The 72089-nt window shown below is 38.7% G+C and overlaps 1 long non-coding RNA gene across 1 annotated transcript; it reads left to right on the top strand.

Moving 5' to 3' along the window:
- Positions 1-12754: 12754 nt before the first annotated feature.
- On the top strand, positions 12755-41589 carry LOC146763290 (uncharacterized). Its single transcript, XR_014952535.1, has 3 exons — positions 12755-20967; positions 21242-21316; positions 33454-41589. It is a non-coding gene; the product is annotated as an uncharacterized LOC146763290 (long non-coding RNA).
- The last annotated feature ends 30500 nt before the right edge of the window (positions 41590-72089 follow it).

Raw genomic sequence — 72089 nt, 5'->3', positions numbered from 1 at the left:
CATGAATCCTCTTCTCAAACTTTGGAACAGGAAAGTCTTTCAGCTTTTAGGGGAATCAGCAGACCTGGTCTTTCTACCCTGACTTTGCAAATGGAAGCAGAGCTGATGTAAGGACAAGAGCTGGTAAGCAGGGATTCTGAGGGGAATGAAATGCTGTTCTTTTATTGCTAGATTATTTTATTTAACATAAATATTCCCTGACTAATCAGGAGATGATTAAAGCATCCCAGATCACTGAAAACTTTTGTCATCATTATCATTTGTAAAATCTAACTGGATATAATTTCACAGACATATTTTTTTCCTTCACATAAAAAAGAAGCAATAAAGAGCTCATCAACTAATCCAGCTAACACTTCATATTTCACTTCTAGACTGTTCTAGTATCATGCCATGCCTCATCCTCTTTTAACCTAACCCCTGGGCAAAAAGAAATAATCCATTTCAGTTTCAAAATCCTCCTGAAAGTAAGTGAACTTGATCCAAAGAATGGTGAAATAATTAAAAATACTTCCCTTAGCTTTGAAATGGGTTTTGGATTAGAACCTTTTTGGAGAAATAAAGTATTCATCTGATGAATAGACTATATTTTTTTATAGTGTTGAACATAAGAACTGAAATAATTTAATAGTGATTCCTAAAGATCATCAAGGGTCAAAGTATTTAGAGGTTATGCTGGGCCTGATTTTCTCTGGATAATTTTTAACACATTTGAAAATATCCATACAGGGACTAGGCAGGGTCTTTTTTTTTTTTTTTTTTTCCTCCTAGGTGGAGCTGCTTACTACCTTTTCTTTCTTTCAGTATCATCAGCAGCAACTGGAAGAGCTGAATGAAGTGTAAGGGTAGGTATTAGAAGGTTGGCTGGAGGCCAAGATGAAATAATATAGCACTTTGGGGAAATAGTGCATGTTGGACACTTTAGATGTGAATTAGCCACACAGGAGGAAACAGCTACAGATGTTGAGAGGTTAATTACTGTGGGTGAAACAAAACAGCAAAGGTGGTGTCAAATTAGCCTACCTGACTGTGTCTTATGAGCAACTGAAACACTGATATGGAATGTGGAAAGTAGTTAAGTTTATAATCAGTCTTGATAAATTATATGTTAATTATCTTAATAGTAACATTGAACCTGATGAGCTTCATTACATACATTTTGAAATTAATTTTTATCATTATTATCAAAAGTCACAATTTTCTGAATAATACTGTTTGTCTGTTAAAATTCCACTGCAGTACTTTGGCCAGTATGGGAGCACATATCCTATTCCATAACACAGGCACTTGTCCAAGCCAGATCCATGAGATGTGGCAGGGTCAATCTCCTTAATTTCAGAGATGTGATCCTGCACTCTGTGACATAACTGACCCTGCAGATATCTTCCCATTAGGTCCTTCACACATCTACAGTCACATCATGAATTACCTCACATTTCTTGGGGCAATTAGATGCCAATCCAGTCAGTGCCCTGTTTAAATCCCTGTGAAGATTTCCTGGTGGAAACTCTCAGGGTGCAGTTAGTAAAGGATCATAGACAAGTTCCAGCTGCTCATTCTTTAATTTGCACTCTAAGGAAGAACTCCTACCCTCCCTCCATATACTGATGTAGTGGCCAGAGGATTTGTGCAGAAAATGGGAGATCTGAATTGGTTTTCCTTGTCTGTCAAAAGAATTTAAAGTCATGGCTTCTCAGTACAGAGCTACATTAAGTTGTGTGATATTTTGAAAGAAAAATGTGTGCTTCTGTCCATAGGGCAGGAAAGCAAGGGTTTCCAAGGAGAAGATGTCATTTCTCACTGCACTGAGTAAAGGCTTCCCTCTCCTGTCTCCTACCCTCTATGCAATCATTTCTGTCAACAGCTTTTCTTGATTTGCTAGAACACAGTGGTATCCAACTCTGGATTTTAGATGTTGCTGAAGGAGTTTAACTCTCACCTCAGTGCCTAACAGGATTTACCACAACTTAGTCTAAGCCCCTGCAACAGAAATAAAACTGCAACTAGCTCAGGTGACTTGAGTCTGTCACTAGATCTACAATTAGTAGATTTGCAGCAATTAGTAAAGGAGGGAGTTTCTCAGCAAAGGTGTCAGATTGCTGTGCACACAATACATGTCCTGATGATTACAGGAGCTAGGATCACCTGTGCATGCCAGACCACTGCTGATTCTAGCCCCAGCTCCCCTCTGGTGATTTTGCACCGTGTGTGCTGGAAATTGTAGAACAAATCTCTGCTCCTGCTCTGTGTCTGTCCCTCCTGTGAGCCCCCAGAGCCAGCTGACCTTTCCCATGCATGGCAGGCATCCAGCTGTCCATCCTGTCCATCTCAGGGGCACAGTGGATTTTGTGTGATGAGGGTGAATGCACAGCGAGAGTATCCTAATCTTACAGGACGAGCCTTTACTAACTGTTGTCTCAACAAAAGCTTAGCAAGGCTAGAGGTTTCTAACTGGACTGCACTGCTGACTTCATCAGGGAAGATGCATGAAGCTCTTGCAAACTGTAATCTATGTGCAGTAAAACTAGAGCACCCACCAGGAATTACTTTGCTTTTTTTCAGAGTATCATGAGCATGGGAGCCTCTGATTGAAAGGTTCAGTGTGCCTGAGACATTAATGAAAAAATAAAACAGATCAGGAAACCACTTTTGAGATCCCAATAGCAAAATGGATGGATAACAAGTCAGATATTTCTTTGCCTAAATTTTAATTCCCCTGATAAATACTTGGATTTTTACATGCATGTCCTTAATCTCAGGTCACTGTGTTCCTGCTGAGAGGAAACACATACTATCTTAGTGTTAGGTTAATGGAACTATGAGCTTTTTGAAGCATGGAAAGCACTTGCTGTTATCTGCCTGAAGTGTACTGGCCAGACAGATTTTTCTTGTGGTTAACCATCCTCCACTGAGTAAAACACCTTTTGATGTGTCTGTATATTGGTTTATGTAAATAACTCTTTAGTCACTTTGTTGAAAATAACACTGTAACACACCCCTCAAAGATCTGTTTCCTGTCAGCCAATGAAATCATCTAATTTTCTGATAATTTAAGATATTCTACCACACATATTTTCCTTTCATCAAGGTTTAATTTATTTATATGTACCTAATCTGACCAATTAGACAGGATGTCCTAATAGTCAAACTCCTACAGAACTCAGGGGATAATATAGGTCTGCAAAAAGGCTGTTACATCTCAATTTGTGATTCATTAAAACACAGAAATTTTGAAATATTAATATCCCCTTTTTATCTTTGCATTACATAGAACAAAATTATTGAAAGAGGATTTTTAAAAAATATCACTAATAAATATATTCTCCGTATTTCCTCTTTTGTGTCTTCTTGAAGTCTTGCATCTTATACATCCAATGGCACTGCCAAGATTCTGACATAGAGGTACCTTGGGGTTTTCATGATGAAGTGGAAAGAAATTAAGAACTGCTGGAAATCTGTGAAGGAAAATGCAACACAACTGGAAAGCATTGCGAGGTTAGGGTACAGAAGTGTGATCACACTTGTGGGTGGAGGCAAGGGAAAGAAGAGTTAAATTTACTAAATGTACTAAATAATTAAATTTACTATTGCTTTTTCACCTGAACCAATAAAAGCAGCCTGTCTGTTCAAAGCAGGGTAGTCAGCACTGCAAAAGCTGATGAAAGGTTGTCCTCAAGTGTGGCACTGCAGGATGAAGTCAGCACTGTTTGTGGAGGAAGGTATGGAAAGGTTGAAAGTCCTTTCAGAAGTGCAGAGATGGCTGCTGTGGTTAACTTCACGGGCACTTGTGCTCAGTGCCCTTTGTGTGCTGTCAGTCCCACGCTGCCAGGAGGACTGCTGGATACACAGTCATGTCAGCAGCCTTGCAGGTACAGCCCTTATGCTTGTGACAATGTGAAAACAGGAGCTGGCACAATAAAAGAACCATTTAGGAAAGATATTTCACTCGAGCAGATAAGGATATAGCATTGCTGTGCTTCACTGCTCAGCATGTAAAACATCTGTTAAATTCCTTTGTTTTCTGTGTCCTTGTTGACATTCACAAAATTCTATTAGACAAGTGTATGCTAGTAAAATATTCCTTTTTGATACTGTATACTGTAATTCAGTGCTTCCATTTCTTTTAGCAACAGACATCATGGAATAATTTTGTACTGTGATGTCCTCCAGTTGTCCTCTGCAGAAATCTACTGTGCTGAGGGCTAAGTACAAAAGGTAATTTTCATATAGATACATCCCAGTAAACCTTAGACAAAACTTCTTTGCATGTACAGTAGACGCTTTCCAGACTTGTAACCTCAAAACTTAGTTCTGTTTCAAAATGGATAAATCAGTTATTTCTACTTTTTTTATATACTGCTGCATGTGAGTATCTCTAAGTAAAATGGAGACATCACTTTAACCTTCGGTATGATGTGCATGTTTATCTGCCTTGGTGTGTGCTTGCATGTACATAAATGCACTCTCTCTGTCTCTCTCCACCCCCATAAACACAAACAATGTGCTTGTTCAGCCTGTAAAAAAAACCAAAAAACAAAACAAACCCGATCTGCCACTTTGATGTGTTCATTGATTTAATGTAGTTGTAACTGTCATTTGGTGCTCTGGGGTAATTTTGAAAATTAAAGAGAAAAGTTCATGACATTTTATAATAGAATCAGGGAATTTGAAATTATTATTATTATTGTAGGAACAGGGAAAGATTACAAAGATTGCTACTATTCTTATTACAAAATGAAGGCCAACTCATAAAAAGTTGTTGAATAGATAGCTTAGGAAACAGAGAGACTTTTCTAGCTACATGACAGCCATTTCACATTGCTGAACTCTGTTCCCTCACCACAAACCACATCAATAAAACAACCTCCTTTTAACAGGAGGAAGAACTGATTATTGGCAAAACTACATTGCTGTTTTCTAATTATTTGCACAGCATATATGTGTTTGTGTGTTTGGTTTGGTGTTTTTCACTCTTTTGGAGGATCCATGTTGAAAGAGCCTTTGCTGTTTGCAGTGAGCAGAATCTAAGCAGATATCTTCATGTCTTTGACAAATTGAAAGTGCTGTGAAATCTCAGAATTTAAGTGGCACTGTGACATTGCAAGATCACGTGTAGCTTGTGAAGGTACCAAGATAAAAGGTAGCTCTGGGACACTCCCTATGGTGAAAAAGAAGGGAACTTCTGAATCTGATGTGCAGAACGTACCTCAAGTACCCAGGCTCAGAGCCTAGACTCCTTGAGCAAAGTCTCAGCCAAAAGTGAAGTTTATTCAGTACTTTGAATATTCTAATGGCTTTCCTGGATATACAGTGGGTGAAAAAGAGGTGAGCGAAGAATGAAAATACTTTTATTTGTTTCTTGTGTAGCAGCTTCCTACTTTGACTTTGCACCAGGATTAATGCAACTAAACATGATCATTTTACCACTTGGTTCTTCACGTGATTTTGCATATGATCAGCCAAAGCTTTTTTCTTTCTTTTTATTCTTTAGCTTTGATCTTTTATGATCAAAACCAGAGAAGATAAGTGCATAGAAGATGCATTGCTCACAGGATCAGAAGTGTATGAAATTGGGAATAATCCTTTAGCCAAAGTTACTTCAAACAAATTGTATGTGGCAGGTAAAGCTGAGTCAAAAGAGGTTGCTTGTAAAGGGGAATGCAAGTGACCCCATTTTGGGTCCAAATCTTCACAAAGGCATTCTGACAGAAATGCTGCCAGCCATGGAAATTAATACTCACAGAAGGGACAAATGCTACATAGTTGGAGGAAAAATGTTGCCTGGACACAAACAGAAACAGAAAATATAAACTTTAAAAGATGTATTGAATTAAGCATTCACTGTGGAGTAATTGTCCAGTGCTACTGTGACTGCTGGTTATTTTTGTAATTTCAGACTATTTCTGTTAAGCCTGCAGGTAGATATAGACAATATATATAGGGTTGGTAAGCTTGCTATCACATAAGATTTTCTCTGATGTGGATCAACAAGATAAGCATATTCAGTTTATTTTCAATTTCAAAGTTTGATAAAACAAACCAAATCAGGAAAGCAACCAAAAGAGATGTAGTTAAAAGTTTTTCATCTTAGCTCAAAAAACAAAGTACAAAATTAAAAAGGGAGAAATATTTATGAATGTTTATGAAATGGTGAAGTCATGCTTTCACTTCCTTGTTTTCCCAGTAAGTACTTTGTATGTCTCCATAAATTTGAGAATGCCCTTATGGAACAGATGACTAAAAGAGATTTGCACCAAAAGCTCTAGATTTATGCTTACCAATTGCTGAACCCAGCAGCACTAAAGATTTGCTGTTGTAGTTTGACTTGAATGGTTATGTCAGTTCACATCAATAGAACTGATGTTTGTGCAGTGTGAGCTTCAACATGAATGGGAACGAAGAACATTGTTTATTGGGGCTCTCTGAAAGCCATTCTTGTGAAGGAGGAATGAAAAAAACAGCTGTTACCTTTCATAGAGAACTTCTGTTACTCTGAATCCGTGTAATGGAACAAGGAATTCCTCTGAATTTTCTTCCTGGAGCACAAGCAGTGGCACAGAGGCAGAGAGGAATAGGGCAGGAATGGGGGAAGGAATGGGCAGGCACCTTGGTTCTATCTCTGCCATACCACTGACAATGAGAGATTAATAAAATCACCACTTCCTCAGCTGCTTTTCCCAGGAAAAAGCAGAGGCATTCATCAAGTGTGTGTCAGCTTCGTCCTTTGGAAAAGAACACCTGAAAGTGTTGGATGTTTATGGTATCTGCTGATGTGTGTACATCTGTGTGAGACCCTTGTTTCCATCCTAGTGCACACAGATCAGATTAAAGTTGAAACCTAACCAGTATGGAATGAGTGTGAAATAGAATCAGAGAATGGCTCGGGTTTTAGGGACCTCAGAGATCATCCAAAGCCTCTGCTATGTATAGGGACACCTTCCAACACTTCCAGGGATGGAGCAGCCACAACTTCTCAGGGAAACCTGTGCAAGGTCCTCACCACCCTCACTGGGAATAATTTCTTCCTAATATCTAATCTAAGCCTGCCCTCTGAGGCTTTTAAACCATTTCACCTGTCACTACATGTTCTTGTAAATAGTCTCAGTCCATCTTTCCTGCAGGTAGTGAAGGCTGTAATCAGGAAACCCTTGATCCCCTTCATGGCCTCCTCTGGACTCCAGCAGCTCCATGTCCTTCCTATGCTGTGACTCCAGGGCTGGATACTGCACTGCAGGTGGGGTCTCATGAGACTGGAGGGGCAGAATCCCCTCCCTTCCCTGCTGTTTTGATGCAGCCCAGGACACTTTTGGGGTTCTCAGGGCTGTGAGTGTCCATGGCTGGGTCATGTCCTGTCTCTCAATCACCAGCACCCCAAGCCCTTTTCTGCAGAGCTGCTCTTGATCTGCTTCTCTCCCAGCCCAGTTTTACTCTGCTAATCTGAGTTTAGTCTAATGCTCTGTCATATTTCCCCAGTCTCTCAGGTTTAGTTTAATTTAGATTTTGGATAATCAGTATCCTTAAAAGCCACACAGCAATTTTCTCTAGTTACTTGTTATGAGCATCCAACTGGGATGAATCAGTGGCTCCAGCAGGCTGTGCTTGGACAGCAGCTGAGATGTGACTGATGTACGTCTGTATGTCTGACCACCAGGGCCTAGACCCTGTCAAGGGCTCCTAAACTGCAGTGGGAATAGAAAATATTTCAGAGCATGAAGATTTCTGTGAATTGGTATTAAGATATCATTTACCACTTTGCTATTCATTGCTGAGCAAAATGAAAAGCCTAGCAAAAAATTTAAACTGATTTCAAAAAGGCACAGATCCAGTTTTCCTCTGAAGTATTTTACTGACTCTCTAGCCGAGTAGGCCTACTGATTCTTTACTGGCATTCACCCAATTAGTATGCAGAAATTAACACTAATTAGAGAGCTACAGGAGCCTGATCTTGTTCACAGAGCAGTCTATTCCATTTAAGCAGTGCTACCAGGGGTTCATGTGGAGCTGAAAGTGTCTCCCAGCTGCAGCAAAGTGCAAGTCAAAGGTAGCTGCTCTGTGTACAACACCTAGCGTTGTGGAACATGCATTTCATTGGACAGGCACTTTGATGAATTTCCAAGGATTGATGCAATATTTGTAATGGACAGTGAACAACGTGGAAAGTTCACTGAATTGGGTGATGAGACAAATCTGGATGCAGGCCAAAGTTCTGCCTCCAATATGCGTGGTGAACCCTAGGCAAGAGATAGTGTCCCCCAGATGTCTCAGTTTACACATGCCAACTTTTGCTTTTGAAGAGCTTAGAGAAGCACTTAATTATAGTAAATGCAGGTGAACCCAATGGGAAGAAATGATGATGTCTGACTCAATTCAGAAGGCTGAATTATTTCTTTATTATAACTATGCTAAAATACATTAATATACTATAGAAAAGGAGGATACTAAAACTACATACTACTTTCTCTGACTCTCACAACTCCTGACCCTCTCTGAGAGTCCAGCCTCAGGTGGGTTGGATTGGCCATCAGGCTCAAACAATCCTCACCAGAATCCAACCAAGAAATCACCCCAGGTAAACAATTCTCCAAACACATTCCACATAGGAAAAAACAAGGAGCAGAAATAGAAATTGTTTTCTCTTTCATTTCTCTCTGTGCACCTCTATGAAAAATCATGAGAGGGAGAGAAATGTGCTTGCCACACTTAACTGCATAAGGAGTAGATATTTTTTATATTGCAATATGGCAAACACATGATGCTTTATATAGTTTGAGGTATAGAATTTTTCTCTTGATTTCTAGGAATTATGAGTTTGGTTGTTGGCAGTTTTTTCTTTGTTTATAGTTTTGTTTGGCTTCTGGTTTGCTTGGGGGTTTTGGGGATTTTTGGGTTTGCCTTCTAATTTGTATTATTTTGATTTTTTAAAATTCTAAAAGTGCAATTTTTTTTTAAACTTCAGCTTAGTATCGTCTTTACAATGATATTTTTTTTATTATGTATAGCTCCTATCTTCGTGGTTTTTTTATTTTCCTTCTATAATTTGGAATGACCTAATTTAATTAGAGACAGAACTTAGAGAGAAAGCCTTTCTCAGAGCAAAGTGATTTAATTATTTGGATTCCTCACATGTGTTTTGCCCTTTAGAAAGAGTGTGTACTGTATTAATAAAAGATCAGGATGCCAGGACGTGCTATAAAAACCTTTTCTTCCCCACAGACAAAATCCTGAATGAAAAACTCTGAACCCACTATACAGCCAGGAAGTATGGTTTAGGAATAATTATTTCAAGCTTTGTTGCTTTGTAAGAAAACAAAAAAAAAAAACCAACCATGATCTCTCTTGCTTTCAGTAGTGCCTTAATGCATTTACAAGTGCTGAAGAACATTCCATGTTCCTCAGTGGTGCCAGTTTGTACCTGCTGCTACTTCCCACCTGAGCAACAACAAATCAGTCATTTGAAATGTCACCAGTGGGTGGATTAGTAGATGTTCAAGAGTTCATGTCCTTGCAGGTGTGAGAGCTACAGAGGAAAGCTCTTCACTGGAGGAGTGGATCAGCATTGGAGCAGCCTGCTCTGGGACAGGGCACTTCAAGTTCTGGTTTAGTGCATGTGGCTATTCAGTCACAGGATGGACTTTAAGATCTTGAAATCCCTTTCCAGCCTTAAGGGTTCCATGGCTTTCATTCCATATGCTTGCCCCATTCTTGTCTCCTTTTCCTGCAATCTCAGAGAGCCACTGTGGGAGTTGGGGGATGTTCTGAATGATGCAGTGAGGGTGCTGCTCTCCAGCTGAGTGGCTGCAGAGAACCCTGGGCTGGGGTGGCTGCAGAGAGCCCTGTGCTCGTGCTGCTGTTCCCACTGCTCTGGGAGCCCCCAGCCCCTGTGTGCAGCTGGTTCTGTGCCTGAGCTCACAAGCTGAGCTCAGTTCCATGGGCAGGGAGCCACGCTGGCTCCTCTGCAGCTTCCAGGCTGAAGCTGGGTTGTGATCCACCAGGCTGAGCACTGGCAGAGCTAACCTTGGGTTGCCTGCACCCTTTCATCTGCACTGCTTGTCTTTTGGCAGACTGGGGAAGGCACTAATGGATCAACAATTGCCTTTTCTGAACATGATGCATGGGAAATAGTTACTTCCTACATTTCCTCCATTTCAAAATTAAAAAAAAAGAAGAAAGAATGAGGTTCTGCATAATCCTGAAAACTCATGTAAATACATGAAGTAGTTTGCTGTTTATCCATGAGACAGCTGATACGCCTGATCTATATAAAGAGACATTGTTATAACAGAAGTGTTGCTTATTATGATCTAAGGAAATAAACGGGGTTAAAAATAAAGATACAATTTAAAACGCAATATGGTTGAAAAATGATGGGCATGTTTTGGCACATAAACCCTTCATCAGTTTGGATAACTGCTTCTCTTTCAGATTTGGTGATAACTTTTGCATTGTTTGTGTTCAGGGCTGTGTGGCCCTGATGGAGCAGCCACCTCAAAAAATTTGAATGGCAAAGGATGTGTCCCAGACCCAGGCTCCCCCAACATCAAACTTGTGCCGCCCTGACAGTCGCAATGGAACCCTAAAAACTGACATCAGGAACCTGGACTTGAGAGTTTTCTTTCCCGGGGAAAAGACCCTGTGGCCCTGACAGAGAGGCCACAAGCAAAAAATCTGAACATCGAAGGATGTGTCCCAGACCCCAACTGCCCCAACATCGAACTTGTGCTGCACTGACAGTGCCAAGGGAGCCCTACAAACTGACATCAGGAACCTGGACTGGTGAGTTTTTTTCCCCAGGGAAAAGGGTCACTGTTTGTGCTCAGTGCAGAAAATTGGATCTTCAACTTAATTTAACCAGACACCGGTCAGTGATTTACTTCTTCTAGGACATGAGATTCTTGTTGCAATTTGAAATGTTTGTGTGGATTTTAATTTCTTCTTGACCTATGTAAAATCCCAATCAGACACCTGGGGGGAAAAGTTACTTTCCTAGTTAGAACTTCATGTTGACATCAATTAAGCAGGATGAGGACCTTTAACCAGACCACTGTGAAGGTGAATGTAATGAATATTCAGTCTAACCTTGAAAGACGTGGGTGGGAAGACCCTTAAAGAAGTTGCAGTCAGTTGTGCCATCCATTAGTTTTCAGATCAACATTGCATGGATTACAGTTAAATTCATTGCTATTTTCTGCCCTATCTCTCAAAGTCTCCAGTCACAGATACCTTCAGCTAGATTGCACTCCCCCTGCAATAATTAGTTTTTCTTTCAAGGGCCATGTATTACCCTTCAGGTTTAAATTGCATGAGGATGGCTGCAATCTCTCTAATGATTGATATCAACCTCCTCACAGTTGCAGTGGGTTAATAAAGAGTAACATGAACAAATATAAGCTATGGTTATAAACAGTGAGTGCATTACAAGCTCACCTTCAAGCAATTGACAGGGCACTGAGGAGAAGATATTCACTAGGCTGTGCTCTAAGCTGATCTAGGCAGCCTTTTTCTTATTTTTACAGTTGTAATTTATTCTGCAAATTATGTCCTTTGGCTAGCAAAAAACAGTGTGCGAGAGGAGGGGAAATGTCTGCCACAATTCCCTTGTGATCCCTTCTTGGATCTGCTTGTCAGAATGGCAGAGTGCAGACAGAGCACAGGCTCTTCTGCAAATGGGGAGATTAACTGAGCATCTGCAGGATTTGCACTGAGATAGATGTCCCAAGGTGCCTGACAGAATTTAATCTGCTTTATAACAGATAATTGTAACTGAGAGACAATTTATAAGCTTCTGTGATCACAGATAAGGAAGAGTTAATGGAATGACCACTTTTTCCATGGAATGACCATTTTTTTCCCCTTCCACCTTCATTGCTTCTCTCACTGTGATTACAAAACTAATTAGTGGCAGCTTTCCTAAAAGGCAGCAGCCCAGCCACAAAAGGACAGCCTGGCACTTGGCCAGAGAAATATTTCAGTCAGGAGAAGAATGGAGGCACACATTGTCTTATTTTCCTGCAAGAGATGATAGGCAGAGGAATTAAGAGCATCATTTGGTGGCCTGTCACTGATCCCTTAGACTTGCCCCACCTGGAAGCAACAATCCCAACACGATAGAATTAAACATCGCATGGGAAAAAAACCTGAAAAGTGTTCAGGAAATTAGAGGTTTTCGTGATGAATTTGTTGGTTTTTAAACCCAGAGTTAGGGAGGTGGCGGGGAGAGCGATGAGGTTTTTGGACGTGCGGGGGATGCTGCGGACACCAGGGGGCGGAACGGCCGCGCCGGCGGCTGCGGAGTCCGGGATGCGATTCCGCCTTTCCCGTGGAATTCCAGCGGAGCGGAGGCATCCCGCGAGATGCCTCGCAAGGAAACGCTCTGTAACCATTGTGGTGCCAATAACGCACTTAAAAAGTTAATTTTTCATAGCACAACTTGAAGCATCCTCTCGTATCTCGCCACCTGGGTAGGACTAAAAGCCCGGAGAACTCATCTGAACTCAGTGAGCTCCTCCTATGTGGGAATCCAGAGCTTCCCTCTGGCTGCCCTGGCAGGTCTGGGACCCTGGCAGGGGTCAGGAACCCCCCTGGACAGAGCCCCCAGAGACACTGGCTGTGATCTCTGTCCATGGAAAAGAGTTTTCAATCTTACAGGATGAATTACCAGCTCTGAGTGTTTGATATGAGTAATAATTAAGTATGGCACGGGTACAAAAGTAAAATTTTAGGATTCTAGATGAGGGGTCCAAAGGGCACAAGATGGAGGAAATTGGGTGTGCCTTGTCCTTTTTCTCCTTCTTCATGCCCTCCATGTCTCACTGTGGTGTTGGCATTTTTCTGTTGGTTCAGGCTGGGGACACACTGTCCAACGTAGGTGACAGATATTGGCACGTTATTGTAAATGCAGCCCAGGGAGTTTCTGGTATTTAATGTTTGTCACATCCCACTGAGGGCAGAGCCCCACACGCTGCCCTGCAGGACAGAGCTGGGCAGGGCAGCAGAACATGTGAGAGATAAACAGAATAAACAACCTGGAAACCAGCACAGACCAATGATGGCTTCTGCTTTGGCAGCGGGGCAGAAAGACAGAGACTTTCTACAATCTCAGAATCATCAATACCTCAGATTCCGACACTCCTACACCTAAGGTTCTTTGTCAGCGTTGCCTCCCTTTGTTCTTCATGGCAGAACAGAGCTGTGCAGTGGAACTGTTGTCAATGCTTATGATGATCGAATAAACTGATTTTAAAAGTGTCTTAAATAGATGCTAATAATAAATGTCATGGGGTTATTCTCCAGTCTTGTGGTATATTTGCTGAAGTGAGAAATCTTTTCACGTTACTGTCAGCTTTCTGTGCAAAATCAATTCTGATGCTAACACTAGCATTTAGCTGATCTCAAAAGGCTGTTCCATTGTGTTTGTGAAGTCAACCCCTTATTGCTTGTCTGTACATAATATGCTGTTCATACACAATATGCTGAAACGTTTGCAGATAAATATCTCAGTGTACATCATTGCATCTCTTATTATGGAAGTTACTGTGATCATTTAGATGAAATAGATTTGGGGCTCTCTAGTTAGCAACAGTTTCTGCAGAATAAATGAAAGAAAAATATTGATAGGTAAATTTGGTTCAGCAAAATGAGAAGAATAGTATAAAACCTAGTAAAGCAAGGCTGTTCAATTAAAAAGCTAATAATAAAAGACATAGATATTTATGGGGAAAAAAACCCCACTAAATAAATTGAAGAAAATTTCAACAGTAGATGTTGACATACAAATTAAGTAATAAATAGGTTGAAAGGATTTTTGTTACTTATCTTGGTCTAAAGATGGAAGTACATAATTGTAATCGACCACAGCTTAACCCATTTGCAGTTCAGTGAATATTTTTAAGATAAGCAATTTGAGTAGTAAAAGCGAAATGAGATAAATGTGACACTGCTAGCCTTAATGATATCTGAAGCATAAAATGTCTATCTTCAACCTATAACCTCTTAAAAATAGAGCTAATGTACGTGAACATGGTGCCATTCATTAACATGTCAATGGTGATTCTCTTACACGGTGCCATTAAATTACTGTGGTGATAATTGAGACATTAAAAAAAGACAGATGCTAGGTCTGTTTCTAGGCTCTTATAACCCTTTAGCAATTAAATTTCAGTCAGCTAACATAACACAGCCAGAGCAAAAATTAACAATTGGGAATATTTTTCTGTAATATTGCCTATCTCTAACCGAATTATTATTTTTAAAGGGCCAAATTTTCACAGCTTGCTTGATGTGATTTCAGGATGGTGAAGTGGGCCAAAAGCTGGCCTGAAGGGGCTGCTCAGGATTCTCATAATGGGGATGAATGGGACGTGGATGGGAGAAATTGTTAGATGCTGTATATTCAGTTTATTTTCTGCCTGCAAAGTGTGGGAAGCTGGAGAGAGTACCAGGGCCAAACTGCAGTGTACAGAGAAAGCTGAAGGCAAACAGGAGCAGGGTGAGAAGCAGAGGCAGAGGCATGGGAGAGAGGCCAGAGGCTCTCAGTTTGTGTCACTGTGGAGCAACCTGGTGGAGATTACTGAGGTCCTGCTCCTGTTAGCCCTGCTGGGCTCCCTGGACACCCATGGCTGCCAGAATAAAGGGGTCCCTGCTTGAGAAAAGTTCCTCCATCACATCCTGCACATGTGGGAGAGGGGCAGGACTCATGAACAAATATCCCACAGCAAAACAAACGGATGTGAACCCCACTGACCCTTTGGAATATGAATATTTTGTTTGAGTTATTTCATAAATTCTTGCTTTTGTAATTCATTTTTTTCTGCATTGTGACATAATAAGAAATTTTTTCTATATTTATTAAAATCAAGGACAGGGGCTACGAAGTAGGAGCTGAAACACCTTGTTTTCTCAGCCAGTAATTGCCTTGTAATGAAGCAGTTTGATACATTGACACAGAGCCATTGAATGCTGTAGAGCAAATATAGCATCGTTAGGAGCTCTGGCTGCAGCTAAAACCACCTGCTGGAGATGCTGCTGGCCCCAGGCATTTGCTGGCTTTCAAATTCTCTCCCAAATGGAAATCTAAATAGCTGGGTATTTTGTTCAGAGCACTGAAAACCAAGCAGCACAGTGTGCAGTGCAGCACATCACTGTGTTCCTGAGACAGCTTCTCATGTAAATCTTCCTGTCAAACCTTGTAACTGTCAAAGCTTGGGGCAGAAATCACAGTTTGTAGCAAACTTGCCTGTGTCTGAACGGCAAAGGAAATTACAGTGAATGTCCTGTTTCCTCCTCAGTCCTCTTGGATTCTGGAGCACCAGCTGCACTTGATGAGGTCTAAACTAAACATGGATAAACTTTTTGCTTCCCTATGACCTTGCAGAATCTCAGGGATAGTAAATTCCAGGAACTTTCCAGGGAAGTGGACAAAGGACAGAAGGTAAAGGCACCGAGTTCTCTTTTTCAGTCCCCTTTTGTCCCAGGGAATCTAAATGCTGAACTTAGCTTATTAGAGGCTCCTAATGTCACAGTATGTGAGGGTTACTCCCCATTCATACACTGGGAAAAGCTGTGTTTCTTTCCCTGCACTGGAATGATTGCATTATCCCACAAGGCACACTGAATAAAGCTGATATTTGTTGCAGTGGTCTGTTGGGTGGCTGTGCAATGTGTTGTGACACCTCCCAGTGTATTCAGTATTACAAACTGCTCACAGCAGGTTTTATGAAGAGCTGCCTGACAGCTGGGGGGTCTCTCTTGCAGTCGGATGAAATCTCAGGACGTAAGATCAGTCACGCTCACAGGTTAGGAATTTTCAATTCATTAGCAATAAATTTCAGTATAAAAGATCTACCTGTAGACCATGGTTCATGCTAATGGAAATATTTTTTTTCTGTGGGTTTCCTTTGAGGTTATGCCTATTTAGAACCAACGAAATGGAATAGTTGGCCTTATCTATAGAACAGTGGCAGCATATGGTTTTTAAAAAATTCATGTTGCTGTACTTTAAATCACAGTGAGCATTAGCATCTCAAAAAGCATCATGGCATGGATTGAATTATCTGTAATAGCTTCAATATGGCAACACCTGGCTCTACAAGTGTCTGAAGTCAGAGCAGGCCATCTGTTAGTGGTCCAGTTGGATGCTTTCTAAGTACATCCTGCAAGAAAACAAGGACACTGGGGAATAAATTTGGAGAGAGTCTGAGCAACCTGGACTCAGGATGCCCTGTAGGGAAGCAAAGGAGGAATGCATATTGTAAATAAGGGATCTCAATCTGTGTTTCAGTCTCCTGGGAAGGTTGGAGGAACTGTGAAGTTTTTAAATAAAAGCTAGATATAAACTTGGAGACAATCACCAGCTGTTCATTTCTATTCTGGAGCATGTGGAGAAACAAAGGCACATTATAGACCAACAAAAGGATTGAAACAGCATAGAGCAGCATCTGTGTGGCATGATTCCCACTACCACAGGGCCTCTGTCTTTAGAGATTAATTTCATAACAGTGATAAGAGACAACTGGGTAATGTTACTGCCCAGTGTTAAAGATCTGTCCTTGTGCATGTCTGTACTAAGTCGTGTTCTGCTCTGAACATTTGTGGCTGTGTTCAGAGATGTCTGCAGCAGAGCTGTGCTGTGAGGAATGAGCCTTTGCTCAGGCAATGCTGGTTGTGGATCCTCTAATGTTTAAAAGCTGCTGCTTGTGGTGTTAAAACTGAACTCAAACACCTTTGCCACATTCTTGGGGATTGGCAGCATGGTTCCTGGCATGCAATTTTGTGCAATTAAACTCACTGTGCTGGCAAGAGAAGAGCCCAGACTAGAATACACAGCACCAACAACCTCAAGGTCCTGGCTGGACATTAATATTGATGTGAGGGGCTCTGGCAGACACCTTCCATTCTCTTTATTTCTGGAATGAGGGTTCCTGGTGTTTGTTCATTTGCTTTTAAGGCAGAAGGGACCAGGGGAAGGGTTGTCTGTGTGCCCCACTTGGACTGACCAGCACTCTTGTTCAGGCTGTGTCTCCAAGGTGATCTCTTCCCCAGCTGTGCATTTCATGTGGGAAATACTCTGATGCTTTAACACAGCTCGTGGCAGCCAGATTCACTCAGCATAGCCTGAGCAGGAGGGCAAGCCAGGGTTCTGCTGAGAGAGTCAGAAGCAGACATGCTGTCAGACCCTGGGTGCAGGAAGGAAAGAGCCTTTTTCCAGAGAAGCTGTGATGTCACACACAGCTTGTCAGAGGTGGCCCTGAGAGCTGCTTGGTCTAAGAGCAGCCCTGGAGGAGGTTTGCCCAGTGAGGATATGAACAGCGGGTCTGGTTTCACTGTTTGCTCTTTGAGCAGGCAGGTCAGAGCTTTTGCTGTACTGGAAGATTATTCAATTTGTGTTCTAACAAAATATTAGAGCAGAGATCCAGACCTTTCTTTGTCATCTTCAGCCCCACCCAGCATCAGCAGGTGATTCAGCTCCTGCATGTCACTTAGTGAGTAGCCTTCCCTTTTCTAGCAAGTTTGGCCCTGGAGAGCACTAATTTCTTTGCACAGAGAGAAGAACAAAAGTGTTATTTATCTCCCTGTCTGGGAGAGAGCAGGCTTGGAGGGATGAGGCTGCAGCTCCTCCTGTCTTTGTACCATTCCTGCTGGTTCCAGTTCCTCAAGTGATCACACTGTGGCACATTGGCTGTAAAGTGATTCTCTCTTTGTCACTTTTGGCTTCACCATGATTTAAGGAAATCAATCACAGCCAGTAAGTTTTAAGAAATTATTTCTCTGCCATGTAGTGCCAGAGGGAGTAGGTATTGCTAATTCAGAAAACAGTTTCTTATTGATCTCAAATGCCCTTAATACTATAGGCAAAGGAAAGCCACCCTGAACATACTGTTTTCATATTTTCTCTTCACATGAAATGAATTCAGTAACACCAATTCTATTATCATTAGGAAAGGCTAAATTGTAAGTTGTCTACACATTGGTGTCTGTGTCCTGCATTTAAAAACTGCCCCCTACCAGTGCTTGAAAGGAGTTTCAATCCTGTTCCTCCATGTGTGAACACATGCCCAATTTTGTCATGTGTACACAGTGAAACAGGAACATAAATGTTCTCAGTATGTGAATCCAGTTCTTGTCCAGCTATAATTTGGATAAAAAACAGTAGAAATACTGCCTAGTGAATTAGATAATGGAAATAATGTTCTGATGCATGAAGTTTCCAATTGCCTTGTTGAGAAGCACGTGGCCTCATCACAGCACAGCATGAACAGCACGATCTGCTCAGGCTGCTCTCTCAAAAGTGCAACCAGCCTGACTTGGTGGAACTAAGAGCCTTTACACTGACAAATTGCTCAGTGTGTGCAATGTTGGATAATGATGGTTAGCTTAGTGCTTAGCTGAGACAAGATAAAAAGGGGAGAGATATACATGTATCTTGTAATCAAAGGAGAAGAGAAAAGGCCTTTTTTCCCCCTTGCATTTTTATTGGCATTCATGCTGGTGTAATCCAATGAGCTTTGCATTTGCATTTAGTAAAAGCGTCCAGGCCATGTCCTCTAGTCTGAAATGTATCAGTGAGGAGGTATGTCCTGATGGCATCCCCTCCTCTGGAACACGGGAAGGGCTGAATGGCAGCTGTCTCTGTAGGCAGAGCTCATCCTTGCACTGTGCAGGGTGCCAAACACTGATTGCAGAGGTTTGGTTTGGCAGTGCCCCTTCCTGCAATAATCATCCCTGAACAGGATGTGTTCATGAATAGATACCTGATGTTCATTTCAATATTTCCCTTCATTTGTTGCAGAGATCCTAACATTCACATATGTTCACCAAATGTATAAAATTATACTGTCATGATTCTGCATTGGAAACCATTTGCTTCTGTGAGGAAGAAAATGGAACCTACATGAGAGAGAAATGGCAGGACAGATTAGAAATTATCTGTCCTAAATAAATAGGGGATTGATCAGCATTTTAATTTTTGCTCTAAGATATTTCTTGTGTCAGTCTTGTGAATGCTAATCTTGCTCACTAGATGATCATGTTATGTTCTCTTGGAGTGGGGGGTAGCAGACAAGTGCCTATATCGATTTTAATGAATATGAAAAATGCCAGGGCTTCAAAGCTTTAGTTTCCACAGCCTTCATTATCTGCTCTCTATGGAACATGCAGATCTTTCTTGTGGTCTTTTGGTGTCTTATATGAGAATTTACTGACTTTCAGAATCTAATCAAAATATTTAGGTCATAGTTGATAGATTAATGCTTTTCTTCATGGTAGAGAATTAACAAGAAGGAAATATTCAGTATGGGGAATTTTGAATGTAAGTGAAACTTGTGGATTCAATTTTGGTCAAGTTTGTAACAAATATTTCCATGCAGGCTAGGATTGATCTGCAAGCCTCCACAAAACACATGAAAAGCCATTTTTTTTTATTTGAATGTGCCTAGGGCTTCACATCAAGTGTGTATCAGGCCTGAAAGTGCTTTTCTTATTCCTTGTGCAAGAAAGCCCAGAATCTGATGACAGGTTAAAGCTGTCCCTCTACCAGAGATCTGTGCAGTCTGTCTTACCCAACAATGGCAGCCTCTATATTCAAAGCAGTCACCTTGCCATGAAAAATTATAAATGTTTAGTGGGCTGTGAAGGAATGGCACACGGGTTCTTCCCAGCTGACAAATGTGAAGGAGAACAGTTCCATGGAGAAGGTCTCCTGGGCTGGTACAGCCCAACTGTGTCTTTACTCAGGTTTCATTGTTATGGAAAGCTGTCATGGAGCCACGATAACCAAGCCATCTTCTGTAAAAACACTGCTGCTTTGGCTGCTGTTTGCCAAAGATCTGCTACAGGTGAAAATGAAAAGCACTGGCAGCATGTCAAATGTGTGTATATGTCCTGCCAGATCCCGTGTGTGAAAATCACAAGGAAGCAAAACTGTTTTTCATGCATTTCTTTCTCCATTTGACCTGCCTCTGGATGGTTTGAGGAAAGAAACTCCTCCCCATTCAAGCCTATAGGTCGTTTTAATGAAGAAAATATGAGTTTGCCCTTCCCAGTATTTGTATTTTGAAATCAAAGTAAAAATTTCAGATTATACTAAAGGTGATTATCCTTTAAAGCTGTGCTTTCTATTGTCCTGCACTTTATATTCTCATTTATGGTCTATTGAATATGTGCATGCTGTTATCATTCCAGACTAAGTGCAGTTCCAGATCCTTAATGAAGCATTAATGTAGGAGGCAGTAAAAGATGCCTCCACTACTTGCTTAATTATCTTTTTCTCTACCACCACTTCCCTGCTACTTCAGGCAGCTGTAACTTAGAAAATAGATCTATTGGCATTTTCATTACAATATTGCTGATAACTTGGGAAGAGCATCCCAATTTACTGCCAAGATGGACCCATAGTGCACAGTGTGGGAGGATTGTCACTGCATCCCAGCACAGCCAGGGACTGCGGAAACTTCATTTCATTCCCCAGGGGTGCCAAGATCATTGATGTGGGAGCTGAGCTCCTTGCAATGAATGCCTAAGTGGGAATCAAGTTGGATATCCAAGCTTGTCCCCTTTGATTTCAGTAATCCTGGTGAAAATGAGCTCAGCTCCGAAGCACCTTGCTTTCTGGGGAGGAGGGGGTGAAATCCCACACTGACTGACACAGGTTTGCAGTGATTACAGATTTACTGATTTCATGCTGCAGACAAGGAGGCAGCTGCAGCCAGAGGCTGAAAGGAGCAGGAGTAGCAGGTTAATCTGCTGAGCTGAGAAACACTGCTGCTGGCTTTGTAAGGGTCAGGAGAGCAGCAGCCAGGCCCCTAGATTGCTGCAGTGACAGCAGGCATGAGCTGCAGAGTGCAGCTGTTTGAGTGGCAGCTGGAGGCTGGGGATCTGATCTCTGCATGGGAGCAAGAGTTTGTTCTCTTCATAAAACAAGCATAGCATGGTTCTGCTTACAGCCAGAGAATTTTGAAAACACTGAAATACAAGGTGTTATATGGTTTGGAATCAGATTAAAGATATTTAAATAATTAAGATATGAATTCCTATAAAATGGCAATATAGAACAATGGATCACTTGAATATTTGGGGTTAGTGTTCATATAGTGGTTTCTTGTCCAAATGAGTGGGAAAAGGACAGACTGGGAAGAAAATCAGGGAGTGAAATGTGGAGTAAGACATTTCAAGGTCCTCAAATTTTTGTATGTATTGTAACACAACACAATACATACACAACAGTTTCTTTTCCCCCTGTTTTTGTAAGATTGAAGAAGTCCATCATGGGTCTGCTGAAATTTATGCACTCTACAAGCTTTTTCCTGCAGGAATGAAGAGAACTGTAAGTAGATTACAATATCTTGCTCTATCTTTCCCTCTAGTCTGTTAAAACCCATTGTTCTCTCTGCAAAGAGAAATGCACTGAGTTGTATTCCAGCTGGGAAGAACACTGGCATAAACACGTGCTGTAATCAACAGCTGCTCATTCAGTAGCTGCTGGACAGTGCAAACACCAGGGCCTTAAACCACCACTGCTGGCTCTGAATATGAGCTGCTTTTCTGTCAATCCTGGCATAGATTGTACCTACTTGGGGGCTTCTTAATCACTGTTAATATTTTACAATATCCTGAGAGACAAATGTTATCTGAAGGCTGCTGAAATATTGCACTGCCTTTTAATGACAGGCGAGTGACCCCTGTATAGGAAATATTAATTTTGCTGCGGCTGTTCTAGTTAAGGTTGAAATTGGAAGGTAATTTCATGTTTATTTGTTTTGTGGTTTGTGGTGGGTTTTGTTGTTGTTGGATTTTTTTAGCTTATGGTCCCTGTAGCATTGCTAAGATGTAAGGAAAGGTTCTTCTGTAGGTGCTCAGTCTAAAATAACAATGTAGGTATGGGTTTTTAATAAGAAGCAGGGGATTTATGCATATCCTTGTGTGTGTACTCACCTTGAAGGTTTAGGATTAAATATTTTATGTTTTCTGTTTTTGTCTCTAGTGTATTTGAGTGTATACTAGAGGCATGGTAATTATAGAAAACAGAACAAGAAACATATGCCAACAAGGAAAAGAACTTCAATAAGCTTCTGTAGCTGGTATCCAGCAACATAAAGGATAATTCTTAAATCTGCAGAACAAAGTCAAGGACATTACCAATATTTCATTCTATAGGACCACTAATGGCTACAGTGACAATTAAAGAATATTCTTTATTACAGAATTTCATCAAGGTTGTACATACACATGTTCAGTTAAAACAAGTGCTTTCCTAAAATTTAGGTAGGTGCATTTTATTGATCCAGTCTTAGCAATCACACAGTCTCATTCATGCTGACAATTATTTAATTATGTATACTAATTAGCAGTTATTCAAATAACGGCAAGTCACTGGCTATAAATTAAAATGTGACTTGATAAACATGATTGTCCTTATGTATTATCTAGTGATGTCAAAGATTCAGGATTTTTCCCTTCTCCCTCTACTAATTAAAACCAAACAAGGATAGTGGCTAAACATGCTGCAGTCCTATGCTACTGTCTATGTAAAGTCTTACCATCATTCAAAAAAGATTCAAGGGAATCTTTTAAGTACAAAATTTGTGGATCATGGGTACTCATTAGCCTTGCTGGTGAAAGGAGGCTGCTTTTGAGATTCTTAAAATATAGGGAAAAATAATCCCCACTCTGAGGAGATTATGACAGTGTTCTCATTCAAGTGTTTCTATGTAAATCTAATACTGAAACAAGGTGAAATCTTTAGAAATCCTAACTGGATAATCCACTCTACTCTCAACAGGAAATCAGGCTGGAGGCAATGCTATCCTTTACCAAAGCCTATTGAAGCCAGTAGGAGATTTCTACCTGTTCCTGTGGGTTTTGGGTTAGCCCCAAGCAGCTTTGGAAAAAAACCCATGGTGTTTGTTCTCTGTAAAATCAAACAGGTCCCAGGCAGTCTCCACACTTTGGCTCTTTTATGCTCACAGGCACATTTGGAGCCCACATCTCCCTGGCAGGTGTGGAGTCACCTGAGTGCTCTGTGCTTCTGGGCCACACATATCAAGGATTTTATCTTGCCTTTCTCTCCTCAGTCCAGCAGTACAACAGAACAGATAAAGCCAAGATTACCAACGTGCTTTGGGGCTGCATGATTCATTCCACACACTCATTCTTGCCACAATAAAAAAATACTTGGCTTGAGGGCCTGAGTGCTCACATCACCTAATTTGATGCCATTACAGTTTGACACTAATAGGCTGCTCTTACAAAGAGCATGTGAAGCACAACTTGAAAAAATCCCACTTTGTTAAGAATTGCAACATATAAATGAATGAATAGCCTGGGTGAAATTTAGGTTCTACTCTTTCCCCTTGTCTTCAAGAAAGGCATTATTCCACCTGCCTTTTTCTTGTAGTTTCCCATCGAGCTTATTAAAGACAAGAAATTAGTAATCTGAATAAAGTACCCTTCAATTTTCCACATTTCAGAGAGAGATCTGAGATCAAGAAAACAATAACAAACTCTTAAGGGAAAAACCATATTTCTAATTTTTTTTATGCAGGTTTCTCAGGCTTTGGTGGTAGAGGAGGAAATGTCTGCTTTTTTGCTGTCATGTTTTATTCTCTACCCTGAGGAAAAATAAGGAAAATCTGGAAACCTGGGGTGTTGCAGAGGAATGTTTTGGGCAATACTTTGAATAAGTAATGACTGAATCCTCAGTGTTGAAAATTATATTACTGCTGCATTTCAGTTCTTTCAGATGCAGTCTAAAATTAATTAGGATTTCAAATTATGTTATTTTTATTTCAAATTTATATCAGTGTACAGGTTCAATGCCTATATTCTATGTGTTTCTATATCCCCTGGAGCTATGTTTCGATGAATATGTAGAATGTTGCATGCATTTTCCACTTCTTACCTCTACAAAACACACTTTTCCTTTGCATCCTCATTGAAGAGATGTGGTTTTTATAGTGGGTACACCTCAGAAACTGTATGTAAATACCTTTCTGGTAAAAAGTCAATAATATTGATGTTCTGTACTTCTGCTGTGTTAGTTTTTTCCTACTTTAGAAATGTTTACAGGTAAACAGTAAATGTAAATACCTTAACATGCAGAACAGCTCTGTCTCAAATATTGCGTGTATTTGTCATTATTCTGATATAAACAATGTACATGTATTTATTACACAGACCTGCTCAGTAGTATTTTCTGTTTCATAAATTATGCATAATACATTTTTTGCTCTTGAAAAGGTAATTAAATACTGCTTTCAAAGGAGAAAATAACTAATGTAGATATAATTATAATTCTGTTTCCTTTTTCTTAATCAAATAGGATTGGATATTTTGCATTTTTCTTTCTGGCTTTTATTTTTTCCTAGACTTTGGAATTTCCATTAACTTTACAGCTTTACATCTTATTGCACCTATGTAAGGAATACCACACCTACGTGTAATTAGCAGTAGTACAAGAGTTTCTTAAACCATTTATTTGAATGACCTGCTTTTGCTTTGTGGGAACATCTTTCTATAAGACTGAGAATTTTGCAGTAGGCTTCAGGATCAACTTTGCTATCTTTTCACCTTTACTTTTCTTAATAGATCACTCTTGGCAAAGCAGCTATTATGGAACTTATTTGTTCACTGCTCCATATTTTATATTCCAATATTCCATATTGTCTGGAGTGAAATAACTGTGTGCTTAATTTTCATCTTTCTGCTTTCCACCTTTGTTGCCTCATTGTGCCTCTTTTATTGATGCCTTTGATTTTTCCACTGAGTCTTCAAATTTATGAATAAGTCTCCAGAATGCCTTTTTTCAGTCTTCTCCAAGCACAAGAGAAAAAAAATCAAGGGAGTCTAAATTCTATGTTTGCTCTCACCCAAAGATTTTACTTACCAGGACACTTAAATTGGTGACAGAACTGGCAGAAAAGTGATAGAACCCCAATGCCCATCTTAAACATTCAGACTGAAAATTAACATTTCTTTTCTTGCTTTTTAATAACCTCACTTGCCTCAACACAAATCTGAATCTGGATTTGTCCCCTTATCTTTGTGTCAAATAGCTTTCTTCCACTAGAAGAAATGATGGGCTGAGCTAGACACCAGCAAAGAGAACCAGGATTTTACTGCAGGAGATTTTTGGACCTGAATGTGCTTCTGCCTCATGTCTCAACAGTGAGTTAGAGCTGACACAGCCAGTTTTGTGTTGACCTAATCCACATTGAGATTAGTGAAAGCAAAAGTGACCAAAAGTCAAGCAGGGAGAATTATGGTTGGGATCCATGAGAGAAGACTCCAGATTTTATTGATTTCACCCCTTCTCTGCTAAACCCAGCTCTACTGTGGCACAGCAATGCAGGTTTAGGTCAGACTTAGCCTCCTAAGCAGCATCTGACAATTCAAAGCTGGACACCAAGCTGGCCTTGTGGAGGGGGCTGGAGATGAAGAAGGGTTGTTGATCTGCAGATGTCCAAGTGGTTTCTGATAAATGAGATTAATCTCCTCTGCAAAGAGCAATGTCTTGGAGCTCTGGAGCTCTGATTTTGGCAATGTTGGCAGAGTTAACACCTGCTGGGCATTACCTTCCTTGGAGTGGAATGGTGAGATGGGTCCTGGATCTCTTTTCACCTGCCAGTATGTTATGGAAACAACTTTCAGCCCTAGTTGAGCTAAATACTTTGGAGATGCAGCACTTACAAACAAGGCATTGTTTCCAAGGTAGAAACTTTCCCCCATGTCTTAGGGTAGTTACCCGGGATTGTTCAGATTTTTGCCAGTCTTATTCCTTAGTTATCTGTGAAAGTCCTTGCACTTTGTGTAGCCCATAGAAAATACTGAAACTAATTCCAGATTAAAGCACTGTACAGTAGGAAGGTATGTGAGAGAGGCACTTTAAAAATTCATTCATATTTAAAAAATCTTATTGAAAAGAAAAATAATTCAACTGAGACCAGTGATGGGCATTTTCCCTTTCTCACTAACCAACGTAGAACAAAAAAAATCAGTGTTTTTCGCTCAGCTGGAGATTGGTTCTTATTGCAAGTGAGTTTCATCACAGTTGGTAGTATAGTGGATTTGTACTGAATGAAGCTTAGCTCCACAACAGCAGTGTGGAAAGTTGTAAAGGCATATATATTTTTTTAAGGCTACATAGACAGTACTTTAACCAGTATGGGATTGGTTTAATTTTCAGCCTTGTGTTTATTTTGGAAGAATAAGGGGGAAGTAGAGGAGAAAAATATTTTTCTGTGAGAGGTAATTGCCAGAGGAGCAGATAGTGCTTGTTTCATAATCTGACTTTTTGGACATTACTCAAATCCTGCAACACTCATTGGAAATATTCCCATAACCTTCCCTGAGCTGGAGCCTGGATCAGGTCTGAGCTGGCAAGGAGGTGCTCTGAGCTCTGGATTAATCTGGCTCTTCAAAGCCCCCAGTCCTGTGTCTGTAAAGAAATGTAAGAGTCCAAAAGTCACAGAAGGCAGCCTGGGGAGCCAGTGCTCGGGAGGTTTGTACAAGCATTTGCTTTTTAAGGGCTTGCACTCTGGAACCTGGGGAAAGGAACTGGGAGTTTTGTTTGACAGCGTTTCCAGTGCGTCCATCTCTATAATTCAACCTGATGTCTCAATCTGAACACATTTTTTATTCTTGGTGGTTGGGAGTAAGCTGTCACCCAAAGTGCCTGCCAGGAATTTCCTAATTAACATGCTAATCAAGATTTGCCTCAAGGTGTTGCTTAGAATCATTAGTAATACAAAGAAATAGCTAACAGAAATACGTGGCAGGACTTGAAGAAAAGAATATGTCCAGAGAATACTGTCTGCTTGTACCACAACCATCAAGAAGTGCAAATAACAAGTCAGTCAAACTCGGTTACAGTGAGTCATGGGGCCACATAGAGTGTCCGATCTTAATTAGATAATATTGGATTGTGCTTTGAGAAAGGAGAGTGGTAGGGCTCTGGTGAGAGCCCTGAAAGGATGCTTCTAACAGGGGAGAAGTTTTGGAAACAGCTTTGGGTGGTGGGACTGGTTTTGGCTGCCTGCAGAGTGCTGGCTCTGAGAACTTTGGCTGAGCTCTCCCTGCTGGCACTTGGAGCCAGATCACCCAAAGTCCACATCCTCATCAGCATCCCTGTAGCATAACGTGGATAAATAAAGGAGCATTTTCACTCAGCTACAGACTCATCCTTATTGCAGCTGTGTTTTATCACTCTCGCCAGCAGGTCCCTCCAGGCAGGGCTGCAAACCAAAGCTTTTCACACTGGGTGTTGGTTCTGTGTTTAAACAGCACTGTCAGGTCAGTGTAGGGGAAAGGATTTCCTCTGGAGGAGGCCATAGGGGCCACAGCTCAAAATCCAGGATCCTCTACATTGCCACGAGTATCACCTAAACAACAGGGCTCTGGAATGAGCCAGCTCCACAGATGGGAACAGGCAGGCAACCAGGAGCACTGGCACTTCCTTCCATGGAGGTACAAATTGTAGTGGCTTCCACATGTTAGCATAAAAGGCACCTCAGAGTGCTAAATGGCAGCACCACAAATTATTTAAAACATAAGGAAAAGCCTTTGCAGGCAATAATTCTGGCACCTGTATCTATTAGCAACAGATTAGTGGGAAGCTGGAAAACATGACAGGGTGGCATAATAAGGCTAATGATCTCACCATGCACCTAAATACACTCATCTGGATTGCATATTGCTAATTGACTCGGTGAGAAATCCTTTGGTTTGTCACTGGGGGCTAATGGGCAGGATAGCTTTCTTTTTTGTTACCTGGAAAAGAATTTGGGATGAATCTTAAATTCAGCTTGATCTGAGTTATGACAACAGGATTCGGAAGGTGTAGAGTCTCTTGTTGGAGGCAGTCAGCTGCCACTTAGGGTTTAATGCTAGATTTAATTTTAGTTTTATACATTTCAAATCTGACAGCACTGTAAAATATTGAAGTTTTTCTTGAGGTAAAGCTAAGTACTGGTTTATATTTTAAAAAATGGTTTGGAATGAAAAGTTTTTTTAAATGTGAAGAAGTCTTTTAAAATTAAGCTCTTTGAACTGTACTATTTAAGTTATAAAATCTTGACTTGCTAGTCATCCATTATGACTGTGTAGTTTTCTGAGATTTTGGTGCATGTTCAGTGACCAGTAACATGTGTGGACATTAGCAGCTGTTTAAATGTTCTCATTGTTAGGGCCTATTGCAGTTTAAGTAAAATATCACAATCGTTTAGGCAAACCCCGTGCATTAGAGCTGTATTTGTGTGGTTTTCTTTGCTGTTTCTCATATCACCAGGAGGTGAGAGGCTGCAGCAATCAGTGCACACAAGGGGACTGTGCACAGCCTTGGAAACACAATTGCTTTGTTCTTGGCCTGTACTTAACTGCTCTTCAGTGTAACAGCAGGGGTTTGTATTTTGATGATTTGCTTAGGAAATGTAAAAAGGAAGTAACAGACTCAATTCCTTTGGAACTGTGTAGATGTTAAAGGTTTCTGGAAAATTATAAGTATTTGTTGGGGAAAAAAGTGCAACTGACACAAACTCATTTTATTACCTGTGTTTGAGTAACAGTGGGTCACCAAGGTCATGGACATTTTGCCCTATCAGGTAATTTCTTAGGAAAATAAGCAATAATGGCTGTGAACTGCATGTGTGTGCATCAGGAGGGGAGAAGGTGGGCAGCTATGGAAGAAATGATTGTGTATCCCGTGGTCTGTCTTTGCTTGTCACATTGGCAAGCGTTTAATCAAAGCTTCATCACATATAGAAGAACAACAGCTTTAGTACTTTTGATTTAGTACTTTTGATTTAGTTGTCCTTGTTTTACCTGGGAACGAGTCTCAAACCAAGGCTGGTAGAAATCCGGGTTAACTACAGATCTGTGGTTGCACAGAACAGTGAATTTGATGTGGGATTTTCCCTTTCCCATCAAAGTGGGATTGCAGAATATGGAAGTCTTTGATTAAGAGCATGAATAAGTAATTTGGAATTGTTTTTATCTTTAATAAATACAAACTCAGAAAAATTACTTGCAGCCAGCTATGTTGTAAAGTAAATAATCTGTTGGCAGACTACTGGCCAAACACTCTGCCAACAGATATAAGCTTGCTGACCTAGGTTCATCATTGGGTGGTTTTTTGTGTTTGGCTATAAACTCCAGTACATATGCCAAAACAGGAAAACTGCTTTTTACTGAATTTAAAATTACTTTCAGAATTATCTGGATATTTAGAAGTTCTTTTGTTTCTACTTGTGATATTTGGGATACTTTACAAACCCCAAGTAATTTGGATAAATGAGTATTTTCCCTTTAATCTTGCTTTCTGTATATGTTTTTAAAGCTTTAGGGAACTTTACTAGAGAATGCAATATTTTAATATATTCCCTGCTTGGGAAATTATAATTATTTCAGTTTTAATATAGAATATTTGAATATGGTTTGTCTTTCATTTAAATATTGCTATTTGAGTGATCTCATTTTTATTCAAGTTCTTTGAAATTTTCCAGACATGATCCAGCCAAATATATTTTGTCATATTCTTCCAGTGTCTGCCTAGTTTCATTACTTTGCAAAGTAGTTATTGCAGAATAGCTTTTCTTTTCAGCAGAAGTAATCTGTGAATTATTTGTGAACAGGAGAGAACTTTCTCAAAAGTACTCTAATATTTAAGATTATATCACTTGCTGTTCACACAGAAAGAAATATAGTTCCATAAAATCAGGACTATTGCAGGAATCTCCATACTAAGCAGGAAAAGGGAAAGTATGGATTATTTGTAGGTGTTATTTCAACTTTAGTGCATCTAACCAAACAGTTATCTTCCCTAAATTATGGCCAGGCAGTTTGTCCAGCACCACTGGGTGAAATTACTTATGTCTTCCATGGTCGTTATCTTTTCTTGTTATCTTAGATGGTGTTGAGAACCACGTGTTAGTTCCTTTCCCTATTTATTGAGTTTTTCACCTTGTAAAAAAATGCAGTGCCAGAGTGTTTGCCCTGGCTGGATACATTTATATATATGTATTTTTATGCTCCAGGTGACTAGGACTGCTCAAACATTATTCCTCCAGTAAATCTTGAAAACCCAAATTGAAAAGAATGTATTACTACTCTGAGATCTCTGTCATTGTTAGGCTTACCTTGTTGACTGAAACTGCTCAGACTTGCATTATTTTGTATCTCTATTTTAACATCACTTGGATTAACGGAGGATTGGAAGACCACTAGCAGCAATTTTGTTATTTGCTCTCCAAAATATTGCTGGCCCAGCTGTATTTCACTTGTATGCTTGGTTACAATATGCGAACTGCAAAAGATTGCCTAATATCTCAGGTACATAAATTAAAGTATTGACACATGATGCACACAAACCTTATCTGCCATTGCTCAAAATGCATCATTGCTGTATTGTGTGAGCTGTGACATTTTAAACTCAGTTGCTGCAATTTCTCTCCCAGATATGATGTCTTGGATATTATACTTCCTGCAGTTAAGTAAAAGATCCAAAATCACAAGCACAGGGTGGGGAGAGAGGACTAATATTTCTCATTTTTCAGTCTTGATTAATACCAAAGATTCATTGCACTTCATAAAAATTTTAAAAGTCCATCATACGTTACCTATTTACATAGCTCATTGTCTTGCTGCTTTTTCAATTTGCAGTTCTAGCAAGTGCCAAATAAGGGTATTGCATCTGTAGCTAATATGAATAATTACTGAACTGCCAAGAGTGATCTTGGAATCTCTATGAATGAGCTACAAGAGCTGATAATACTCCTCTGTTTTAATTAATTACAGAAAAATAATCTGCTAGTCTAGTCAGTTGTTTTCAAAGTAAAAAAAAAAAAAAATAAAAAGAAAGGCAACAGTGTCTAATTTCAGTTAAATACTAAAATGTCAAAACCTCCCACCAAACCAAAAAACAACCTGAAAAGAACTCTTGATATAAGTATCTCCTGTATTTAATATTTCCCTACAAACCAGAAATTTAATTTAAATAAATATGCAGCCTTAAAACATAATTTGTACTTTACTTGCTTAGTGCTCGAGTCTCTCTGGGGAATCAAAATGCATTTTAGGGTGGCTGTTGAGAGATGTGTGTTGCAAGGTTCTCTCTCTCTCAACCCCCCATGGCCATCAGCCCTTTTTGTTGTTGTTTCCTGTTCATCTTGGAAATGCTCTGTTGAAGCTGCTGCATTGTTAATGAAAACTCACTGTGTAGGGCCCAAGATACTCTCCTTTGAAAAAGGAAATTAAATTTTAAAAGCTTAATTAAGATAATGCTGAAGATCTGGTTTACCTACAAACAAATGGTATCAGAGTTAAGAGAATGAATGTTGCTATGCCAAAGGCATTCCAGGACAGACATCTTTCAGCTGATCTGCTGCTGGTTTATTTGTAAGCAATTGTGTAGCTTTCTTAATTATTCCTCATCACTAGTGAGGTAGCAGATAATTTAATTTGTGATATTGCTGACAGAGAGGCTTCCTCATTACCATCAAGTTAATTTGTGCTATTAAACGTGTCTGTTACCTTCCCACTCAAATTATGAGCCATGGGATGTGTCCTGTTGCAGAGCAGCTCATTTCATGAACACTTGCCAATTAGAGAACTACAGTGCAACTTGTGATCAAAGCATTTAAATTTTGGAGTGTTCTGAGGACCTGGTATGGATTAAAACTGTTGAGTGAACTTTATTTATGGGATTTTTGATTATTAGCCACATTCCACTAGGACTTGTGCTGGGATGTGGTGTGGCATGTACATACTGATATGATGAATCCTGCCTGATGTCATAGCAGGAGACATTTTGTTTTAGTCTTATGAAAAGAAATTCAGGCCTTGCTCCAGGCATTCATCTTTAACTTCCCAACAGATGAATGTCTCAGTCTGGGAAGTCAATTAAGCTTTGTGACAGTTCCACTGGTCCTTCACCTGTTGATTACAAAAACAGAGCTGTCTGACAGCTACCTGATAAATCTCTATTCTGAGGGACTGAAGAGCCCAAATGTCTTTTGCTCATTAAAATAACATAGCAAAAAAATATAGATTTTTTCTTTTTTTTTATTTTTTTTTTTTTTTACATAGTGTTCAAATATAAACTCTCTATTTTACCTTTGAAGTATTGGTTTGTAATAAATGTATTGTTTGCCCTGTTCTTACAGGATAGCTGAGTGCTTGCAAATAGCATTAAAAGGTAAGGTAGAAGAAATTTAGGGTATTTGATACCATTTACCAAGAATCAAAAATAAAAGAAGCACATGCATATAATGAAGGGTGTAGGATTTGTGTGAATGGATGTTCAGATTCTGTTAATGGCCAGATTGGAACAGGATTCATAATTATGACTTCATATTTTAATGTCCAGAAGACTTTCAAGTGTAATTTTATAGAAGAGAAGAAAACATGAGCGGATTTGGGGAAAAGGAAAATGAAGAAGCACTTTTTGCCTTTCATCACTGTACTCTATGTTGAATTTAAGCACAGAAATGTTTAGGGGTTCATTGTCTGCTTGCCAAGGCTTGTGGTCCTTAAGTCTCACCATCTGATCTCTATTTCAGCACCCCCTTGAAGATGAGTTAGTCATAAAACATCTCCTTGAAATAGCAGTAGTGGTGGGTGGGGATAGTTGAACCTACTACAGTGAGAAAGGAAAAACATCTGTTAAAAATATGAAAGATGCAAGCCATTTTTGTGCCACCTCTGAGCTCTGCGAACAGACCTGTCTTTGTGGAAGCAGATGCAGCACTGGGAAGCTGAGTGGGAAAGCTTCCTGAGCACATTGTTACACATTACACATCTCATCTGTGCTGGTGTCAGTCAGACAGGGAGGTTTCTTGAGGGAATATGTCAGAGTGACATTCAGTGACAACACCTGGAAATACAGAGTGTTATTAATGGTAGGCAAGTCTCACAGGGCTGCCTCCTTTCCCTGCCTTTTCTCAGCCAAGTGATGCAAGAATCCTCCCTGAAAGTGGTCACAAATAGCACTCTAAGTCTCCTTATATTAAGAAATGTTCCATGTCAATGTGTCTTAGCCAGACAAACAGTATCAAGCAGAATTAACTTTAACAGGAGGGAATACTGCAGTCTCTTGTAGGAAATCAATGCAGGCTCTGAAGTTTCTATGCACAAAGGCCCCATGTTCACTGAACACAACTCTGCTTCATTGGATATATTCCATTCTGTGGGGAAATCCAAGGTTCCAGACTCTATTAAACCTTAAGTCTCTAGTGAAATGAGACTTCCCCCCAAAAAATCAACATTTTCCCTTGCTTTTTTTTTTTTTGTTTGTTTGGTTTTTGTTTTTTTTTTTTTTTTCCTTCAGGCTAAATTTCAAGTCACAATTCATTTTTTCTGTCTCTCAATCACTCTTCTGAAGTAAAAACAATCTCTCAGTTGTAAATGCTTGGCTCTAACAGACTACAGCAGATGTGTTTCCTGATTAAAATATCCCCAAATTTGTCCCTTTAGGTGCAGGAGCACACAGAGCAACACAAAGCATCCAATGCTGGCACTCAAGGGCAAGAAAAGTGAGATGTGAGTCACCATCCATGACTGGCTGAGGCTGTGCAGGGGTGGCACTCAGTGGATGTATGCAGAGAACAGTTTGCATGTCCCAGCAGTGACTCAAGCTGGAAGCTTTGCCTCCATGTGCATGAGCACTTGCACACACACAGAATTTCCTGCAGGTTCTCTGGAGCAACCAGGCTTTCTGTGCTGTTCACTTCCAGCACAGCCTTTAACTCGAGGGTGCCTGTGATCACATCTCTCTCAGAGTCTCTGATTCTCCTTCCAGCAGCTGCTGTTCAGGTGTGCCCCTGGACAGCTGAGCACAGTGGGTCCCACCCTGCTCCTTCAGCAGCCACCCTCGGTCTTCCCTCTCTGAAGTTTGGCCTGGAGATGCTCTCAGTGACAGTCACCTTCCTTCTTGGGAGATTTAAACACAAAGGAGTCAGATTTTGCTTTGTGAGTGATGAGGCTTGATAACTCCCTGCACTCCCCTGTAGGCAAATCCTTTATGGCAAAGAGGAATGGTTTTTCATAGCAATGAAAGAGCATGTTCTCTTGAGCTTGTGCTTACAAAATCCTATTGGTATTTTTCTTTGTTTGCAAGTTTTAGAGGCTAGGGAAGAATTTCTCATGCAAGTTAGACTGAGAAGAGGGTCTGTGGACTCTTTCACTTTAGGTTAATTAATTGGGGACTCTGGGTAGAGTTAAAGCATGGTATGCCTGCCTGTAATTAATTTCTTGCTCTTGGCTGGTATGATGTCAAACTGAGGGTCAGAGAATGACCAGTGCCACAAGTGTAAGTCCTTTATCCTATTTAGCATCCTAAATAAAGAAAAGAAACCTGAGGTTCTCACAGCCACAGCTTTCAGGACACACATATACTCCTCTCCAAGAAAGGTTTCACTGAGGGCAGCCAGCCTAGACAGTTCAGTATTTGGTAAACATTGTGCAAAACAAAGAAAGGATAGCAGCACAGCTATCTCACTCAAAAAGTTGTATTTTTCTTTCTGAAGTATATCTATTTGTCTAATTCTCTTCAATCCACTCTTCTCCGCTTTATGCATTACTCAATTATTTGTATGCATTCCAATTTAGCTTTAAAAGTCAGTATTTTTCTGCCATTCAAAAATGTTCAATTAATAATTTTCATATGAAGAATGCATGTAGTGGCTTCCCTGTATTCACTTCAAATCACTTATAACCAAAAGCAAAGTGGACCCCATATTTGAGTGTACCATTCCTCATTTTCAATTTGAGCAGACCATATTAAATCTTTGCAAAGACTTGTGCTAGAAAAGCTTTTTCAGTGGAATATTTGGGAAATGCAAACAAAAAGGAATATGAACAAAGCAAATTGATATTCACATGACATTTTAAAATGTATTCTGCAGACTCTCTGCAGAGATTAATTTTTTCCTGTTTCATCAGTTGTATACAGAAGAAACTAAAGTAATGCCTGCCACTAGAGGAGGTGTTTTTATGCCTTGCTACTCTTGCAGGTCTTGTGGGAAGGTTTTTTCACTTTTGCTGGTTTCAACTAAATATTCTCTTAGAGTGGAGAAATTCCAGGAGACCAGAAGCAGGAGAGATGGTTCTTTATATCTTTTCCCCTGGAGTTTCTAGTACAATTAATGGAAATGGAGATGGCAGCTGATGCAATTTAGAATACCCTGATGGACTTCCAGCTTGGAATTGAAGGCAAGGAGACAGGGGTTTTCCATTTGTGGGAAGCCTGGCTGATCATGGGCAGAAGGGGAACCAGTAACATTAAAATATTAAAGTCTTTTCTCTCTCTTTGGCTGAACTGTAGGAGGTTCAAGTTTAAATCATTTGGCTCATTTACATCTTGATCCTGCCTTTTACTTAAGCACTTTGAGGTGAAAATTGAGGAAGACACAGCTCAGCAGATGACTGATGTATATATAGACACAGCCAAGGACCATTATGATACAACTGAACTATTCAGTAGCTCTCTTTTTCACACTGTCTGCAGCCCTGGCATCTGATGACAGATGTCTCACAGGTGGAAATTAACTCCCTTGAACCAGGAGGATGTAGAAACATTTTTATCTCTGCGATTATCAGTTATGCACTTTTCAGTGTGTTTTACATAAAGAAATCTGTTCCATGAGAAGACGCTGCCCATGCATGTTGACTGTTGGCTGATTGCAAAAATGTGTAACTTTACTAATCATTTGATAAATGTCGTCTGCAACACCTGGGAACAGGTTTAATTTCCTCAACCTCTATCCCTTTCCTAAGTTTAAGATCAAATGTGAAATATCTGTTGATGTTTGCTCTCTGAGTTTGACTTTCCCTCTCTATAGCTCTGCAAGTGTCCCCTTCAATCAGGCAGAAACACCACTATAGGGCAATCCAAGATACCACTCATGGCAGCAGCATCGATGTGCTTTTAGTTCCTGCTGTCAAGTGAAAACAAATAACCTTGGTTTATTTATTTTTTTAATGGCAATTTTTTGTTGTTATTTTTTTTAATGGCAATTCTACTTACTCAGAGGTAGGTGAGAGGAGAAATGACATGCTATTTTCATTGCAAGTTGTTGTTTGTCATTTTAAAATCCATAGTCAGATGACAGCTGAGGCCCCACGAGGCAAGCATTTGTAGCATTTTTGTAGTGTTCTTCCCAGCTTTCTTCTTGTGGTTTTTTAATAAAAGATAAATTTAAGGCAAAAAGAAAAGCCAAATATAAACCTTTAATGCCCTTACCTGAAACTAAAATGTTTCTTTAGAGCCTTAGTAAACCCAGGCTTAACAGAAGACTCTGAAGGAAGATCTCTAACTCTGCCTTGATGAAAACAAACTAAAAGAAGAATATAAATATATTGATGATGAAGATAATGATTGTTATAGTTTCTCTAATAAGGAGTAAGATTTAGCTGGGTAGCTTGAGGTGTCTTGGCAGAACTGTATGACTGACATCACTCACATTTAATTGGAGATCTGTTGCCTTGTGTTTCACCAGGAGAATATAGGGCACAAACAAAACAATATTTGTGCCATTTTATGATCAGAACAGTCCTGTGTAGTACATAATCCAAGGCCTGTGGGGAGTGAGCAAAGTAGATTCATAAAGGAATTTTTACTTTCCATCAGCTTGTTATCAGGAGCCTGGTGAAGTTAATGACAGAGTTCAGAGCCCATTGATCTCTGTGCAAGGAGAGTTAAAGGCTATGAGCACAAGTAAGGGAGGCACCAGGGAAAGCCAGGAGGATGTGGAAAGAAGATGAAGAGAGACCAGGATCATTCAAGGGACTTTAGGAATACCTTATGGATTTCTTTTCCTGAAGGCAAGCCATTCTTGTCAAGACAAAAAAGTTAGCAAGAATGATAAGACTTTAGAAGAGCCTAGGTAATTTTAAACTAGACCAGCTCTATCCTGTACCCAGAATGTTCAGAGAAAAGGCAGTTTGAGTGCTTGGAGTACCCACGCATCTGTGTTGAGTCCAATTTGAATAAGTTTAAAACAAGTAGGGATTTGGCTGCAGGATTTTCTAGTAGCAATGACAGCTAAAAGAGGCAAGAAAATCCTGATTCTCTTCAGGGGTTGTTAAAAGGAAGCTCTGCTGCAATGAAGGGAGAGACAGAACAGCTTCAGCAGATATATTACTTTTGTAGGAACATGAGGTTGTCAGGGTCAGGGGGTGGTTTTGGTGGCATCAGCCTTGGCCTTCTTACCTCTGTTGGTCCATTGAGTATTGTGGAGTTTGAGGGTTCACAATCTCTGAGAGGTCTTTCACTCAGAGGGAGGTGCTGGAGAAACTGAGGCCCAGGAGAGCTCAGAGGGCCTCATTCAGGACCACTGTTTATAGGGTCACAAGGTGATTGTCTTTGGTCATCAGCAAGTTTCCATCCTGGCCATAAGCTGTGTCAGCAGCTGGGCTGTGACAGTGGCACTGCTCCACTGGGGCTGTGACTCAGGAAAATGGTTCACAGGGATGCAGAGGATAATGGCTTAAGGCTGGCCTTGCTTGGGCAGCTGCTGTTCCTGGTTGTTCCCATCTGCACCATTCAAAAGCTCCTGGCAAGATCCAGGAGTACCTCATGGCTTGACTGGTGTGGTCAAGGGACACTTCACAGCTCAGATGCTTCAGTCAAGATTTATTAGGAACTTCTGTGATTGCCTCTAGGCCCAAGGATGGGTGAGGTGAAGGACCACCATACTCACATAATGTTTAATGACAGTTTCCCTGCTACTTGTATGACAATTTAGAACAGCTACTCTGCTCTGCTACACTCTGTTGCCTGGAAAACCCAGCAAATTACAGGAGTGCAGCATTATTTATGTAGAAGTGGACTGCCAGTGTTGAGGAATGTTGAAGACCTTAATCCTAGGAATTAAAATGACAGCTAATGACCTATGAGTGAAAAGAATGTGACATTATCCCCCAAGATATAAGCTACATTTATGCACTGGTTTATTATTTATGATGCATCTGTCATGTGCACTTGAGAAATTACACATCAGGATCCATAATAGTCTTACAGAATATTTCATAACCTGTGGCTGCTAAATTGATAACCTTGGGCTCTTTATTGACTCAGCTTTTCTTGCACACCCCATCCCATTACTTTACTCACCAATTCTTTGGAAATAAGGAAAAGTTTGTCTCCTAAAATTACTTTTTTGAAAGACAGTGTGCTCTCTGATTCATCTAATCAAAGCAAGGCACTTATTTTTCCTCCTGTGCCTCATTTAGGCATTCCTTGTCAAACACCAAATCCAAACCTAAGTGACTGCTGGCCTGGGAGTTCTGTTTCTTTTATGGATTCTGCCAAACTCTGGCATACAGCCCGGAAGAAGCTTAAAGCAAACTCATCTCATTTCCACTGAGGTCTAATAGGTGTGGGAATTCCCCTGAGGTAGTAGAGAAGTAATTTTCTCATCATCTGTCAATGGTCCCAATCCTCATGGCACAGATAATTTAAGCATCTCAAAAGGGTACCTTTAATTTAACAGAAGCTCAGGCTTGGTCCATGACCTTGAACAGAAAATTCAGGGTTTTCCCTGGTTTGTGAACTCTGCTGTATTTTGTGGACTTCCTGTTCATCTTATGTTTTCTAGTATAAGTAGTCACTCTTACAGGAGATATGTATGAGGTAGTCTGTGAGTTCTTGCAATTATGTCACTGATGGAGGCCAGTTTTGCATGTTTATAATTACTCTGTCATTGCACTGCATTTGGCTGAGAGAATTTGTACCAACATCTAATTAAAAGAAATAATAATTTTTATCCTATCTTCAGCTTTTCCTATCAAATGACAAATCCAGATATTAGAGACTGCTGAGAAAAGAGCTTTCACAGCAAATGATGTGTATCATATGTTTGTAAGTGATAACCCTTGGATAATATTTAGGATCAGGTGATATTTCTGCACAGTATTTTGGATAGGGTTAGTTGCAATATTCTGTTTTGTAATTCAACAAAAGAACAGGGAAAGGAAAACCAAAACCCACCAGGCTGGGTGGAAGTGAATTGTTCTTCATTTGTTGGCTTTTGCTTTTCTTGGAAAAGTTCTTTCTTGGGAATCTAGGGGGAGAATATGGTCTTAAAGTTGCTTTTTGTTTTGAGACACTTTAAACTATTTTGTAAATGATGCATAGGAAGCAAAATATTTTGTGCAGGGATTTTTTTAACAGAACTGTGAAAGCATGAATGCAATTTTATAATTTGGGATTGGGAGAAACGTCCCAAGCATCAAGGAAAATGACAACAAAAGAATAGTCATGGAGCAGTAAGCAAATGCATTTACTGGGAACTGGAATAGCACCACATTTTTACAGTTCCCTGTGTAAGACTGGGTAGGGCTGGGTGTGTGGAAGGAATATTTTATCTTGGATCAAGACTTCTTTTTTAACCAAAGGAATCACTGGGAAAGCAGCACTTACATGCAAAACACTGACAGAGTAGCACAACGTTTTCATTAAATCTATTTTTATTCTGTGTCCTAAATATAGTCCTTATATTTTTTTCCTTCTGTGTTTGATTTGTTAGAGATTTTTGTTTTATAAGAGAAAGACAAAAAATTTGGTCTTTTAAACACTTAGTTGTTATTTGCTACAAGAGAAAGTATACATAGAACACACAGCAATGTGGGAGGGTATGCAGGATTTTACTGGAATTTAGTTCTCATTCTCTAAGTAAAGCCACAATCCCAAACCTGTAAAATCCTTCCTGCCTCTCAGCACTGCCATGAATCTTCCACTTCTGAGATCATAAATGTTGACTTTCATACCTTTATATTCTGGCAAAAGTGAACCATTAAACTCACATGTTTTTTAGGTTCTGCTCTAATTTTTGTATTTTAAGGCTCACAGGCAAATATTTTAAAAGAGGAGCACTTGAACATCTTGGGGGACTAAGGAGGAAAACAAAAAATCAAATTGATTTGAGAGCTTGTCTGGTATCTAGTATGTGTCACTAGTGTTCCCTGTGAGACCAAAGTCTGTTCTGGGTAGGTGGTTTTAGCAACTGGACTGGGTTTGTAGCAGCATGGACTCACCATAGAAAAGCCTAGCTCTGCTGGAAGATGTAAGCATCCTTGCTTCAATTCCGGCTAGAAGCTCTGGTCCAATAAATCTCAAATGTTTCTGGTGTTCAGGATATTATGGTTTTGATTGATAAATTTAGATTTTGAAGAAATAAATGCTTTTCATTAAAAAAAATCAGGAAATAGAGTTTGCTTTTCTTTACCTAATTCCTACCCCAACAATGTGCATAAATCAGACTCTGCGGCAGTAAACAAGTTGCTTTCTCTACAGGATATTCCAAGATAGAAAAAATACCACCTAGAAACAGTTTTGCATTTATTTCAGGACTTCAATTTGTTTTTCCTCAAAATTTTAAACTGTGTTGCCTTTGATTTGAAAACATTCTGGTGATCTTTCTGTTTCCAAAACTTTCTCATCTACCTCAATAATTTTTCTCCTGCTTATTTCAGAGTGAAGCAATTTTTTCTAAACTATAACATACAGGTAAAAGGTAGTCATACTGATTTATTGTTTAAGTTCTAAGGCTTTTTTTTTTTTGGTTTGGGTTGGGTTCTAAAGTTGTCTTGATGTAGCAAAGCTGAAATGTCAGCATGAGGGGATAAGGAGACAAACTGAACAGGATAGGATATTTAAAGGCTTATTTCTAATTCTGACTGCTGTGGTTTGGATTGATTAAGGGTTAATAGAAGGAAGTCAGTCCACAACTACACTAGGAGTGATTACATAACAGAGTAATTCACTTAGATGTTTTAAGGCAATTTATTGATAAAGTATTTGCATGTTAAAGGTAATTGTTCTCCATTAAACTAAGTTTGCATTAAGCAGTTAACTAAGTTTCAAGAATGATGTATTGAGTGGGCCAAGCTCTGTAAGCTCCAATTCTGCTTCATGAATAAAACTGTCAGAATAAAGCAGCCAATAACTCTCTGTCTTGACATTATATTCAGTATAACAAATAAATCTTTTGGATCTCAACAGACCTGGCAACTTCATTAACAGTTACGCCTGAAGGAGAGAATGAAAGAAAATCAATTAATGGAGTTTGATATTTTAGGGTTTACAGAAGAGAGGGGTTAGTGGACTGCTGATGAACCTTCTGTGCTGGAGCTCAATCTTCCTTCTACATAGGGGAACAAAAATTGTAAGAGAAAACTTACATCTGAGAAAGGAACAGTGCTTGAAACAAGGGAAAGGGTATGAATTAATTACAATTGGAAATAGAAACCAAAGGCTGTGAATCCTATTTCCATTTTACAAGAAATATCTATTTCCTGTAAAGCATTTTAAGGAAATTGGCCTCAATCTGCAAAACCTCTTCACCAGCTCAGGATCTGGTATTTGTAGCTGAACAGACTGTTTCCACAGAGATTTTTACTTTTTTTTAAATTTCAAAAGTATTGCCTAATTCTGCTTCCAGTAAACATGTTACAGTTGACCTCAGATGAAACATAGGCCAGTATTCTGATTCTTTTCATTGAAAAGTCAATGAATGTGTCTGATATGACAAAAAGTATCATCTGCAAAACAGTTATTGAGAAAGTTTCTGTGAATTTTAAAATTGTTCCCACTTAAGAGTCCAATATTTTATAGCCTGGGGCTATAAAATCAAGAATAATCTTTAGGGATGGGGAACAATCTGAAGCATAACAATTAGGTAAAAGATAAATCTATTGAACATCTAGGTTATGCATGTATATTAATAATTCCACTATTTTAATTCCTTTAAATCATAAGGAATAAAGAAATATGTTATCTGCCCTATCAAAATAGTAATTTTGTTATAAATTAACTGAGTTAAATCTCACTTGGTTTCCTGTTATGTAGGATGCAATTTACATAATGAAGAAGATCGTTTTAGCCTTCTGAATATAGAACTAGATTTAGGGTGAGGAAATACTGGAAAATCTTCATATTGTACATCAGTTTTAGGCACTTTTTTTCTTACCTTGACTTCCATGCTGGCTTTATGATGAAATTTATTTCAGGGAAGTTGTTGCAGGCCTACAAGTTTATGCTGTATTTTGATGCGGTGAAATTGTGCACATTTATACTTAATGATATTTCCAAATTCAAAAAAAACTTATAGACAAATGGTCAGGGCACAGGAGATGAACAAATTAATAAGAAGGCCAGGATGGCAGAAAGGGAAATGTAATGCAAGCAAGTGTCCAATTCATATGCAGTCAGATAATTTTTCTCCATCTGCTTGAAATATTTTATTGTGTACTCACCCATATTTTTTCACCATAGTTCAACGTGGCTTTGCAGTAGACAGATGCATCTGCTCAAGCAGCTTTCTGAAGAGATCACACTATGTGATATAATGCTAAAGAATGATGCAGCTCATTAGGCAATTCCTGCAGCAAGAGATCATCCTCTAATGCCAGTCTCTCTGTACATACAAGATCTGAAGGATCACTTTAAGCCAAGGATCTTTGTCATGTCAGTTGGAAGGAGCAGTCAAGACAGATTTCACCTCAGGGAGGATGTGTGGGCAGAATATAAGGGAGAAGCTCTTTCCTGGCTTTGTTTAGGTCCAGTGGTAACCATCTGAGCCCAGGTTTCCCTTGTGCTCTCAGGACACAAGAAGAATCAAGGCTGTTCCTCTAGAAAAAGAACTTGGAAAACATTAATCCTATTCCTGGAGTGCTTTCTCTCATAAAAGCTGGAAAAGCAGTGTGGAGGAACTAGGAAGTTTCTTGACTTCATCAAGTAATCAGTTCTATATTTTCCAATTGATCTGTGTAATCAGGGTAAAGTACTAGGACAAGTTTTCTGAAGCTGCTTTCTCTACTTCTGACAGGATTAAGAGAAATTTAAACTCTTTTAAAATCTCTTTCAATTTAACAATTTTACAGATGGTTGTTACCAAACATTCCTTACTAATGTTGAGCACTGTGAGCTGCTTGCTTGTTAATTATCCATACAAAGGATAAAATGTGGAGCATTTTTATTCTGTAGAATAATTCGGTCCATAGAGACACAAGTTAATGGCTTCTGACCAACCATAAATTATTACTGTGGAGTTGCTGCTGATAATCATTATTTGTTTAATTGCTGCTTCATGGTACAACAGAAAAATATTGATTGTGGAAGATTTGGTGCTTTGGGCAATGAAACTTTTGAAGTCCAATGTTTTTCTTGATATGCAAGCTTTTTAGTTGTGTTCTCTAGGAGCTAATACTACTGGCTCTGACCTGATCCTTTTCTTTTATGGCACCTATCCTGTACCTGGTCAATGATATTCATGAAACTTGTGTTAAGTTTTCTGAAATAACTATTCAAATTTGGTTAAGATCAGCCAGCACTCTTCTAAGGGAAAATTGAGATACTGAGGAAGTAAATATTTTGGCCAGGAATAACTGTGTGCTTATTTGCTCTGTGGTTTTATAGTGCAAATTCAGCTATGATTTTCACTGGTGAGACTGAACAGCACTGTCAGGTCATCAGTGATTCCACTTCCTTGTCTTATTTCTGCTGCTCTTGTGGCTCCACTGCCTGTGATTTCCATTCAAGGCATGGGGATAAAAATTGTGTCCAGCCTCAGGTGAATGATAAAACCCCCTCTCAGTGTCACAAGAGTGAGTATGTGATTCCTTATTCTCCACCAAAACATCCTGCACTATCAAGGTGTCAGGAAAAGTTGACTTTGACCTCAGCAGGAGAGCTCTGGCCAGCCCATGCTGATTGAAAGTTAAGTGCCATAAGATGCAGTGAGGCAGGCCTAAGGCTGGGCAGGGAAGCAGGAGCTGTGTGAGAGCTGAGCAAGTGGCTGGGTGTGCTCTCGATGCCTTAGGATTTTAACTTTCATGTTTTTCATATATTTGTAATCTTGTAATTCTTTAGAGTATAACCCAAACTCCACACTGTTAGCTACTGCTTTCCCATTTTGGTCAGACACAATTGCTCTCTGGGATTCAAGGACACCTCACTGTCCCAGGCTTTGAAAAGTGTAACCAAAAGTGAGTTGGGGGGAGCAAACTTGGAGTAAATAAATTCATTGCCTGAAGCAGAAAGTGGAAAACTAACCCTCAATATGCAAATGGACCAAACTTATAAAAATATGAAAACCCGTGACACCTTGTCCATTTTTAGGTATAGCTCCTGAGTAGGCTTTGTCTGCCCACAATGTACCTGAGGGTCCTTTAATAAATATATCTGCTTTTGAATTTTGGTTAGCCTCTGTTTTCAAGGGGCCCAGAAAGGCTCCAGTGGCTGCAGAGCTCTGGAAGGGGCGCTGTTGTTGGGTCTCAAGGCAGTTTATTGCAAGTTTTCTAAAAGATTTTCTTCTGGGGCTGCTGTGGTTTGCTCACATCTCAGGCAGAGGCACACACACACCCTGACATCCTCTCTGACCCCGACTGCTTCTTCTCTCCCCGCCCAGGGCTGCTGCTGTCTTTTATATGGGACATTACGTGTGACATGGTTACAGTTTTTCCCAATGCCTATTACCTATATTAAATGGTGCTTTTCTATCTTTTATATGGTACATTACGTGTTACATGTTTACAGTTTTTCCCCAATGCCTATTACCTATATTAAATGGTGCTTTTCTACTCTAAACCAATCTGTGAGTGCCAACATCACCAAGAACATGGAGGTGAGGAAGAAGAAAGAGGGAGGACAGGGCAGGCCCAAATCCCAAATCCATCTTAAAACCTCTGACCCCCATGTGCAAAACAGTAACCACTCTGTACAGGACTTAAAACCCTCCTGTACAACACTCAAAAATTCTTCCCTCTATTTTGTGACTACTTCTACTATAACATCTAAACTTTTGTGACTTCTTGTTCTTCCTGCAAGGTTGGTAAATCATTCCATGGTTCAAATCCAAAATCTGTTTCCAGCTGCCTGCCAGGGTCTCAAATGCTTCTGACCCGGACCCAGAATATCCAAAAATGTCTGAGGCACATTTTGAGTTCCGACACAATCCTTTCAGTTTCACATGTTCTTCCTGTATAAATGGCACTTAGGAAATGATTTCTGTCTTCCCCACCTATAAACCACACTGAGATTTCTTTGTCTTGTTGCCACATAAATGAGAAAAAAGTTGTGTGTATGCCAGGAAATAAAAAATACCTATCTATTTTCTCTTCCTTTTTATATGGCTACTTTTTTTCTGAGGATATTAAATCACCTTAAAACTATCAGTTAGCTGAAAATGGATTTTACTGCATCTCTGAAGCTAAAAAGTCATGAAACAAAAAGACATTTCAGATTTTAATCCATATTTTTTGTTGTCTTTGTTTGTTCCTCTGTTCCTTCCTCCCCTCAAGAATTCCAGAGCTTATTGAACTTTCTCCCAGACTGCATATACATATATATATAGACACACACACACACACACACACACATATATATATATATATATAATTTGATTATCATACTTACAGACCCCTAACTTCAGGGAATTACCAAGCTGGGCCACATTGGGAAATACCTTTCCACTTACAATAAAACATATTCCTGTAAACAAGATGTTTGCATGAAACTGCAGTATAATGTATTTTTCTGTATTGTAGAGAACTCAAAAGGTTTCCATGGATTTTTTTTTAAATATTCAACTCTTCACATACCCAGGACTGCAGCCATTCTCAAGATTTGTAGGAAAAAGAAGGAGGGGGATTATGTAATTCAATTTAGATCCTGTTGTTGCCATTTAGATAGACTAGGGCAAACCAATATGTTGACCTTGAATGAAAAATTCTTAAACATGTCTGTGATATTTTGGATCTGCCTTTATATATTCCAGACACTTTGCTGTCAGGCAGAAAAATTAAATTAAAATCATATTAATATTTAAAGTTCACCTTTAGTGCAATCTGCACAGGCACAGACACAATTGTCCACTGTCTAGCAAATCAAACAGTACCTACTTGTCCTTAAGAATGTTCTTAAAATCATTGCTCCATGTATTCTCTGTGCTTTGTTGGATTAAGACAAAGTACTCACCTCTGCTAAGTGCTCAGTGCTGCTCTAGGAAATTTCTTCAGGAAGGATGTCAAATACTTGTATGTCATGAACTAGCTGAAAAATCATCATCATGATGTTTTGGGTGCCTTCCTTATGGGTAGGTTTATCTCAATGAATGTCTCTGTACTGTCATTTTAATACCTTTCTCATTACCATCACTCACTTGTTCAATGCAAAAAAAAAGATTTTTTTCTGCTGTCTGAGTGATAGGGTTATCTAAATTTGAGATTATGTAAATCTAAATATCTCAAATGCTTTGAGAAAAACAATTTGTTTCCCATTACACTATAAATTAACACTCTATATTTCTTTATAGTAGATTTAGTTCAGTCAAAAACTTTTTAATGGGAGCTGGGCACTTATTTGTCCTCTGGGGTCTGTGAAAACCTTTCTCTGATGTCAGTCACCTTTGTAAAGCCCTCAACAGCAGTGGGACGACCTTCAGTTTCCATTCATATCAATGTTTTCCTTTTAAATTGCTTTGCTGCTTTAAAAAAATCATATTTTCATGATCACTGTGAGAGCTGTATTGACTGATCACCCCACAGTGTCTGGGGTGGCTCCACCTCCCCCAGCTTGCTTCTGCTGTAGCATTTTTGCCTTGAGCTACTTGAGCTTTTGGAAATGGAGTATTTAAGTGGAAATAATGGCATTCATGAATACAATTATTCATTTTCACAGGAATCCCTTTGCTGCTCTCCAAATGAGTTTGATAGTTACCACCATTACAGAGTAACACAAATATTCAGCATTTTTCTTATTTTTAAAATGGTAATTAATTTTTTAAAATTTGTATTTGATTAGATGTGAACTGCTAGTTATTTTAAATTTGTTTCTGAATTCTTATGATATTTTTGGTCAGTTGCAGAAAAGGTATTATGCTGTCATTTAATTGGTTTGATTTAACAGTAAATTATTCTGTATAGATAGATTTAGGTAGACGAAAAAAAATTATTCTGGTGTCAAGATCAGCATTAACATATGAGATATATTTAGTAACTTGAAAAATTTCAGTGTTCAGTAATTTCATGCTATAGTAAAATAGATGATTTATCAAAATCTACTGCACAATTAATTAATAACAACAAAGAAGATGCCTTTATTTGCCTGGCTTCATTCAGTTGAATTATCTATGTGAAATGGTGTACCTGTGTAAAATGAACTCTTCATATGAGGCATTTTCTGAAAAACATTAATATTACTCACCATTCTTCCCAGTTCTACATAAAGGTGTCAGCTCAAGAAAGTATATATTTAATGGGAAATTATAAATTATTTGAGGACTAACTGAAAGCCTGGAGGTCACTTGTTCTTGACATATTTTCTAAACTTCAGTCACAACTGGTGAGCTATGCAAAGGTGCTGGGTGGTGAAGGACAGGAGTGTAGGAAGTGCTCACACTGCAATTCACAGTCTGGAAGTTGGCAGCATAAAAACAACTCTTGCAGGGGGTGGAAGGAATGTCCCAGAGAAAAATTTCCTGGATTTCTGCTGTGTTTTGTGACCTCTCAAGGGGGTGCTACTTAGAGAGAGCTGCTTTTCCTCTGCTCTCTTCTAACAAGTGCTGTGTTCGTATTGAAATGGAAAAGTAGAAACCTCAAAAAATACATAAGTAAATAAACAATAAAAAGAAATTTTACAAAAAAGTTTTCATTCTTAACACATCATAAACTGTGTGTTATAATCTGTATTACAAGAGGTTAAAGCAGCACATGAATGATGCATTTTGGCTTCACTGATCTGTTGAGAGAGAAATTTACTCTTTCTGACAGGGTAGAGGATGTGGATGTAAAACTGCTCTGTCAAAATATTTTCTATCCCATTGACTTAGGATCACATGCAGCTGAGCATGATGCACATTTATAGGTTATGGATGTATAGAGTTCTTTCAGAAGGTCACTGAAGGTCATGGAAGCTGGATGTTTGTGCCAGGGCCTGGCACTGTAATTCCCAGTAAATGCCTGGATGTGTTGTTAGTATTTAGACTTGCACATCACAGGGGAATAGATGCTCAGACTTAGAATGAGCTCAGGCTGAAACAAAAAATAATACTGCCACATTAGGTGAGCTGTGAAAAACAAAACAAAACAAAAAAAACAACAGCTTTAAGTTCTGATTTTGTACTAGATTGCTCTATTATCTAGAAAGGCCTAAATTTGGTGGAGTAATTCTGATAATACCAGTGGATTATTATCTTCTTTTTTTCTCCTGTCAGCAAAATAAATGCATGACATAATCATTAGAATGACAAGAAAAGGAGCATAAAATCAGAATCTAGGTAGTTTTGCTCAGTCTTTCTTGGCTTTGGTTGGGAGCTATAGCACATTATATATAAAGATCCTTGTTATGGATTAAAGTTTAGCTAAAACTGAAGAAAATGGATTCAGAAGCCCACTCTCATGTGTATCTATTCTGGGAATCGGTTTTACAGTGTATGCTTATAAAAATCTATCTACTACTTGCCCCAAAGGCAGGAAGTCTTTGTAGTTTTTCAATTTACAGATCATGCAGGGAGTGATTAAGCATGTGTATTTTGTGATAGGTGTAAATTAAATATAAATGTCAAATACACAGAAAGCACTTCTCTGAGTGTTTTTGGAGATATGTGATTTGAAAAAAAAGATATCCAGAAAAAAATTGTTGTACTTTGTGGATATTTACAACTTATTATAGAAGATTATCCTAACACCTGAAGACAGATAAATAAATATTAATAAACAAATTTAACAATATTGGTGTGAGTCCCTTGAAATTTGTTACATTCAACCCTCATGAGTGCTCACATGATGCACCATTTTTAGAGAATATCTGGGTGCCATATGAGTACCTGAATTTGAATTGGAACAAAGATAGTCCTGCTCTAACACTCACATCTGCTGCACAGTGTTTGTTATTTGGTGTTCTCAATATTCCTGCCGAGGATGTTTCAGGGATCTGTTTGGACAGCAGAATAAAGAGGAGCTGCTTGGCTTAGATCACAAATCACAGCTAGCAGGAAGTCAAAGAGAACATTTTGGAGCTCCTCAGGAGGGCTGAAATGTATTCACCAAACCTTTACCTTTATCACTGCATATAACAGAAATATCTCTTTGCCAGAGTTACACAATCCTAAGGGTTGCATTCCCTTATTGATCCATTATCAACCTCCACCCACCATGATATTATCAACTCCCTGCTCTAAGGGTTTAGAATGATTCAAAGCAGGACTCCCAAACTTTTTGCAGTTGAACTGATGCATCTTTATATTTTCAGGTTTATCTATAACTGAAGTGAGTTTTCTGTCTTAAAACAGCAAATCAGGAACAAAACCAGAAACATAATCAAAAACTTCTGATTCTCCAAATTTTAGTAAATTAGAGGCCCTCAGAGTTTAATCTTCATACCTACATCTGCTAAGAAAAACACAAAATCAAAAAAGGCATGTAAATCCTGAGCTGCTGGGCAAAGTGTCAATGTATAGGTAGCAAAAATGTCCCACCATACTGTTTTTCATGCAAAGCCTGGGCCATTAAATATGTCCCTAATCTAATTACAGCCTTCTTTAAGATGTTACACATGTGTACAATGATATAGAGGATTATGCAGACTGGTTGTTTCTTTTCCACCTTCCCCTGAATCTGTTGTGAAATCAGATATCCAGATCTTTTCTAGCTACAAATAGTTGTGAAAAATGTGTGATCTGTGCTTTGTTAAATTATTAACTCCCCAGAAAAGTTACTGACCAAGAAATCACATCTATTCTTAACCTATGAAATGTTGTAGCCTAGCTGCAAGGAATATGTCAGAATAATTACTGAAGGAGAGAGAAAAACAAATTACTTTCATTGAATTACCATGAATCCTTTTTAAAATAAGGTGCAATTGACTAAAGCATCATTTATTTTCAAGTCCTGTAATTATTCTATTGTCATGGAAGCTTATCAGAAGTACCAAAGCTAAGTATTGATATAAAATGAACCTGGTTTATGTTAAATCCCCAATGAGCTAGTCTGTTTGTGACAGATATCACTACCTGCTAAATGGCCATCCACAAATCCTAAGCCTCATCAAACAGAGACAAAACAACACAAAAAGGTTTGTTTAGTTTTCAGTCAGAGAACCCAGTTTATATAAGAGCAAGAGATTCTTCCTGTTGGGATTTTCCAGAACCCTTGCTATAACTTAACTTCATATTGTCAAAATCAACGGGACTGACTGGAGTAGCAAGCTGAGTAAGGCTTTACCTCTTAGAAGAATTTATCTCATTCTCCAGAGTGAGAAAAATAGATTTTTTTTTTTTCCTTACATTAATTTTGTGGAACATGTGTCCAATGCAAGATTCTATAATCCCTGCTGTCTTCAGTTAAAATTTTTTAGATTATCAGAAACTTATAGAATTGAGTCAGTGCCTTGGATTTGTTATGACTAGTTGGACTTTTTGCCAAAAATCTCATTCATAAAGTGCCCCTAGCAGGTGTGCTAGTGATGAACTAAAATAAGGAGGCTCAAATACAATAGAAAAATAGAATTAGGCCCAAAACTTTGAATTAAAAAGGGAAAGCACTTGTATCATAGTTAACTTTGCATACATTTTGGCTAAAGTTTTGGAGAGGCTACAGACAAGCCTGAGACATATTGGCTGTACAGCTGCTGTTTTTCAAACAGCCTCCCCCCTGCACTTCCCCTGCCAGCCCCATCAGTGGAAGAGTTTGTACTTGGATGTTTTTAATGCCACTGTAAGGCAATGCTGTGTCCTTTCTCTTTTTTTTTTTTTTAATCTATGGTTGCCAACTGCATCAAGCTGTTTGTTGCTTTCACCATGTGAAATACAGAGGCCTTCCAGATAAGGGTGATGGTATCAAATTCCCCTGTATGGTATTGTATGCTCAGTTTGAACCATGGTCTTCAAGGCTGAAATGCTGGATGAGGACTCTGCTGTTGCAGCAGTGCATAAGTGCCTGGTCACTTTTCTTGCAGCTGGGAAATGATTTGTAATGATTGTAAATTTGGTGGTGAGAGCAAAAGTTGTCTAATGCAAAGATATTGTAATACTTGTGTCTTGCCCCTGTGCTTTTCTCCTGTTGATCCTACAGAAGGTCTCTGTAGGAAGGAGCACATCTGTTCCTCTGGCCTTTGATCTTTTGATGCAGAGGTTCACTGTGTTCACCTCTTTTACACCATGGAGTTTTACACATTTGGAATTTTGAGGTTTGAGCAAGGGAAGACAGTCTTATGATGTACATAAGAAAATGAAAACAAAGATGAGACTTTGACACAGGTAGCCTGGAGACAGTGACAGTCCAGGAAAATATCCTTAATCACTGTACTCTTAATTATGGGGGGTAGCAGATTTTGCTGAAAAATGCTCTGAATCTAATTTATCCCTCCAGTTTCACTTTGCCACCCGTGTTAGGACAAACCTATTTACATTCCAGGCTAAGTCCTTGTTTGTTTCCACAGATGGAAAAATAGCAAATCACGCCCAAACACCCATGTGTATAAGACAGATTTGACTGTGCTGTTTTCCCAGGAGCTGACTGAGACCCCATGGCCATGAGAAAGGGTCAGCACATGTGTCCAGCAGCACAAAGGCAGAGAGGTTCTGCCATGTGCTCACTCAAACAGGCAGGAATCAGACATAACCTCACAAGAGTTCCTTCCTCTACACATTGCCTGAGGAGCCCCAGAAGTTACAAGACCATCTGTCTCTAAGCCTGCTCCAAAATCCTTTGTAATTTAACTCGAAATATCATTTCTCTGCCTAGGTCACCCCACTCTCATTGAGATTTGCAGAGGTACAGCCAGCTCAGAGATGTGCAGAAGAGCACCAAGATCCATCACAGACAAGCCTATCTTACCAGCAGCTTTACTAAAAGAGAATTTTTCAAGTGTCCTTCTGAAGGGTCCTCCAAGGATGATGATGTTGCTGGAGGCCAGATGACTGTGGAAGGTGTGACCATTTCTGCTCTCCTCAGCAGAGTCATTTGACAGCATTCCTTTGTACCACTGACCTGTTCCCCTTCCTTTTGTCAAAGACTCCACGTGGAACTGTTAAAAAACAGGCAAAGCAAGTGGCTGCAGTGTGCTGTTATTTAAAGCAGGAGTGTTTTGTAATGACAGGCAATTAAAGGGATGGTGCTCGCTGAACATGACACATCCCTGGTAATGTCACTGCACATGATGGAGGCAGTGCTCTGGGAGATGTGTGATGGCTTCTGATCTGCCAGCAGGCAATGCAGGCAGAAATTCACTTCTGTCTCATCTGATCAGGGGGCTCTTCCAGGTGAGTCAGTCAATGCCAGAGTGGACCAAAGGATGCTTTTTTTTGCAGGCAGGTGAGGGAAGGTAACTAATTTGCAATTTTCAAGCCAGAGATAGTAAATTTGTTGTCTTTCTCTGGAAACTGCTTTCAAGTAGGATTTTTAATTGCTGAACTTTGCCTTGAAAGGCTGAAAAATAGAACAGAACAGAATACTTGAACAGTTACAAACCCAAAATATCGCATCAAGGACATTAAGGCGATATCTTCACAAAAATCAGCTCAGCTGTGCAACTTTTACTACAATTTCATTGTTCTGAGTTTGTAAATTCCATTGCCAACTGAGAAGGGGAAACAAAAATAAGTTGAATGGGGAAACATCTAGAAAAGATAGAATGAGAATAGAATTAGATTTTTTAAAAGCATCAGTTTCAAGATTTCATACATGAAATAAACATGCATAAAAGAATTTGCATTTTAAGAGTGTCTTAGTCTTAATCTGGCAGTATTTCTAGCATTGAATTGACAATATTTAACAGGAAAATCTGATGGTCTGGTTACTTCAGATCAAGTGGATGTTGTGTAGGACTGTTGAAATAATTTAGTGTTTAAGACTCTCAACTAATATTTGGGTAGAATATTATCTTGTTTCAGAAGTGGCCTTATGTAATTCAATAGGACCATTACTGGAGCAAGATGTTCCCATAGCTGAAGGGTAATCACACAATTATCAGTTCCTTCCTCTAAAATTAAGATCTAATTATATATTTCCTTTATTTGTGCAGTCTTGTTTACAGGCTTCAATTCCTGATTTTTAACATGCAAAAGGGAAAGAGGTTGGGATTGTATGTGGGACTGAAGAAATTCCTTTTCATAACAAAAACTTCCATAAAAAGTGTTATTTAAAAAAAAAAGTATATTTTCAGAGCCTAGAGATTAATGCACATTGAGAAACTTGCCTGCCTTTGCACCTGCAAATTATCATTGAGTGTGCATGGCACAATCAGAATAAGAGCCAATTACTGTTAATTCCTGCAGTGGGAAAATGTTCCTTGTTATGTCAAGGAGAAGAGACAGACCACCCTGCTTCTCTAGAGCCCTGAAGGTTAGTCGTGGCTGATGGCTTTCAATACCCACTGTGATCATTAACAGTGTCAGATATCTGTCAGCTGCAGGAGGCAAAGAAGCTTCAAAAAAAGGATTCTGATCATTTTGGAGAAGTGATTGCAGAGAGCTGGAAGGTCTCAGGACCACTTAGGCTTGCTGAGATCTCAATTCTGAGCTTGCAAAATTTTCTGCTTCTTTTTTTAAAGCCTAATATTTTCTTGTTGTGCCCTTGTGAAAGAAATTTCCCTCCTTTAATAGCAGTCTACACTAAAGCTAAGCAGATATCATAAAGGGAGAAGTTTTAGAATTTTCTTCATACTGTCTAGTTGCCAGATTTCCTGTAAGTTTCTGGATTCTAGAAGCAGACGTGTCTATTTTCTGCTAGTGCTAGGCAGTGTTTGTCGATATGTCTGTAAATGCTGTGAACTATATAGAAGTATAATAATACATTTTTAAGTGATTAAACCTGTTTGGCAAAGAAATAGAAATGGCAAAGATACAAAGAAAGAGCGAAGTGGGGAAAATGGGGCACAATTTATGAATTAAATAGCTGTTCTGTTGAAACTCACATAAATAAGTCTTAGAGCCCTTTTCAGAGCTTCTTTACACAATTATATTTTTTCATCAAATCATTCTTAGCTGAGATTTTTTTTTTGTCCTCTGCCAGGGTTTTACATCTGGCCTATGCACAGATGAACACTTTACAGCTGTCATCATGTCATGATGTGTGTCCATTTGATTCAGAACAAGCCTGATTTCTGAAGCAAGATGCAGGCTATATGTAGGAGATTAACAACTACCTTTTTCAAAGGTCAAGAAACCTTTTATCCCATCTAAGCACACTTACAGAAGATGATAAACTATCCTACTTTGCTCTTCCTCTGTGACCATCAGCAAAAGGAAGAGGCTGTTTAGTTTTTCCTCTGGTATATTTGACATGATTTTCTCCCCAGATCTACTGAAAAAGATTTTCACTCCTTCTCCTTCCCTCCATTTAGTTCGTAATTCCATTTGTCATTAACTTGCCATTAGAATTTTTCCTGGCCCAGTCAGTTATTTTTTTCCCACTTCCCTGAATAGAATGAAAGCTCCAAAAACCTGCTTAGTTAGGACATGAGTAGAGTTGGGAAACAGTGTTTAAAAATGTATAGGTCATGCATTTCAAGAGACTTGTTTTATGCATCATTACAGGATTATTGAATATCTTTTAAAATGTAGAATCTGGCTGTACTGAAACAATTTAAAGGTAGGCAGTCCTACATGCAGTGCCCCAAATCCTGTTAAAATCTCCGTGCTGGTGTGGTTTAAGCACATGCAGTGCAGTTCCACCAGCCTTTTGCAGGCAGCTCTAAGGTGCTGTTGGACCTGTGACCCAGCTAGGATCCGTGTTGTCAGGGTTAATGAGGCACTCAGGCAGGACGGGGAGCTCAGCTGGGCACAGATTAGCTGGGGCTCAGAGCCTCTTGCTGCTGGTCAGCTGAAAGGATGGGCAGAGCACTTCTGCTCAGTGTGCACAGAGAATACACTCAGGGTTGGATACAAGCATCATGCATTGAATATTTTTGGGAAACTTGCAGACATGGTAGCAAGGACTTTAATTCTTGTTTTTTTCTTTTTTTTTAAATAGTTTGAAATATGCTAAACACCTTCATCTGTCTATTAACATAGCAGCGAAGTCTGTTACGCTTGTCATCGAGGAGGAACTATTTTCTGTCTTGGCATTCCTCTCCTTTTGCAATGGATTTTGGGTGCACGCCAGTCCAAAGCCATGTGTTGTAGTTGTTAGGCATGACATCTCCCCATCAGTCAGAGATGCTGAGTGAGTAGTGAACCGTGCTCTGTTTGGTTTCTCCACACTAAAGGCAGCGTAGCTCCCCTGGTGTTAGTTGAGTTACTTTTTGATGCATATGTGGGTGAATATAGGCAAAGCTGGGAATAATTGAATGATTTAATTTAACTGTGTTCCAAAATCACATATTTACTTTCAACACTTGTTTCTGGGGTTTTTTTTTGGTTGGTTGGTTGGTTTTTTATATGCATACACTTTGGGGAAAACAAACAAACAAAAAAATAACAAGAAAAGAAAAATAATCCAGAAAATATCACAACCTCTCAACAATTAAATTTGGAAGCTTAACCAAGTTGTTTCTTTCAATACTACTTTTACTACAGTAAAGATGCTATGATCTTTTCAGTTAGTGAAAACTGTGATAAATCTCTCCAATTAGAAGGTGTAAGTGCTGTACTATGTAAATTGTTTTCAGAACATAAAGGGAGGACAATGCTATTAAAAACTGATTGAAGGACCATAGTTCTTTTCATCAGGCTACTCAGTCCACAGACTGTAGAAGTTAAAACACACATCTAAGGAGACAAGTCTCTTTAAGATGTACGGGTTGAAAAAAGCAAAATTCAAATAGTCATCAATGACTATTCTTTCAAGGAGTTCTAGGAAAGAGAATAACCCTAAGATAGATCCTTCTCTTGTGGACATCCCAAATTAGAATCTTCAAATCATAGAATCCTCTATGTTGGGAAAGATGTTTAAGATTGCCAAATACAATTGAAAACGTGACCCTTCCAAGCCTCTGCTAAGCTGTGTCCCCAAGAGCTCCATCTACATGTCTTTTAAATACCTTCAGGAATGGTGATTTACTTCCCTGGGCAGCCTGTTCCCATGCTTGACAACAATTTCCATGAAGAAATATTCCTAATACCCACTCTGGTGCAACTTGATCCCCTCTTCCAGATCACTGGTGCAGACATTAAGCAGAGCTGGCCTGCAGCACGTCACTGTGATCAGCCCCAGCTGGATGTAACTCCATTCCCCACCATCCTTTGGGCCTGGACATCCAGAAGCAGAATAGCTGTGCTGTCAAACATCAAATATAGACCACAGTCAGTGTGGTCTCTTTGCTGTTTCACAAGTGCTCAGGCAATTAGCAAACTTTCATCATCCTGCTGGACTTGCAAGCTGAACTGGATAAGATGTTCTTATGAGACTGTAAACACACAGCCACACTGCCACTCCTCAGATGTTCAGTATTCTTACTGCATTTTTGTATTTACTGTGTTTTGTCTCTCCCAGGGGTAACCCATGTGGTGCTGATTGGTCTTTTATTGTCCATTTTGTTTCTGTCTACCATATGATTTGTCTAGAGAAGTTTTTCTCTCCTGTTGTCTTTTAATTCATTCCCCAAAATAATTTCGCTTAAATTTTACATTCTCTGTTTCTTGCTCTGTTACAACATGAAGCTGTAATTCTCCCTTCTGCAAATTCTGTAGCAGTAGCTCTGCTGAGTTCCTTTTGATTGTTGAGACAAAATAATTTACACATCTGTATTTCTTAAAAATTCCTTGTGTCAGTTTTGAACAAGGATGAGTGGGTTCTTGGCCAAAAATATGGCCAAAAAAGTCATGTTCTATTTTGCAAATCACTAAATCCCTGTTCCTTAAGATGTATCTTGGCTTGCAAATCCACTGCAAATTCACCTACATGTTATCATTTGATTATGGCTGGAATAAGTAGTGATTTCCTTCTGCTGCTTGTCAAGGTGTAGACATTCCTGGTTGTATTTAATAACACAGCTTCCTAGGGTGACCTCTTTTCTGCATGAATGTTGGCTCTGACCTTCATTTTGTTGAGCTCAGCTCATTACATATTCTCCCTGCCTGCTTCTGCACTCTCTAGGGAGCACTCTCATTTCAGTGCACAGGGGGTTTCACTGCTGATGAAAATCCCTGAGCATCACAATTAAAATTTACTCTGCTGTGCTCAGTCTATGGAGAACAATGTATACTGCAGTTAGTAATTTAGATCTCGTTAAAACCAACTTGAATTATTTATTTCCACATCAAGTTAAAGTCGTTTACATGCATATATTAAACATATCTGAAGGGTTAAGCAAAGTGAGCCATATTCTGCCATTAGTTTATCTGGAGCCATGGACACCTGATTCAATATAGCTTAGCAAAAATATTGCTTCAAAGTAAAGAAAATTTTGTGTTTCTTTCTTCAGATAGTCAGAATGAGCTAGTGTCACCTTTACAGAAAAGGAAGACTGATGCCATTGCTGAGTATCTCAATTTTCCTATGCTGTTTGGCCACTTCCTATATTCGAAACATATTTTGGAAGCTTTCCTTAGAAAGTCTATCATGGCTGTTTCTTGCATAGTTCTGATGAGAACTGAATGAGTTTTTAAAACAAGTTTAATTAGAATGAGTAAATAAATGTTCCACCTGTGATGCTGAGAAATGATACAGTGGTATTATCTGTGTTTATTTGGGTAAACCTGAACAATCATTTGTGATAGAGCTGTCTGTGATGTAAATACTTCTGTATTACTGCAAATACTTGTGTATCTCTGTGCATATCTCTCTGTGGTCCACTGCTCCTGTCAGCTGAAAACCCTTCTCTGGATTAAGGGTGGGTTAAAGTGGTAGAGGTGCAATCCATCTCCCTTGATCTCTCAGCAGCTGGCAGCGCTGCAGCCGCAGTGGGAGCGGCTGTCCCTGACTCCTGAGCCATTTCTGTGGAGCACCTGTCCCAGGCCTCTTGATGCTGGGGAGGAAGGCAAAATGTCCCTTTAAAATAATACTCCACATTCCTTTCCTGGCCCAAAAAAGAAGCTTGAACTTGTCCCCACTCACAGAATCTCTGGCAAGGATCTACCCCGCTGACATTTCCCACTGGGCATTGCTACAGCAGCAGGGGATGTGATGCTCAATCCAGCATTCTTCCCTCTCTTAGGAGGGATTTATCTCTCCCTCCCATGAGTCAAATCCCCATCTCTGCCTCACAATAATTCTTGGCATTTGTGCTGATCCCTTGTCCATTTGGCTTCAAGCTTCTCCATGGGCAGCAGCCACAATATCTGTTTTTATCAGCTGTGTTTCACCACCATCTCTATCATAGATACTCTAGTTTTGACTGAAAAATTGAGAAAATTCAATGTATCGAAAAGCAAGATCCTTTCTTTATCACAATGAATGAGGGTATTCTGCATATTTTTGTTGAGCATAAGAAAAAAAAATTAGAATAGAATTAGAAGTAGATTGGGAATTAAATTCTTCAAGTTGAGCCTTAAATAAAATTAATAGTAATGGTAAACTGTAACAAAAGTGAGATGTGTGTCTTGAGAGCCTTAATTCAGTACAATATTAACTCAGCAATATTAACTTCTTATTATAACTTCAGTTCTTTATTATAATGTTACATTTAAATGGAATTTTTCCTTACAAACATCCAAAAGATATTATGTTTGTGAAATGTACACAATAAGTGTGCTTAGTTTCTCAGCATTTGATACCCTTCAACTGAATCAATAAATATCCTCCCTTAGGTGGACTTTTCGAAGCCTTTGAATCAGACTTAAGCCAGGATTCTAAAACTCTCGTGCTAAAGAAAGTCAGTGTTGGGAGAAGTACCAAGAACAAAAGCATTGGACTTCCTGTGTTGCATTTATTTTCCTTCTGGACCAATTAAAGTATTAGAAAACTTAAAAATAAATATATTCAGTAAAAAAATTTGAAAGTGTAGCCATGACCAGATACAGTTTTTTGAAATCTTAACAAAACATTATGAAATCTGAAGACAAATCCCTAATTTCTTAAGTTCAGTAAACAGGGTTTATGCCTGAAATATCAAGTGCAAGCAATTTATTTTCTAATTTATTAACATGCTTTGAAGTCTAAAATATATTTAATTTATTTATGTTCAGTCATCAACAACTAATTTTTTTTAATTTTATAGCTTTACCTTTGATGTTAAAGACATAATAAGATATAAATCAGTGTTCTAAATTTTTAAACTACAGAAAGACTAACACAAATTTTTTAAGAGGCAGAGTATATTACTGGTATTGTAGTAAGGAATTTTGTAATACTGTTGATTCTTTCCTACTTCTAGGCTCTAAATTGAAAAATCTGAAACTAGTATAGCAGCATTGAATTATGTAAAGTGGCTTTCTGTAAAAGAGTCATTGTGTGACTAAGAATGGCATTTTTGGCATATAATTCTTATGTATGGCAGTATCTTACAAGGCAGAGAAGTTCTGCTGATAAAGGAGCAAAAGATGAAATATCATTTGTTAAATAAGAGGTGTCCTGCAGGTTACTCATATATGGAGAAACCAGGCACAGAAGTAGAGATTAAGAGGGGCATTTTTCATACAAATAAGGAGGAAAAAGTATTCTGGGTGTACAAGCCAAAAGAGCAATTTGTTGGTTAAATAATAACCATAGGTTTGGGTGTGTGAATGCAGCAGAATGCAGCATTCACATCTGGATGGTTAATAAAATAACCCTCTGAAGGTTTTGCTTTGGTTTAGGCACACATTCTTAGGCCCATTTCCAAGAATGAACACCTGACTTTAAGAACGGATCAATTTTTGATCATTAAAGGTAAAGTGATCACCTCAAAGACATTTACAGCATGATACATGCTCCCAGGGTATGTAGTACTGTTGCCGTGGAAAGTAGCAAACAGTTCAGATTTAAATTAAGAAATAGGATGTGTATGGTAATTAGTCAAAAGTAAGGGAGACAGGAATTTTCTACATTTCCATGCAGATCTGAATGAAGTCACAGTGAAATCTCTTCTGGTCAGCTTTTCCCATTGTGCTCTGCAATGAAAAGGATCTAAGGTATGCTGAGTTCAGGGAAAATCTCTTGTGTGTGCATTTGTGATTTATAATAACTTTGGACATCTTGGGAAGTGTTACAGAGAAGGAAAATGGGAAAGAAAATAAAATCTAAATGATTGTAAAGTTATGCTCTTTTAAAAATCTCACTGTGAGGATGACTAAAAGGACCATGATGCTCAATTATGAATATTTTATTCCCATGTAGTGTAAGATCTTTCAGATTAAATGCATCACATTAGTGAAAAACGCAAACACCTAGTTCATTAAAAGATAACTGCATCATGAAAGACAGGAAACAGCCTCTTGAAAGTGCTTGGCAATGCATATAAAGCACTTTTGCTTAATTCAATTTGAAACTCAAGCATTGTAAAATCACCCAGCTACATTTGCCTTATCGGCATAATTTATGAAGCAGAATTTCTGGAACTGCAGTTGTTTGCTTAGTTTCCATTTTCTCCCCTATTCTCAGTAAAATAATCATGTTTGTCTCTAGAAGCAGGGAAGAAAAAAAGAACTCTTCTTCCACAGCAGCTTACAAAGTGTATTGAACTCAGATTTCCTACACATTAATCCCCTTAGGTACTCCAAATGCTTTCTGTTTGTGCATGAAAGAGTTCATACTGGAATTTTCTCACTTTTGAGTAATCGAGTGCAATATCTTCTAATGATATTAGAACCACAATGCAATAAAATATAAAAAGGATGCTGTCACCAGCTGATTCAGTTACATTTTTCACATCAAATTTTAACACCAGAGATTGTGAAATGTGTAATATTATCATCCCCAACTCTTATAAATTGGTGAGCATGGATCAGGCCTAGCAGGAGCCTCAGAGCCATCTGGCTGGAGCTTGAGATCTCTCTCCAGAGAGCAAACCAAGTGTCAGAGTGCATCTTTCTGTTAGTTGGAGTGAAGCAGCTATAACTTACTATTTCAAGGCTTGTGGTTTGGAAATAACCACAGTGAACCTGCAGAGAACTCCGTGATTTGAAACTCAGGATTAACTCCCCCTGTAATCGTACTGACATGGAAGGGATCCATGGGCAGAACCAAGCCCTTAATTCTGAGATGTGTAGCCATCACCAGCTGCATTTTTGAAGAACTGCACTGGAGTGTGTTAGGAAGCTGTGTGGAGTGGTAAGAGGATCATGACAGAAATGAAGAGTCATAGTGAATGTCTGTAGCAACACGTCAAATTTTGCAGTAACCTTTGCCCATGGAAAGTCTCTTTGTAATGAGTGGAAGATCTTTTGTCAGTGGGAAGCTGGGTAATGGATACTGAGCCTTTCTTGGCTGAAGAGATAATGAAATACCTTTGAGGATACAGGGCTGAACCTGAGGATGCAGAGCAGCAGAAAAGTGTAATTAAGAGAGGAAATTTCATTCTTTGTAGCACAAAGATTGTCATCTTTGAAGAGGATATTACAGACCTTGCTTATTCTGGTATTCCCAAAATAGCCTGAGCTCCTATGGTAAAATTCCTACTGTGGAAAAGGCGACATGAAATTTGTACTTCACTGTTTTTATAAAAGCACAATATATCTAACCACTAAGGCAGCAACCAGACTAGCATGAGACAGAGGAATGTCACTGATGTGGAAGAGCAGAGCACTAGTAAGTGCTGGATATTCACAATCCAGTTCTCAGTCTAAGAAGTCACTAATAATAACAGTAGTCAATGAAGTGATAGAAGAATCTCTTTAAAGAGAAGGCTGCTGAAGCCTTTTGCAGCTGAGTGCTGAGCTGGTTTCCAGGCCAGATGGATCAGTCAGATTCTGGCAGAAGGGTCTTTCCCCACCGTGTTGGCTTTGGGGTGGTGTCCATGGCAGAATCTTTTACAATTCTTTTAGAAATGGTAGCAAAGGAGTTGAGTGAGTGGTTGTGTTTGACTGCCCATCCTTATCATCTGGAGTTTTTATAGAGGATGTCTCAGAGGATCCCCCATAAACCATGGTCTGAATTCCTTGTCATCATCACGTGGTGCCCAGTGCTGCACTGTCACACTGGGGACTGATGCTTCACTTCTGGGATTCCCTGAGCAGAGGAAGGAATTTCTGTGGAGACAGGGTGAAATCCTGAGCACACAGGTTCCAGAAGAGAGGTCAATTCTTCTGTCATTTCTTCTGGCCTTCAAAGTAAATTAAAATGCACAAACAGCTGGTGTGCACCTGCTCCTAGGTTTAGGTCCTATTTGCCTCATATCTTCAGCTCAGAAGACTTTCACTTTTCTATATTCTTTAACGGTTACTTTTCAATATTTTCTAAATCAATTGGCTTTCATGCTTTTGAAGTTATACATGGGATATATAAGCTTTTTCAAAATTGTTTGTTTACTAGAAAAAAAGAAAAAAGAGGCTGAAGAGGAAAAGGATAAGAAATGTAAAATATTCTGTATGCCTTATTTATACAAATTGGAAGTGTATGGATATTATATGTATGAAATCTAGAGCAGCTAAGAAAATGAAATTTCTGTCCCAAGAGAAATTTCAACATTTTCATGCTGGTTTTATATTTGAGTAAAATTATAATCAAAATATTGTTATGGCTTTCAGAACAAAACCTTAAAAAACTCTAACTTAAAAAACATTTATAGGAAAATATTTGATAAAAATTATATGGACTATCAGCATACTGATTTTATATAAAATATTGTTTAAATTACACATGAGAAATTAACTGTAGTGGATTTCAGTCTGCAATGCTTTTTATTATTGCCCTTTAGATCAAACCTCATTACTGTTGCTTAAATAAAACATAAGTAAATTACAAACACCTTGGGAGGGTTGTGCACTTCTGGAAGGAATCTGAGATTTATTATATAAAATAATTTATGGAGTAAATTGTGGATTTCTCATCTCATTTGTATAAAATGACTTAATGGCTTGAATTACGCTTGGTAGACCAATGCTGTAAAATCACATTGTTATGTGACACATGGACAGTAAAATAGTTCATATATTCTTTGTTGTTACAGTAAAATGTAAGTGAACAACATCAAAGGGGAAGGCACAAGAAGAAAAGCCTATAGGTGTACATGATGAGATGGAATAAACTGGAATTCACATTGCACAAGCTCTCATGACATTCCAAATGTGAACAAAAGGATCAGTGGCTACATGGAATATCAAATGTTGGTATTTTGTACAACATCCAGAGGGAGAGTAAGCCACAAACAACCAGTAAACAGCTGTAAAGCACACCTGTGGGTAGGTTTTCCTTTTAGAGATGAGAAATAAGGCTTACAGCTCAATAGACCCAAGGTACTGCTGTAGGCAGATTGGACTTGCTTGTACATTATGAGCTACGAAAAATAAATAAAATAATAGAGCTCAATTACAGCAGAAAGGAATGGAAGCACAAATGCCAAATATAGTGTGCTTGTCTGTTCAGACTGAGACTCATTCATCTACAGTCTGGCATATTCTGTGACTGTTTTTCAGATGTTAAGAGCATTCTCCTTGAATAGAGGAGGCAAAGATCCACATTTTTCTTCTGGAGAACAGCTTAGTGCTCAGGCCTGAAGACTAGTAAAGTACACACTTTAAATTACACCTGTCCAATAGTTTGTGTAAATATAGCCTTAATATTGACAGAGAAAATATTTACCTTGAGATATTCTTACTTAGACGTGGTCTTTGTGTTTTAGCTTCAGGCATTATGTTTATTCTTAATTAATTTAAATTGTCTTAAACAGATTAAGCACAAACCAGTTAGATTATTTATTGTGTGTGAAGATAGCAGGATAATGAAAAGAGCCCAGAATATAATAAACTAGGAGGATACATCTGCATTTTACAGCAGAAGGAAACTTTTCACCCCTTTTTTCTTAATTTTTCTCTGGGTTGTCTCCAGCTGCATGAGTTTTTTTCAGGCTGTTTTTATTACAGAGGACTGCCATAGATTAATACCAGGCACCTGAGAATTCACTGGGAGGCGTTTACAATTTTTTTCTTTTTAATAGAAAATGTCAACACTTATGATAAGTTTGGATTTGTTTTCTGTTTTGTTGTTTTTTTTTTTTTTTAATTTGACAATTTTTCTGAATCATAAGCTTATTTTCTGTCTGCAAAACCAACAAAAAAGTACTGCAGGTATTTTACTGCAATAAAATGTATAATATAATAATATAATATAATATAATATAATATAATATAATATAATATAATATAATATAATATAATACTGCAATAAGATGGTGCAGGTGTCAAGAGGCATCTTTTTTGGAGCTTTTCGTCCTGTGTGCTCTGTGCCTAAGTTCAGAATCTCTGTGCATGTATAAGTTTAGCTAGAATTAAGAGTTCAGTCAGCTTCTATGTCATTGCTTTCTCCCTCCATGGGAAGCCAACCTCTGAGGCTCTGAACATCTGCTGCTGAGCAGCGGAATGACAGTGCTGGTGTCAGAGTGTAGCAGTGCTGCTGGAGCTGGGGACAGCTCGATCCTCCTTCAGCATATGGCAACATGTGTTCTCATCAGTCATTTATCTGCTAATCCCTGCCCACATCTGAATGGAAATGAGGGGGAGAGAGCTGAGTGAAAACCTGCCCTTGGATATGAGACTTCCTCGGAATCATCACACACAAGGTTAAACAAAGATCAGCTGAAAGGAGTTGCTCTCAAAAGTCCACACTGCACACTTAGTACTAATTTCTGTAATTGGAAATCTTCTAACATTTCTGTCGGTTTCTGTGGACAGCTGTGGTTCTGCCACTGTGAGGGGAGTGTTTAAGTAACTGGTACAACCAGGATTATGTCCATGAAACATTGAATAGAAGCTCTCAGTTGAATGAATTCTGTATTGGAAAAATCCACTAGATTTTACTTTAATAATGGAAAAGGAACAGTGTTCTATCTCTAGTAAATACTTAAACCTGTATAGAAACAGATCAAAGCTTCACTGATAATTGTTCCCAGTTGATGAGAGATAAGATGATGGATAAAACCCAAACATCCTCTTCAAATACTTTATCTGAGCAGTTATGACTGTAAACAAATATTATATACTCACAAAATGAAATTGTTTCAACACTAATGGCTCTTCACATTGCTTTGTTTTTTCCTTTCAAGACTGAACAGTGTGTACACTTTAGTATTTCTATACTACACTTTTGTATTTCTATAAATCAATGTGGTTGAAATTATGTAAACATTTGCCATAATATAATTGACTGTATCTCACTGGAGCTCATGTTTGGGTACTCTGCTAGAGGTTAAATTGAAAGAAATGTGGAACTGGAAAAGAACTTAAAAAGAGCTTTAATTTCTATTCCATTACAATTTTTAGCTTTTTTTTTTAAATCAGTACATAGGTTTGAATACATGTCAACAGATCTGATAGAATATTTCCCTCAGGTGTGCATTAAGATCTTGTCCTAAGAGAACAATCCAGCTCCTGTTGGAATGAATAGGAAGCATTCCATCACCAATAATTATTTCTAGATTGGACCCTAAATTGTTTCCAGGTGTGCTCATTTAAAGTTCTACTGAGAACCCTTTTGCTAGAAAAATCCATACTTGCACAGGTGATGTCAACCTTTGCGTGAAAGATCAACCCAGTGGGAATAAAAGTAATATAAAACTTGTTGCAATATTGGGTTTTCTTCTGCTATTGCTTGACTGGGGAACACACTCAAATTATCTGCTTTGTTCATGGACACTATTCCTGCATTAAATCAATAGCTGTTCCTTTTTTACATACTCCATGACATTGAAGTTTGCTCCTCAAACTATTCTAATGTTTAATGCTTAAATTAGTCTGCTCTGTTTAAATGCCTTTGGCTTTCTGTGTTTGGCTTTGTACTCAGGAAATGATTTTGCAGTAAAAATGAAAGACAGCAGAACAACTGAAGTCTCTCAACTCCAGAAGAAACCTGACACAATCCTGACTTTTAATACTATATTAGTATTTTTATACAATTATACCAGGAATTTTTTTCATTTTTTAAACGGTAATTCTGGTATTTCAGAAGATGATTTCCTAAGGAAGAGTAAATTTTAGAGTATTATATAAAATTCAAGTCATCAGTTTGAATAGAATTAATGCAGCAAATATCTGTAAAGAAAACATCACAGAAAAGTGATGCCTTAAGGAATGAAGTTCCCACACGTGTTTTCTTGGTGGCAGCTCTGGTTAAAAATGTCTTCTGGCTTCAGCACCTTTCCAGTGATCCTCAGCTGGGACAACATATGGAACATGTTGCTGAATAGGAATTAGACCTGAGTTTGCAGTGACCCACCTTTTTAATTTTCTTTTTTTTATTTCTGTTGTCCCCAGAACAAACAAATAGGAGGTGGAATAGAGGTAGGAACTGGTATTTAAAGGTGTAGGGAAGGGGAGCTGTGTGTGTTGAAACAGAAGATCTCAGGATGAATGATCACATTGAATTTTGCTTCCCCCCCCCACCCCCCCAACATTTGCTTATTACATTGGTACCCGTTTTCCATTTTGAAGGATTTTTAAGCAAATCAGCCTTTCTTGTGACAAAGGGTAGCTGCACATATTACAAGTGAAGGTGGCTGCTGGAGCCCAGGGTGCCTTGGTCTCATTTTACACAGCTGTGCTCTGTTGGGAAAGGGTAAATTGAAGCTGCATAAGAAGCTGGTTCTGGAAACTTTGTAACACAGAAGAACAGTTTAAGTTAAGTTAGTCAAGTCTTTCAATGCTGCCAGAAGAGATGAAATCCCATCCCCACTTGTTCATTCCAGGCACCACTTTTTGTTTACACAAGTGTGATCCATGTAATAATTTAAAAAAACCCAGAGTCTGGAAACCAATGTGTATTTATTTTGCCAGGTGAGTTGTAACTGGGATCAGCTCCCTGAGAAGCTACCTGAACACTTCTTGTGGCTGAAGGGATGGTTTTGTGAGTATATGGAAGGCTTTGAGCAGCACCATTGGCTTACAACAGCTTTCAGTGCCCAGGGAACTGTGAATGCACTTCTCAAGGAAAGATTGGCAGCTCGTTTTAGAACTAGGAAGCAAATGCAGAAAAGTTTAGCTTAGCCTGAAATTTGGTCTCACTATGTCTCTTCCATTTGTAAATCAGTGCTATACAGATTAGTGCATGCATCATCAAGCCCACAAAGAAGATATAGGAGTGTGTTCTCTCTGCCAAGCACTGAGTTTTGTGCTACTTCCATTGAGTTAAAAATACAGCCCAAAGCATGAATCCAGGATAAATACCAGATGCAGAGAGTAAAAGATGTGCTTCAGTCTATCTTTCATCTGGACATCTGCAGTTTCCTGACTCTTTCCCAGCTTGTTTGTGCTAACCTGGCTTTATATCACACACAGTTTCTTTTTGTGCTTTACCACTGATGCTCCCTCTGGGACAGCCTGTCCCTGCCTGTGGTGAGAGGACAATCTCTATGTTGGGATATGTCTGGAGTTCCTGCATCTCCCTGGGACTATTTCCTCTGTTCAATCCTTGAAATTAGGGATACATTTAAAGGGATGGGAACTATTTGGAATCATGTCTTCAGTTTGCATCCTTGGGTCACATAAAATGAAAGTAGTGAAGACGCAACAGATGAACCTGTTTTCCTGGTTCTCAAATTTATTAGTTATCTACAATTAAAGAATGCTAATATGATGGGGCAAGTGGTCAGCTGCAGTGGCACATTTCCAGTTTCTCTCTCCACATTATATTACTGCAAGGGGAAAGCAGTCCAGTTCTTTTCATACTATTATATATTTCAAAGAATACGTTCTTGTCTGGGCTGAGACTTTGTCTGACAAGTTTCAGTTCCATTCTTTATGCTTGAGCTATAAACCAAGGCAGGGAATAAAGGATTTTCATAATAGAAATGCCTCACACCACATTAATTGTATCAGCATGAACTGTGGCACTACAATCAAGGTTGTTTTAATTTGACTAAAAAGAATAGATTACTGTGAATCAATTGCAATCTAATAAAGGTCTTATTGTAAAACCCTCTGATAAGATGGAGTGGAATTGTTCTGAACTGTGCTCCTGGGAGTGAGATTTCAAAAGAATTAAATGCTGCCTTTTCTAAATCTTTGATCAGTGATTCTAATGGAAATATAGGCACACCTATCTCCCAGTGTTTCCACTTTTCATTAAACTGTTGCCAGATTATTGCTAAAAGAGAATTCTCTTCCTTAAAGCTTTAGTCTGAGAGGAATTGAGCTGTTCCTGGGCAAAGTTGTGTTCTCCTATTGTCTGTACAGGAAGCTGAGGGTGCTTAGCAATTCACAGAATTTGGCTCATGAGCAGAGAAGGGGAAGGTAGATTAAGGTGTCTAAAAGAGGAATCCCAAAATGTTGTCTAAATACCTGTGTTTTGACTAAATGTCTCACTTTTTCATTACTAAAATTAGGAGAGAATAAGAATCAAAGTTCATTTTAATGAAAATACTTTTACTCACATTAATGGTAATCTGACTCCAGAATGTTTCACGACTTCCTTGGTAAAAGACCACATGCTGAAGGTTAAGTTACAAGTAATCAAACCTTGTCTGTGTATTTGATCTTCCCAGAAGGAATCCAATATAAACTTTATAAACTCACACATGATCATAAAAAATGTAAAACACCTTTGAATTTTCAGGGATTATTCTGTTATCCCACAGACTTTTTATTAATGCTACTAATAAGACTCAAGATTTCTATTTCATGACTAGAGACGTGAAGTCTGTTTTCCTAGCACTTTAGACACACATTTTGACAGCTTTTCCATGTTGCTGGATGTATTGATTCTGAAAGCTTTGTAAGTGGCTGTTTGACTAAGCATTTGTGCCATCAAAGCTCTATTTGTCATTTGCTATTTTGAAGCAAAAAAAATTCAAATGGAAAGAAAATTGGCATGTATAAAAGTATCAGGGATATTCATAGATAGAATTAATAATGATGACAGCATTTGAAAGCATTTTAACTTCTACTTGCAGATGTTAACCAACTTTAAACTGTCAGAGTTCAGGCAAACTGTGTGAGTTGTCTTGATTATCTTCCCTTTGCTGTTACAGATTTTTTTTCTGCCTTCTTTTGAAGGACCCAGCACTGAAAACTGTCAGATGCAAAGTATTGGACTATATGCAAGATAGTTTATACCAGGATGGCAGATCCTATGATCCTAGAGGCTTTTTCTAATTTGCAATTCTCATATATTTATTTTTTTTTCCCAAGCCTCAGTCACACTGTCAAGGAGGAGAAATAACTCTCTGTGATTTAGCCGACCAAATATGTCAGAAATTGTGAAAAATGACTGGTCCTATAGTCAGTGATCAAAGAAAAGGAAAGAGAAGGAAAATTATATACCCAGACGATCTGGCAAACACTTATTGATAGGAAATGCATTTGTTGAACTTAGGAACATTTTATGAATGATTCATAAACAGGATAGTGGTAGATTTTCCAGGAAGTAGAGTTGGTAACAAATAAGTTTAAAAACCTTGTTTTAAAAACCAATGTTTTATATTCCCAGATTATTCACTTAAATGAAGCTCTATAATTAGTAAATTAATAATTACTTAATTTGGACAATCATATTCAGCTGATTTGCTTTGAACTAATTGTAGGTCTATTATCTACACAGTGAGGCAGGATGCCAAGGAACAGGATTTTATTCTCTTCACCTCTGATTTAAAAATATTCAATTATGTTTTTCTCAGGTATTTTGTAATTTCTGACTTCTGACCCTAATCAGAGCCAAAGGAACGAAAGGTTCAAGAAAATGCAATCAAATTTAAATTTAGTTACAATTTAGCCAACTAAAGAGAGGAATATGTTTTATTTTAAATTAACATGCTTGGTTATCTCCAATCTATAGCATCCTTCGAGAACAGATTTTGGTGTCATTTGCTACAAGTGTTGCTCCTGTTTTAGCTTAACCCTGGTTTAAGAGGAGCACATGCATTAGTGGCCTCAGATCTGGAGTCAGTGTCATTCCTCCCAGCAGCTCTGGAGGTATTCCACATTTCCAGCTGTCCTGGGAATATTGCACATGATGCTGCCAACCTCCCTTGCTCTGGGAAAAGCTTGTAATTCCAGATCTCTGCTGATTATTACAGAGTACCAAGTTGTTTAAGAAGATAATAATGAAATGTTGGCTTTTTCTTCATAATAAATTATTTTTCTATAATAGCTGCTCATTTCAAACACTTCTTATTCATTGAGAAAGCTTCATCACTTACAGTCACTGTATAGATTTTTAATTTTCTCCTGTAAGTGTTACATGATGCCTTTCAATTACCATTTTGGTCTAAGGCTTTAGGAATTAGATCAGCCTCATTAAAGTAGAACAAAATAATTTCAAAGTAAACTGAATATTTTGTGCTAAGCAACCGAAAAAAAAGATACACTCATCTAAAACTGCCATTTTCATATTGATCAGCCAGGCTTTCTTTCCTTGAAATGCTCTGTAATGAATTTCCATTCAAATTAGGCATGGACATAACAAGTGCTTGTAGCTGTTAATGGCCATCAGAGTGTTTCATGTCAGAGCTTGACCTTGACACTTGCATCTAGCTTTCTGTTCCAGCTCCCCAGCAATCTTACATTTTAGGATATTTAAACTTTGCTCCCTTCTAGGGTCCTCTTTCACATTAATGATAAAAATTTAAATGCATATCTGAGCATATGTGAATGTCCATGGGAGCAGAATAGATTCTGTTTTAAATGTGGACATTATTAAAGTTAATCACATATTAGCATTTTGTTGAATAAAGATGGATTTAATTGTTGCTTAGATATTTCCCTGAGTCAATGATTTGTGTTGGTCCGTTACCATGTGAGGCCATCTGTGAGTTTTAGATGTAAATCTGAAGCCTGTGAATCTTTGGGACAGAAGAGATATGTGTTATGGTCTTTAAAATTCCATGTGAAGGCTTTAGAATAATGTTGTTAACATTGTTTGCAAAATAACTGCAGGAGCTATATATTCTGTACAGTCCAGATGGATAAAATCCCTAAGGGACATTTGTTTTTATGGCCTCTAACTTATTATTTTAACGCCTAACTTTTATGAGGAAAGCTCATTATTTTTAGCAGTCATTTACTATCTCTTAAATGCAGTGAAAGGCAAAAGAGGACCACAAATTTGTTATATTTAAAGCTACTGAACCAAATCTCAACAATTACCATAGACCTTGTGCTTTTCTTAAATAAAAATAAGGGTAACTCTCTCTTGACAAGGGCTTTTACCCTCTGAATAAAACTCAGATATTATATTGAAGGCTTTGTCTCTATTATTGACTCAGTGATGGTTAGTGATGGTGTTCCATCCATTTGTGTTTGATCACAAATCAGTGTGATTTGCTCTGAGTTCAGCCCAATGCATGCAGTGTAATCTGTCTTTTAGAGCTGTTAAAAAAATCTGAAGACAAACACAGAACCTTAAGAACAGGATTGACGTGATCTCGGGAAACCACTGGTTTCCTTTACTAATCCCAGACAGATTCAGCTTTACCTGAATAATATTTGACAGACATTTGTCCAACCTGTTTTTAAAATAGCCTGGTGATGCAGAATCCCCATCTTCTATAACAGCTGTGTTTTAGCTCTTGATTCTCTTGCCATTCAGCATGTTTACAATGTATAGGATAAACCTCCTTTGTGGTAACTTAAATCCATTACTCATTGTCCTGGAGATCACACTGGTGCTTTCAACTCTTTGCCAACCTCTTGGTGACATCAACAGGCATTTGAAATAAATACTCATTTCCCACCTTGGTCTTCTTTCAGCTAAATAAAAGCATTACTTTCCAGGTTTCTTCATAGGTTTTATTGGAAATGTCTTGGGTTCTGCATTTTTGAACTTTCTTTAGCTGCCAAACTTTCCAGCATTTACATTGTGCCAAAATCTGATGTAGCACTCCAGCTGAACCCCACTGATGTTGCAAACTTCAGGTATTGTACATACAACATTCCTACACACATCTCCTGGTAGGTTATGGCCCTGTGGACACTGTTCCATTTTTGGTCCATTAATTCTCAGATCACCTTCTGTAGAACCATTTCTATCTTGCAGGTAGGTGTCACCTTGTGGCACACATTCAATTACTTAATATTTTACTGATTCTACTTCATTCTTTCAAATTCCATTCCTGTCCTCTAAAGTGCTTTCCATTGCTGTCTAATTGTGATATTAAGCAGCACTTCGTATTA

Source organism: Lonchura striata, chromosome 4A (assembly GCF_050655825.1).
Source record: "Lonchura striata isolate lonStrDom1 chromosome 4A, ASM5065582v1, whole genome shotgun sequence".
Classification (NCBI taxonomy): domain Eukaryota; kingdom Metazoa; phylum Chordata; class Aves; order Passeriformes; family Estrildidae; genus Lonchura; species Lonchura striata.
The sequence above is the reverse complement of the archived record's forward strand: the minus strand, read 5'-3'. Positions and strand labels throughout refer to the sequence as shown.